The 72,089-nt window shown below is 45.2% G+C and overlaps 1 protein-coding gene and 1 long non-coding RNA gene across 2 annotated transcripts; one reads left to right on the forward strand and one right to left on the reverse strand.

Annotated features, from left to right (window-relative positions):
* Positions 1–3,880: 3,880 nt before the first annotated feature.
* Positions 3,881–5,108, reverse strand: LOC117188185. Its single transcript, XR_004472504.1, has 3 exons — positions 4,823–5,108; positions 4,424–4,576; positions 3,881–4,322 (listed from the first exon to the last, which is right to left on the reverse strand). It is a non-coding gene; the product is annotated as an uncharacterized LOC117188185 (long non-coding RNA).
* Positions 5,109–23,467: 18,359 nt separating this feature from the next.
* LOC108160913 lies at positions 23,468–25,675 on the forward strand. The gene has a single exon (XM_017295190.2). It carries the CDS (start codon positions 23,551–23,553, stop codon positions 25,528–25,530), a length of 1,980 nt encoding a protein of 659 aa, XP_017150679.1. The 5' UTR covers positions 23,468–23,550; the 3' UTR covers positions 25,531–25,675.
* The last annotated feature ends 46,414 nt before the right edge of the window (positions 25,676–72,089 follow it).

A 72,089-nucleotide genomic window follows, 5' to 3' on the forward strand; every position in this document is an offset into this window, starting at 1 on the left:
GTCTGCGCGAGCAGGAGGTTGAGCTGCCGCATAGACGGAGGAGGCATGAGGTCTTAGCTTTTTGCCAACCAGCCATTCTGACAATTTTGCAAAACAAGAGCGACCTTTATTAGCAAAAACTTCCATTGGACAAAAAAGTAAAATGTTTTTCGCCTTGGCCAAGAATAGGCGCCTCTGGCTGGGATTGTATTTGTCCAATAGTCGAAAGGGTTTCTCTATTTATTGGCCAGTTCCATTATCCAGTCTGTCTGCGGAAAGAATATTCAACGAGAGTGGTTTAAAGACTAGATTAGGAGGCGAGTTATCTCTGAGCATTAAAACGGCAAACGGAGACTGCGCCATCCCTCGATAGCGGCCATAAGAGTTACACTGAATCCCAGAATTTGCTTTTGGTGGCCAAACTATTTGGGGAGGATACCTTTAAATCCATTTCGCTCAGTTTATGAAGAACCTGAAGATCCTTCCTGCCTTCAGGAAACTAAACTGCACTTTATATTACAATGCTGAGATGATCTGGAAAGCATGTTCAGACCTTCAGTAGATTTACATACGCAGTTGTAGTTATTGGCTTTGGCTAATTTTTTATTGTCCTGTAGGCCATTTTAGTGGTTAATCAGGTAGGTGGAGATTCTGGCATTTGATTTTCAAGTTGTATAACCTTTGGCCTTGGCCGCCTTTAGAATCGCTTGCGAATTCAGAGCATGCAAATCCGATTTGTTCCATCTACAGGTCCAATATATATATATAGGGCGCTCTAAATGAGAACTTGACACTCGTATTCATCGATCACTCCAATAATAATGAAGCTCTACCTTGGATTTCTTCTGGCCGTTGCCCTGCCCCTCCTTGTGGCTGCAGGAACCATGTCCCCGAAGAGTGATTCGCCAACAGGAGCACCCTAAGCGGATGTGCCAATCTCATCATAACGATGCCTTTATCGACTTCCGCTATTCTGGCAGAAGTCTAGATCAATAAAATAGATCTTTCAATTTATTTCTCAGTGTTGATTTTTATCTTGGATTATAGGATTAGTTGGGCAAAACTATTTTTATATATTACCAAGGGGCAAGGCCCTCCCAACCACCGTCTTACTTGTTTAAGCAATACCACAAATACCTTCGCTGCACCGCGATCTATTTATAATTTACATACAGAAACTATTTGGTGGTTAGTTAAGAGCGGAAATTACATTTTTGAATAAAATATAATAGAAAGATACCGCTCAAAAGAGTATTAGTTTTGATCGAATCTGATAGATAGATCGACATGGCCTTTCAAACATCTTAAAAATAATATTTTCCTTTTCAAGGATACAAAATCCAGATATAAATACTACAAAGTCGAGAGAATATGAAACGATAGAGCAGAGGCCATAACGACAAATCGAAAAAGACCGCATAAGACCGTATAAAATTATATCAATTCACATTAGCAAGCTGTGAAATATTTTGCCACGGCAGCCTGTATTGTTGTAACTAATTAATGAACAAATACATAATACGATTCGTTTCATCTGAGGGTATATAACCGGAGCTCTGAGCGGAATATTGACATTTGTATTCAGTGACCACACAAACCAAAATGAAGCTCTACTTAGGACTGCTTCTGGCCGTAGCCTTGCCGCTTCTTGTCTCTGCGAGCGCCAAACCTCCATATCCACCACCATAAACGAATGTACAGGCTCTTGCTGTTAAAGAAATGTAAAGCAATAAATCAAGTTGTTTAAAGGAGGATATAGACTATATATCACCTGTTTTCAGAATAACAACCCACGAAAATGTATGACTCGTGTTTTTTACATCAGATCAGCCCCAGGTGTCACAGGTTACTCTTGGCCACGGCATTCCCTTGATTCCAAAGTCTTTGTGGACTTGTCTGATTCCTTCACTAGAGGAAATCGATAAATCAAATTTATCAGATTATTTTTCAGTATTATTATTACTATTTCAAAATGAAGTATATTTATTTAAAATATGAAATTTACTTAGATGATATATGTATTTTCATCAAATTTAAGTGTAAAAACTTTCTTCCTACAATTTCTATTCTCGCAGAAAATCGTAGAAAGCCCTTCTCAACGAATCCTTAGTGGACTTGTCTTAAAATGATCCCTACGTTATTTATTTTTCTATTACTGAAGAAAAACATATGATATAAAGTAGCCACATCTAGTCATGGGAATCTAAACAGATGACACGATACAGTGCTTGCTTTTCCGGGGAATCAAACGTGTAGGAAAAATCAAAAGGCGAATTGAATGATAAATCAAAACCAATGTACTACAATGAAAAGAAAATCATTTAGCTACTAGTAAAGCAGATTAAAGAGAGAAACGATCACTTAACAGATGCGAATGCAGCGCAAGTGGAGTCGCTTTAAATGTAAGATGCACGTTTCAGATGACTCAACGTGTCTGCCCCCTGGCAAAAGCAATCTTCGCATACATAATTAAAACGTTTTTATGGGGAAAGTATTAAACAATTTAAAAACAACTATCGAAACAATTCAAGCTGACCAGTATATTCAAGGAAGCCCATTTCAATTGGTAGAGCAGTTGTGGAACAGCTAAACGATGACAATGTTTAGAAATTCTCATAAAGAAATTGGATAGACAATGAAAATCCTATATGTTTCTGGTAAAAAAGACACTGTATAAATAGGGTGCTCGATCAGCGACCACTCAAACCATAATGAAGCTTTATCTAGGACTCCTGTCCGTTGTCTTTCCGCTTTTTGTGTCTGCAAAGACAGGGCCTCACAATGTCATCCCGATAGGCGGATGTGCAGGATTTTTTTGTAGCAGATATGTAAAACAATTCATTATTTTTTTTAACGGAGGATATAGACAATATATCACCTATTTCCTCACCCATTAAAAAAATAATATTCCGAAATTGTATAATTGTTGACATTCAAAAAAAGTCTCAAGCGAGCTGTTGCGAGATGTTAAAATTGGATTATTAAGTTGTATAACATCTGACCATGACATTTTGTAACCTTAGGAAACTAATATCAGAGTATATAATATAATTAATTCCCCGATAATACCAATACTTTCTCCTGGCTGTTGCCTCCTGCCACTGCTTATGTCTGCAGGAAGCGATAGGCACCCACCACACACCTAAGTAAATTTTCTAGCGATAATAATAAATAAGGACTTAAATATATTACCTATGTGTTACTGTATCGGTTTAGTATTCAATATATCTCTAGTAGATTTATTCAATACGGACTCATTGAACGTGGAGGTTGTGGCATTTACATACAAGTTATGTAACCAATTCCCAATGACACTCTTTAGAAATGCTAAATAAGACTTAATGCAGAGCAGAATGCATTCGAATCGGGGGAATGGGCTCTTATTGATTTCCTTACACGAGTCTTAATTTCATCAGTTTTATAACCAGGAAGTTGTATAACATTAGCCTTGTACTTGTACTTGGAAGCAATTCAGACCCTGTAATCAAATTAGTTCCAACCGCAAATCTGCTGGGCGAAACGGGACTCTAACGGAATGCAATATAATAACGACTGTATATACCGATTAATCAAAAAATATGTAAAAAAGTATGAAATTCGATTGTATTCCTGCTGTTCAAACTTTTATTGATGCAAAATTTATTTTAGTATACAAAATATTTCTGAATTACACAGTTTTCTTAAAACTTAAGTCACATCAGCCATTGAGCTTAAGTGCAAACATATTTCACTTCCTGCTTCTTGGATATAACTAATTAATTGAGTTAAGTCACTTAGGTACGCCTACTGTTCACGGAACAAACTTAGTTCCAGTTGCAATCGTTATAAAAGAGCGGCATCAAGCAGTATCATCACATTAGAACTCACCGATCACTACAGAAAACATGAAGTTCTTCCTGGGTGTCCTGCTATCTTTAGCTTTATCCCTTGTAGCTACCGATGCTCGTTTGGTTCCCGAAAATGAAGGAAGGGATTCGTAGGATTCTATTCCTATGGTTTTATGATTCTAAGATGAATCTGTAAAATAAAAATCTAATATTCAACCCAATATTTAAATCAAAATGATTTTAATATAGAAATTAATTCCGAATCAGAAAGATTTCTTAAAACTAAAGTCACATAAGCCATAACGCTTAAGTAAAAATATATTTCACTTCCTGCTTATTGGATATAACTGGACAAACATAGTTCCAGTTGCAATCTTAATACCGATCACTAACGAAAATATGAAGGTCCTCCTGGGAATCCTGCTATCCTTAGCTTTATCTCTTGTAGCTACCGATGCACGTTTGGTTCCCGGTAAGTAAAACCTATTCATATGGTTTTATGATTCTTAGATGCATCTGCAAGAGACAAATAAAATGTTTAAATGTTGTTTTAATTTTTGACCTTGAAGCTCAATTAGATTCAGCTGCCATATTAAAAGCGGGGTCCTAACATTTACCTTTTGTGCAAAGAAAAACATGAAACTCTTCCTTAGAATCCTGCTATCCTCAGCATTGGCAATAGTAGGAACAGAAGCTCGAATTAATCCCCCAGGCTTTGGAAATTAAGAAATTCGACTGCATTCCTGCCGGTTACTGATTCACTGATGGATCTGCAAAAAAAAATTCAATTGTCAATAGTTTTTTATATCCTAATTGTAAAGTTGTCTCATATCGAGGTGATAATTCAGGGGAACGGGTCTTTTTTGGACAAGAAAGTTTTAAATCTGGTGAGACCTGCGATGCTACATTGTATGTATGTACATATTTTATATAACAAGAAAAAGAGGGTGAATGAATACTCAGTGGATCTTCCTGAAACAGGTATCGGAGATTACTCCTGTATCCAGCGAACCTACCGCTACGAGTCTTGTGTATTTCCGCGAGCAACCTTTACAAAACTCAAGGAGTGTGAATATAGCGACCTGCTACTCCCCTTCCACTTTACTGTTAAGCGTGTCCGTTAACCAGCAATCTCTAAGTCATAATTAAAAGCACCATACAACAATTTTATTGATGTAAAATGTATTTTAGTATAGAAAATAAAACTTAATTACACAGATTTCGTAAAACTAAAGTCACATAAGCCATTGAGCTTAAGTAAAAATGTATTTCACTTCCTGCTTCTTGGGTATAACTAATTAATTGAGTTAAGCCATTTAGGTACGCTTATCGTTCACGGAACAAACTTAGTTCCAGTTGCAATCGTTATAAAAAAGCGGCTTCAAGTTGTATCATAACATTCGAACTCACCGATCACTAACGAAAACATGAAGTTCTTCCTGGGAGTCCTGCTATCTTTAGCTTTATCGCTTGTAGCCACCGATGCACGCTTGGTTCCCGGAAAGTAAAACTCAGCATTCTATTCATTTGGTTCTATGATTCTAAGATGAATTTGCAAAATAAAAATAAAATGTTCAAATGAACCTACCGCTACGAGTCTCGTGTATTTCCACGAGCACCCGTTACAAAACTCAAGGAGTGGGAATATAGCGACCTGCTACTCCCCTTCCACTTTACTGTTAAGCGTGTCCGTTAACCAGCAATCTCTAAGTCATAATTGAAAGCACCATACAAAAATGTTGTTGATGTAAAATTTATTTTAGTATAGAAAATATAGTATAGTTCCAGTTGCAATCGTTATAAAAAAGCGGCTTCAAGTGGTATCATAACATTCGAACTCACCGATCACTAACGAAAAAATGAAGCTCTTCCTGGGAGTCCTGCTATCTTTAGCTTTATCGCTTGTAGCCACCGATGCACGCTTAAATATAACGAAGCCCCTTAAAAACGAGTAGATCTAGCTATAAATACACTGTATATAAACGGAGCTCTAAACGGAGTTCTAACATTCCCGTGCAGCGACGCGAAAAGCACGATGGAGGTACAAAAAAATAATAAGACAGCTTCCTTATTTAAAGGATAAGGTAAATTAATAAAAATTGTTTCGTTTAATTGAAAACAGTCAACAAATTCTAGTTCTCTTTGTTTTCTTTGAAAATGGTTTTAAAGCTTGCACGTTTTTAGTGCGAACTAACAATGGCACTTATTGTCTCGACTATAGCTCATTCTGAATGAGGATACCCGACCCCAAGCGGTGCAGTGGAGGCCACGACCACCACCAAAAGAGATACGATACCCATTTCCAGGCCGCAACTATCTCCAGTCATGTTGCATACATTACGCAGAATTTGGCGTTTCAAAGCGGCCGCAGCTGTGCTCTGATTATTGCTGATAATGATAGTGCCAGACGACAGTCGGTAGAGCCAGAAACTAACCCAAAAACTTGCGACTCGGTTGGCTGGTGTGTTTGTATGCGGCTGACTTTTTGCCAAAGCCAAACACGAAAATGGCCAACCAGAATGCGAGCTGCAGCTCGAATGGCTGCAACAGTGGCACATCCTGGTGACTGGGGCCTGGGACTGCCACAGATATGAGCGATAATTAAGTGTTTGCCGCATAATGATGTTGCCGTTTTTGCAGCACTCGGCAATCAGCAGTCGCATTTGCAGTTTTGAACGACATTATCCAAAAATGGTCCAAATAAAAACCAATTGGCTACATTTTGTGGTTGGTTCAGTAGTTTATAAAACCACAAAACATCTAAGTCCGATGGAGTAAGAACAAAGCCAAGTACGACAATTAAACCGAAGAAATCAGATAATTTTCATTTGAATAACATTAAGGCCACGCTCTTTGAAAGGTTTTACCCCATATATTCTGGAATCTTTCGTAGGCAAAGTTTTTACTTGTTTCAAGTGGAAGGACATGCTTTACTCTATCCGGACATTGCTTAACGTCTGAGCGAAATATGAGGCCATCTCGAGATGCGCCAACAGGGGAGCCATTAAAAGTTGGAATATATTTTGTTAGCTAAAATTGAAACATGCCATAAGAGCGTCTGTATGGCAGCGTAGAAGTAGAGGGCTCGAGTTGATGGGGACCTAGCCGCTGTTCTGACCGTTTCAATTGAAAATCCAATCTGGGCTAGCTCTGATTTTGAAGTGGCTCACATGGGCCGTTCCCACAGCAATTAAATTGGGCCCCAAACCGCGCCGCGCCAGGATATAACGCATTCGCACAGAGTGCGAGTGGCCGCCCGTCCCCCAAAGAGACGTTGACATGCTTGGCAAACAAACAAACAAGGGCCGAGAAAAAAGGCGGCCAAAAGACAACCGCAGACATGCAACAACAGCAGCAGCATCAGCGCATACATACAAGGGGCTGCCCGACTCAAAAAAAAAAAAAATAAGGGACACACGGGGCACTCAGCTGCTTGTCGGGGTTTGAAGAAGACATCGAAATAACCGCAAAAAGCAACTAGGTCCGCAGTCCCAGCCCACTCCATTCTCTGAACTTTTTCCTGATGGTCGCTGGAGTCCTTGGAACAACAACTGCAAACTAAAAAGGACAACGGGCATACAAATAACATTAAGCCGGCAAAATCGGCAAACGGACTCTCCACCCTGTCCTCGTCCTCGTGCAGTCCTTCAGTTATCCAGTCGATGATGCGGGCGTTTGGGCCCCATTGCTCTCTGTCCGCAGACGGCCAAAGGATATCATCAGCCGCATTGAAGGTGAAAGCGCCCCATAGAGCCATGAGAATGACAATGTACCGATAGTCCTAGCCCTGGCCCCGTCCCTGCTCTGTGTGTGACACAAAACTGGCATTAGGCAAGGATTTGCGTTGATTATGGACAGGCAATGGGTTTCGGCTTAAGCCATTTTCGAATGAAAAGACAATGAAATGTCTGCTCCGCCTCACCCCTTTTATATTGTCGCCCCGAAAAGGCCATAAGACAATAATGCCATAAAGAGGCTCGATTTCAGGTGGAGCGGACATTTGGATGTTGGCATTCGGAAGATAAAACTAATTACATTTCGTGGCTTAAGCGAAGTGCTCAAGAGATTTATGCCTGGAGGTCAGCAGAGAGCGGAAATTGATAAGCCGCACTAATGGGAGTGTTCTTAAGAGGTTCCTTCCTCCTGGGACCTTGGGGCTGAAGATCAGGAAATTGAAGTAATCGAATGATAACTATCTGTGAAATAAAAGAAAAATTACATTGCTTAAGGATTAATGGCTGCGATTTCTACGAGTACAAGTATCTTTCTTTCAGTATATATTTCAACTTTCTCTATTCCCACAACTCGAATTGTTTTTCCGAATGCAAGTGGTTTCAATCGTACAATATAAAGATATGAATTACTTTCCCAGTGTGAGTACCAAGTCTTCTAATTTGGCTTTTGACATTAGGCGTTTCCTAGAGTGTTTCCGTTGTCAGTTTAGACAGAAATTGGCATCATTTAAGCGAACATTGAGATAAACATATTTTATTATTAATTCATTAGGCTGTTTTTTAATGGGCAGCATATTTTCCGTCTGGCACTTTAATTGTTAATTAGTTTAATGTTCGGGACAGGGCCACATGGCCTCCCCATCCACATCCACATCCCCACCCTTCCCTCTCTACTCTTCGCTGGCACCCAACGCAGTCGCCAAGTGTCGCACCCCCAAATGGAAGACTCTTTATTGGATGTTCTAATTGGAGAGTGCGTTGAATTGGAAACCACAGAAATTGGTTTGGTGTGGTGCGGTGTCTGTTCGTCTCCCCATCCACTCCCACCCACTTCGGCAGGCCATAAAAAAGCCCGGCTAATAATTAAGAACCACCACCCACCATGCAAATGAACACAAATGGGGGCAAGTGTCGCATCCTCCGAGCTGTGGTGCTGTGGTAATCTGGGGTTCGTTTCTTTAAGGGCGTGCTAATCATAAAAGAAAAATACAACAAAAATTATGAATTTGTTTGGCGTAATTTTACGCGCTCAGAAGACAAGAGCCAGAAGCCCGACATGGGACAGAGCCCCAAGAAAAATATCAAATCCAACCGAACCGAACCGAACCGAACCGTACCGTACCATACCGAATTTGATCGAAGGGTACGAACGGTGCTGCCAATAATGACCCAATTTAGTGCATCAAAATTTATGTTTATTCGGTGGGTTCTCATCGTCGTTGGCTCGCCTCCAGCTTCATTTTCCAATATTAATATGAATAAAAATGAACGGAAAAGGGGAATGGAAAATCGTTGCGTATAACAAGAAAATTACTTTTTAATCTTATGAGTCATTAGAAGACATTTCCAACAATAATGCCCAACCGAAAGCGGTGAGGGAGGGAGGTGTGAAGACCCGATTCCGATAAAGACCCGTCAAAGAGCCCTCTCACTCTACTCTTGGGAATTGGAATCCAGATACTGATACAGAACATACTTAAGCTGCGTTGCTAAATGGGGAAACTCTTTTGTCTAGTTCCCAAGGTGAAATGGAGTCTAATTTTGTTATGTGTGAAGTTTTCTTCAGAGCTAAAACTGATACGAACTGATGGAATTAATACGGTTATATGGAAATGAAGCTGTCCCTGGTTGGATCGATAGTTCCCCAAAATTGTGAAAGGTAATGGGAAATGGAATAAGTATATTTCAATTTCATCATCATCATCATCGTCAATATCAATATCTTTTCAATGGTCTTCCATATCCATAAAGCCAACGCCTTGCCCACAAATGTATATTTCATTCCCGTTTTCGTTTGGGTGCACTTTCTTGGACAGTCGTGGATCGCCAGTGGACCTTCGACATGCAGCTGGGTATATTTATATATGTGGCATATGTTACATGTCATTTGCTTGTGCCCCGCACAAAACGTGTCACTGCCCATTTCATCCCGGCTTCCTGCCACCTTTCCCTGCTCCTAGATCTAGGAGTATCCTTCTATTTTGGCCACACAATGACACAAAGCCCGAGCACACATAAAAGAAATTAATCAGATTTTTATTTAAACGCCCTTGCAAGGGGCGTTACCCAGCACACATACACACAGACACACACACACATACACAGAGCGAGGTGAATGTATGACCATTGTCCTTTCGAACCCGACTCGACTCGAGCCTGTGAGCATTTTATGTGCAATTTTTGTCAACATGTTTTGCGCACAACGCTGGGCCTTTGTCTTCCTCCTCGCTACCCATGACACCCTTTGACCGCCTGTCAGTTTTGTCAGCTTTCTGCGGAATTACGAACGCCCTGAATGATGCCAGCAGATTTTTATATATTTCTATCCCCCACCACGACCATTGTATGAAAACTCGTTGCGTTCTGCCATCCCATCCATCTCTGTGCATCCATCTATCTATATATCTATCTATACGTCTGTCTATTCTCCATGTCACTGCCCTATCTTCATCCCATGTGGTTAGTTTGGTTTTGTCATTACAATTGTTTGCGTTTTCCACCATTCAATGCCAGTCAGAGCCGAGGTCCTTTGTTGGACTGTGCACTCTGTTTTGCTCTGCTCCTCCGGCCAGGGACATGGGCACAGACAAAGAGATGCCTGCCAGTTGCCAGTTGCCAGTCGAGCAGCGTGAGGCAAACGGAAATCCCGAGCAAAAGTTCCGTTTAAAATTTCGCATTTTTCTTGCAGTTGTTGCGAGTAGTTTGCGGAACAAACATTCTTGTATTCAATAGAGCGGGTCTGAGCATAGTGCCCTTAGTTCAGACACTCCACTAAGGCCAAGTTTTTGAAGGATTTTGCATAGTTCAAGAGGGGAAGGATGATGATGAAGATGAGCTGATTATGATGATTGGTCTTGTTGTCTTGTAAGATAATTGCCACAAGAAACTTACTTGTACTACACATTCTCAACATTCTCAGAAGTAGATGTCAGTCAAATCCTTTCCTCTTCTGGCCAACTTTTCACATTGTAATTGTCTTTCTTGTGTGGTTTTCTATGGCCTTCGGTCTAAAATTCCTCCATAGCAATCCCGTCTTTACATTTCTCATTCCTTCATCGCTGCACCGCAGACAAAATGATTGCAAATGTGTTTTTAAACCAAAAAGTTGCCAAAAAAAGAAAATAAAATGAAAAAGGAAGCAAAATCCCTGTGTAGATTCTCACTTAGTTTACAGCATATTAGTTATGTGCCATAAACAAGATGCGACGGACGGAGTGGCGCCATGGCCCAATGCAGCCTGGAGAGCGCCAGCCAAGCACAAAATTAGGGAGCCACCTCCCACTCCAGGCACGTTCTGGAGTCTTCCGACCACCTCCGTTCGGTCCACCCCAATGACGCCGCCATCATCATCAACCTGCGACAACTTGCAAAACACAAACGAAATTGTTCAATGGCGCCGCAAAAATGACCAAAATGCGATGCCAGCAGACGCGCCGCCGTTTTATTTGCAGCAACGCCACTTCCACATCCGGCGGCCAGTTGTCCCGGCTCCTCTCCCCCGCTCTGCAGTGCCAACGGCAGTGGCAAGCCAAAAGCTGCAAATTGATGGCGACTGGCGCACATTCAAAACGCTTTCATTATTGTCATAAGCTCTGGCCCCTCCTTGGGCTCGGGCGATTGCGACTGCGGCTGCGGCTGCTCCTTGCGATAGCGCTGAAAAATTCTTCAGCGTACTTTTCGATTTCCGTTCCGTAATATTCAAGTGATTACGATGCCGGACTGAGGCTGCGGCTGCGACTGCTCCTGGCCAACACAGGAAGCTACAAAGTGCGCCGGGCTGGACAACTTTAGCGCTGACGTGCGCTGATTTCAGGACTCGGTCTCGTCCGGTGCCTAACCAAGTCTCCGCCGCATTATTTGTGTTGTTGAGTGTGCTTTTGGATGATAGAGTCCTGGAGTAGGAGGGCGAGGGAGGGTGAGGTTCGGCTTCGGTTTTCGGGTTCAATGACAAAGTTTACTACCACTAAGTATTTATAACTATTATTTATGAAGCCGTCGGACCCCGACTCTCCGCTTTAAATGCTCAGTGATGCGCAACGAATTTCTTAATGGTGCAATTTGGCGTTTTATGTTTGAAGTTTAGGCGAAAGGCGATTTTCCAGCTGGATATAGTGAAGGGTGAGGGCGAGGGCGAGGAGCAGTGCCAATGGGGAAATAGAGTGGGGCATCGCAACATTTTTTCTGTCCGCTATCGCTATGTGCATAAAGTTTTCGCAAACAATTATGGCCCCCTGGCAGAGGACCAGCCATCTAGAGGAGCAGCCGAAGCAGGAGCTGGCACAGTATCCTGTGGCTGGCGAAGCTCCGACCGTTGCCGTTTTTCATTAATTTCATGGTGCTATTTTCGCGCCGCACTCTGGCTTCCGGCAGCTGTAATCATACTAGATAGCTGTCCTTTGCTCTGGCCCCCGCCTCTCTAGGGCCATATCCCATTGATTTGAAAATATGTTTTATGATTCAATACTGTGATAGCGGCATGCCATTAGAGATGGCAGCTTGTGGTCGGTCCCCAAATGGAAACGAATGGCACTGTAAGGCTATTGTTTACAGATTCCACTTCTTGGCTGCCCCAATTGCGGAAGTTTAGACGGTAATTAAAAGGCAGTCGAAGCTTGATGCTCTTGAAGGATATTACCAGATGGTTAGTGATTATGAGTGACGAAACAGATGAAACAAATTGCGTGACATATGTAGTTGCTGTGATATAATAGATCTTTCTATTCCTCCTCTGTTATATTTGAACCATCACAAACATTAACATCTCTGATTTGGCATTAAAAAAAAAGTTTGTTAAATAAAAAGTTGTAATTCAATTCACTCAACACCTCTGCACGCATACAATGTGCGTGGGGGGAGTTCCATTCAAATATCAAATACCAACAGTCATAAAAAATCCGTGCCAGTAGCGGAATGCAAAAGAAAAAAGTAGGGAAATTATGTCAGGCACTTAATGGATAAAAACGATCCGCACTTGTGACAATGGCCCCCCATTGTGACACCTCAAATCATAACGGCATAATGAATATCTGAATGTGTGCAGAGAATGAAAATTAATTGAAAATGCATGCTGCATTCCATTGTCTTCAATTAATTTTCATTTCAATCACTCTGAATTGGCTGTAATTCGATTGTGTGCAAAAGGACCACACAGCAAAAGTGCAATAAATAAAGGCGTATGAATTTTTGTGGTCAATGAAGAAATGTAATCCAAGTGGAAGGGCTAAGCATCCACTTTGCAACATCATCAAGGATTATACGAGTAGATACGAACTTTAATCCAGATCTGCAGTGAATACAAATTACTACCTTTAAGGTATAATGGGTCGAAACTTAGTTTCTGTTTAACAGCTCTCCATGCTCCTGCTAATAGGCTCATAACTAGTCGAACTAACAGAGTACTATTATATCTGGACCGCATCCGTATCCGTTCGTCGTCCTGGCGACATAATTCCTGTCTGTGGTCCTTTTCCAATTACCAAGTTTCAAACCGATTCACCCATTATGCATTCAAAATCTTTAATGTAATTAATGCTGTTTGTTTAATGAAAGTTGTCTGAGCCGATCCGGCAATCCCTTTACCCTCCCCAGTACCCTACCGAACGCATTGCATCATGCATATGTGCATGTCGGGCGAGGGATATTTTCGAAATTCAGGCAGGATACTGCAATATGCAATCTTGTTGCTGTGGATGTGGATGTCCATGTTGCCAGTCGTGTAGCGGACATGCTGGAGCAGGGGCTCCCCAACCCAGCCCATTGACCCAAATGCAGGGCTTATGCGTTCCAAGGTATTGCGATGTCGGGTTATCGTGGGTTGCAACCTGCCTGCTTCTGCTTGATGGTGGGTTTTCGGCTGTGACATTGCCGCACAAACGTACCGCCTGTGTCACGCACTGCATTCGAATTCGTATTCCTATTGGTCGTCTAATCATCATCGACAACTGTGGCATAGATTTGGTGTCTGGCCATTCCCCTCCTTCTCATAGCAACCCTCGCATTCCTGCTCCGCTCTGAGTGTCTACATGTGGGAGTGTGTGTGCCTTCCTGCCGTGAGTTCTAATGCGCTAAAGTGCTTTTTCCTAAAAACAAGTTACACTTTGCAATTTGCACTAAATCCCACTTGGCTGTGGCCGCCACCGAGCCCGAGCTGGGGTCGGACTGGGCCCTGACTGACTCCGGTGGAGTCCTTCCTCTTCCTGTTTATGGCCATGACTGTGGATGCCGGTCGGTCTGTATCTCTGTCTGCTTGTGTGTGTAAATCCTTTTGCCGTTGCGTGGCAATTAAAAGGGATTTTCATGACTAAAACGTATTTATTTAACACACACACATACACACACACTGCTCAGCCTTCTTCTACATCGCTTAATATTTGATTTTTGATTTGTGGTCTGTTGTGGCTGTTCAGTCATTGGCAAGGGGAAGCGGAAGGGCTGTCCTCGTCCTCGTCAAGTACTCTTATTAATTACTATTGATTTTGGTCTCCTGTTCGGTGTTAATGAAATTGAATCGAACTGCCGCCGAAAGTGCAGGCCTATTCCCAAACACAGAACCAGGGGCCAGAAGCGTGCGGAAAGCGTAAGAAAAATCAATACAATCGCCGCAGTGGCATAGTTTTCGACAAGGTGCATTGAACTGCGTCCCCTGTCTGTCCTGGAGAGAGCGTTTCAGTCGCTGAATGATGAAGGTTTCACAGTGTATGGTTCGTCACGCTATCCCAAGGATAGACAGCATTTAGCACTATGTGATGGTGGAACAGGAGCGAAACTGGGTGTAGAAAGGACGGGAATTCCATTCCATTTTGTATTCTCCCTAAAAAATAGTTCACCCAAATTTAATGCATATCTGCATCTCTACACAGTGGTGTGTATGTGCTTTCATTAAGCTAAAATTGTGACTGTGAGGTGTTGTCGCCCATCAGCATCCCTGGCAGCCAGCGCCTACTCAATCACCTGGCCATTAATTATGTAAAGTTTGTCCCCAAATAAAACGAAAATCGACCAAACATGTGACAACAATTTGTCTCTTTTCGTCACCCTCTCTCTCTATCTCTCCCTCCCTCTGAATTTGTATGTCTCTTTCTCTCATTTCGAATATTTGTTCAAATTGTAGCCGCCGTCAATATTGAATTTGAAATTAAAACGCCCCAAAATGTTACAAATGGACAACGTGGCTCTGGCTGTCCCTGGCAACAGTTGTGCCAAATTGGCAAGCTCACGAGCCCGCTTGCACCCCACCTTCAGCACCCATTTCCTCCCATTCCCACATTCTCCCTGAAATCTGCATGTGTTAATTACCGATGCTGGGAGTCGCCGGTCAAGGGTCAGTGGAAGGATGGCAAAAAATTGTCAACATGGCGGACTCTGGTGGAGAAGCCGCCAGCACAAGCTGGCACCCGAGCGAGGCGCATTTGATTTATAGATCCCTGGATGGGGGAGTCTGTCGAAGGAGGAGATCGAGTATTTGGAAGGGGACGTTCCACCCACTTGAATTTGCATTTACCTACAGCAAAAACAAATAAACGTCTAATCGAGTCAGGGCTGCAGGGTGGGACGCGGACGCTCACGGGGAAGGGGAGCAGCAGGGCTGGTGGCATCAACTGTTGCCGTTCCCAGACAGACAGCCACGAATAATGTGACGTAACAGCTGCCAAGGGCATTGGTGGGAAGGGTGGAAATGCGGAGCTGGGTCTGCTAGAAAAACTGATGTCCTCCATAAACAAATAAAACTCAGTTTGGTCGAGAAATTGATTTTTTGCGCCTAATCAAAAACGAATTAATTTCAGCAGAATGTGACAAACGGCCTGCCGCTTTCGGGCGAGAACGGAAGGGGTGGCTCAGATTTTGGGGCATTTATTGTGGTCCTGGTCCAGCCTCCACCCAGGCACTGCTCCGTCTCCGTCTCCTTCTTCTGCTTCTGGTTCCGGTTCTGCCTTCACTATAGCCCCAATTGATTAAATTGGCATGAAATGAAATTTATGTTAGTATCTGTTCACTTCGGTGGTTGCAAGGTGTTTTCCTTGCGGAATGGATTGCAGATCCAGACACACGAGGGTGGCAAGTGGCCCGATGGCCAGCCCATCTGAAGTCCAACTTCATTTCGACCAAGGGTGGTTCGTGATGGAGTCGTAGTCCGATTAAAGCGAGGGTAGGCGCTTTAAGAAAACGACTCCAAGAGAGGGAGAGTGAAGTACGGGATTCTTAAAGAACTCGAGGAAAGCTAAGGAAAGTTGTGTTTCTGGATGGCATAAGGAATCTAGCTTTGAAGGAAGTTTAATTGGATTGGTCGATATCAAAGAATCGGAAAATAAGACATTTCTCGACGAGAAATAAATATTGTTCTTTCCTTTATAATATTTCGTCTAAGTCTGTTTGTTTGAAGCATATTAGAGTGACTCTGTTCAAGAGGAATCTCTTGTTACCTTTAGTAGTCGATTCTTGTCTCGCTTGATCAGCGTACTCATCGATTTTTTTGGCTTTCGTGCTCCACTTTCGGGTAATACATTTTTAATGTGGGACGCACGCACATTACGCATACGCCTCGTGCGGTCCAAAAATATGACCGGGCTGTCATAATGCTCAGCAAACTTTAAATAAATGATATTCAAAACGTAGCTAAGAGCGCCGCTCTCCCACACACACACACATATTTCTGTGTTACGAATGCCATAAAAAGCAGTCGTAAAACCCTTTCCGCAAAGCGGAAATCCCGCTTCAAAACAAACGCCATTAAAAACGAGGTCATGCTCAGTAGCACCACCATCGGGACTGGGCCTGGGACTGGGACCGAAAGCGGTGCGATGGGTTAGAAACAGGCTAAACAAGGCAGCAGTATGCGCATGAGGATGAGCTTGTGTTTGGGCCATATTCGTATTCGAGGACTGCCAAAAAGTCAAACAAAATTTACAGTCTCAAACTGCACAAAAATTTGAAAAAGTTGAAGGAAAAAATGTACAACAAACAACAAAAAAATACTCGTATATAATATTTTAAAAGTGCTCATAGGGAGCGGCATAAAATATGGGCACAAAAAGTTCAAGTTTACGGAAAAGAGAGATGTTGAGCCTCCCCCTCTCTGTGGGTGGGGATGGGTTGGTTTCTGGTGGGACCAGAGTGGTTTTCTAAGGTATTTATTTTCATAACGCTGCACAACATAAGGAAGCAATAAATTTAAGCAGACTGACGACAGTTTGCATGAGGATGGTGGATGGAGGATGGTGGATGGATGTGTGTGTGTGTATGTGCAAGTATACGTGATAGGGAGGGATATGCCAGGATATGCTCTGTTATGTCTGGCTTTAGCTTAGGCGCCCCTTCCCACCAGTGACACTGCCAGTGCCAGTGGCAGTGGCATGTGTCGTAGGTAAAATGCCAACAGTCGTGTCTGCACATACATTGCATAGTTATTGTTTTAAAGCTTCGGCAACGACCCGCTCATCCCGCCACTTGGTCTTCGTCATTTAAATAAATTTTATGCAATTTAGTTAAGCTGTTCTCTCGCTCTCCATGTATTTATATCCCTCTCTTTCTCATCTCTCTTTCTGGCTACTGCACTTTGGTTGAGTGAGTAAATGTCATTTAAATTTCTTCGTGCCGTCTCTCGTCAGCAACGTATGTGTGGCATTCCAATTTCTTTTGGCCCTGTATCGCATATATCCCTTTTACAAGCCCCTTCCACCCCTCCACGCCTTCCTCTGGCCCTGCACCACTCGCAATAAAATATTTAGCAGGGCGACAGGAGAGCAGGGCATGCGTAGGAGGAGGTCGTTACCTCCCATTTGTGTTTGCGAGCTTTCCTTTGGTCTGGGATCGTGTCGTAAGTCGTATGTCACCGGCAACTTGACTGAGTTGTTAGTTTTACTTTATTTCTTGAGGTATACCCTTTCGGAAGATACTCCTACTATGATTCGAAGCAGATGTTTGAAGCGGAAAGAAGGAATGCATGGTGGGAGACAGAAATCGATTGTTTAGTAAAGAGTATAAAAAATCGAAGCCAAGGATCTCCAAGGGTATTTAATGCTTTGGTCTGGCCGGTCTCTTACGTTGCTTGATGTTGCTCCATCACATCATAAAAACGTGTGTGTGCTGCAGTTGTTGTCGTTGTTGTGCCTCGTTTTTCAGGTTATTTATGTTTGCCATGTTGCGTTTGTCAAGTTTTTGCATTTGAAACAGACGCGCTCGGAAGCATTATGACTTAATTCTTATATGGCGCTCAGACATGATATGTATACATAATCCCATCCACAGGAGCGTAGATTCCCTTGTGCTTGGTCCGGGTCTTTGCAAACACTTCCAATTACATTTATTTATTCGACCAATTGTTGTTCAATTGTTGTCAATCGATGCGGCTGACTGCAAGACAAGTGCAGTGCAGTCTAGATTCCCAATTGAATCAAGCTTAATTAAAAATGTCTTGACATGGCATAAATCTCAGGGGAGTCGCCCACCTGTGCGCTTGACTGGATGGTAGGTAGATGGTGGATGGGGAACGAAAGCATATGCCAGCAGCTGTTTCGCTTTTGGGGCTGCTGCCTCCAACTACGAGCACAGTATTTGCACAAAAAATATAGCAAATGTCAGGATGTGTGTTTGCACAGACCCCACATATACACACACATACGGACACACTCACTGTCACACACGCAGGAACACTCACACAAAGCAACAACAAAGAAAATTGCTTTAGTAAATCCTAAGGAAAATAAACACAGAATACAACTTGAGTACCAGAGCAAACAAACCCCCACACCACCCGAAGTAACACACATCAAATGGGAGTCGAAGGTGCGCCCAGGTGGGCTTTGGGTTGGGGGTTGGGTCCGCCTATGGCACCCCTATATGCTGTTTCTTGGGTGGGCGCCACATTTGCAAAAGTCAAAAAGGGTTAAGGCAAAGCCGAGCGCCAAACCGGATCCCCAAGTGTTTATTATGTATGGGTGTGAATGAGCTGCTCCTCTCCTCCTGCACCACTGTGCTTCTCTTCGGTGAGCTCTTACGGGCGGGAGTCGTCCTCTCATATTGCGCTGCCTTATGTATGACACTTGAACATGCAAAGCTGCTTGCCAAGATGATTTATATTAGCCATGATTTCTAGCAATTTTTAGCACTCCACTCGTCGTGCCCCTTTACCCTCTTGTCTTTCTCTGACGGTGTCGGAGGTGTTGATTGTTGTTGAAATTTCTGCCGCGTCAGCTGACGAGAACACTGCGAGAGAAGGTGGAATGCGGGTCCCCAGCTACCGGAGTCAGAGAGTGCCACATGACATATTTCGGGCGATGATAATAAAAACTTATTTCGCTTGGGCGAAAGAAGGAGTGATTACATGGAAGACATTGTGTGCGAGTAAGCTCCATTAGAGCAGCGAACGGGTTGAGTGGAATGCAAATGTGCGGGCGTGCGCATAATAATGCCAAGAAGGTCCTGCTCAGCCCCCTGCTTATCGGATGAATTTGGTTTACTTCACTGCCAGCAGTCTCTAATCAGAAGATCCCGAAGGTAACAGGACGGACGGTAGAGGTCACACTCATAACCATGGCAAAGGCGGACGAGAGCCAGGCCGTGCAAATAATGCGCGTGCGAATGGCAGTAAAAACAATTACAGGCCACAAAGCAAAGATGGTTGAGGGAAGTTCTGGCCCACGCTACGTATACGTAGTGCGGGAAGTCAGTAGAGACACGAAGGGAAGAAGGCTGTGGCTGGGGTGCGGTTGATGGTCTCTGAACAGCCACTCACACACACACACACACACACACACACACACACACACACAGAAGCACTTGGGCTATCAAATTAAGTAATTGCATAATTGTTTCACTAGCATTTTACTATGCCCCCGGGTGGCCGGTGGCTCCTAGAGATCCACAACCACACGGACGGCCAGCTAGCGAGAGAGCCGAGCACCACCCACTCTCCAGCCCTCCCTTTGACTTGGCTTTTTATGTGTGTGCCAAGTTTTCTTTTATTTGCCTTTTGGTCGATGGCTAATCCCCTCCTGCCTGCTGCTACGTGCCTGTCTTTGAGTTTTCGTGGATCCCCGACTCCGACTCCGCCCCGTACACGGTCGCTCATAAATCAGCGTCAAATCGTCGAGGGCTTAGTCCGGGAGCCTCGTAGTTTCTAATTGTTTTGTTATAGACACATATCCGTGAGGTTTGGCGGCCAAGTCGAATGCCGAATGCAAAATGCAAATGCCGCCAGACCGCAAATGTTGTAAACCCCCGCCCGAGATGGAAGCTCCTTAGACACTTGAATGCATACCAGAAGTGGGGCACACGGACAGTTGCGCTTGGTGGCCAGCATTGCGGTTGGGCAACATTGTGGCCCGCCGGCAACTGAAACTGCCCTGACATGGCCCTCCGTGATAAGGCCAACTGAGCGGTCAAATGCGGTGCTAGCATTATTACCCGCAATCCCGGCACTGGACACGGAGAGGTCGCGGCCCATGGGGCAGCCGTAGAATGTCTGCATTTGTGGCTTTAACTCGAAATTGAGTGTTTGAATGCGGCGTGGCATGCATACAGTAGTAAAGTGCTGTTACGTTGTATTATAGATATAGATATACATAGATATCTTTATATAGATATAGATATCTAAAAAATCTTGGAATCTCTTACATCTACTTCTTAGTGTAAGGAATGATTTCGACTAAGATTTGATGTGAGATGAACAGAACTTATCGAGCTGACTCATCTTTTCACTCTTTAAAGAATTAGTAAAAGGAAATAAATCCCCAAAAAACGCAGGCCCTTCATTACAAGATCTAGTTTCCAATGTGCTCCAGTTTTCCCTCATATTTTTTACCACTTCGTTTTCCTCTCTTTTTCAGTCTGTTTATTTATAACCCATCCATATTGCACTTCAGATTCGACTGTAAATCGAACATTTATCATTCCTAATTACTGGCACTAAGCTCTTGTCTGGAGTCGTTGGCCCAATGCACTGATTGATCTACTCCTCCTGTGGATGTGGACGAGCGCTGGGTCTGGATTTATAGACGGTAGTCGTGCAGCCGATGCATCCAAGAGAGGGAAAATCTCATTTGTTGCGCTTCGTTGCTAATTTTAATATTATTTTTGGAAATCTCATAAGTTGCCGAGAGTTTCCCCCTTTTCTGGTTTTTGCCCGGCTCGTTCTTTGATGCCCCGAACTGTTGATGTCTTTATTGCAGCTCGTATGCGCTGCTGGTGCTGCTGCTCACATTATAATTTTCATTCGGCTCTGGCCGTCGATGTACGTCTTTGGGTCTCCATCTGCTCGCTGGCATCTTCACGCGGCTTTGGCTGTCTATAATTGGCTTGTCTGACTGCCCGACCAGCTCCCTCCCTCCCCTGGCTTCCGCCAGTTCTTCCTCGAGAACGGGTGTGTGCGGGTGCGGGTGCGGGTGCTGGTTCGGACTTTTAATCAAGATCAAGCGTGATAAATTGAAGTCGCTATGGGAATTGAAAGGCGTTGAGTGTGGGCAGGGTTGTGGCATTGATTGAGCAACTGGAAGTAGTACTATTGCTTGCACACCAAGTACTCTACACCTCTTTCTATAAATAGATTAAAATTCGAAAAGAATAAATCATTATTCCTAAATTGAACTGTTTACTGTTTTCCTTCTTATTGGTATTTTGGTATTGATTTGATGGAAAATCGCGGGATAATCTTGCAGCTTTTGAAGTTTCGCGGGGAAAAAAATGCAATTGCAAATTAATAGGAAAGAAAATACAGGAATATACTTTTGCCAAAAGTTTAGTTTAATTTTTTTGCGGGATTCTTGAAGTATCATCTCTCCGTTTTTTCTGTTTCAGTCTGTATATTATCGGTTAAAAAAACAGTCCCCAGAGACCCATAAAACATCTCTGCAGACAGTGCGGGATACATGTGGAGATGGATCGTCAATATTCCCGTAAAGGTGTTGGTTTCTGCGGTGTCCAGTAGCTTCGGTAGCCGTCCACCCGCTGAGAGACACAGAAGCAGGTCGGATCAGCGAGAGATCTCTTGTGCCTGAAATATCATCACTTTATAAGGTGAAAAGACTTTTCGATTGAAGACACCATTTGATATACACTATTCTTATAATGTACATTCGATTACTGTCAGAGACGCCTGTCTGCCTTGAAGCACTCCCGCATTTCACGATCCTACAACACAGAGGCCATAATAATGAGCTGCTGCATATTGCCCCATGGAATGCGAGGAACAGACAAGGCATCGAGTAAACGAGAAATCGCGAAACAATAATGCTGCTGCAACATAAACAAATGCGAGTATAAATCGTGGCTGGCTGGAACACAAAGCAGCCGACAAACCCTGGCACTTTGGTTGTCAGTCAGCGCCGTCGGTGCATTCCGAAGCGTTTCAGCCCGGCCGTATGAAGTGGATTCTAAGAAATGTTTGCGAAATGTGCGTTGTGTTTTTTGCATATAAATTACGAGTATTTGAAGCGACACACGCACCGGATCGGCAGTGAGTCAATTCATAAGACAATGGAGCCTCAGCGGAGGGACAAAGGGAGCATCTAGTTTCTGTCGGCTTTCAGGTCGAATCCACACTCCCAGCAGGGGCCTTTGACAGGGGCTAATAGCTTAGGTCAACAATTAAACTCATTCTGTCCGTCTCGGGCTTCCCCCACGAGAACTCGTCCTCCTTCTCCTACTCGTAGCTCTCCCTGCATGTCTGACTGACAACTGCAACGCCGTGCCGTCTATTTGCAATGCATTAATTTTAGATCGGGCCCCGACCCCTGCCCAGCGTTACTTGAGAGCCTCTCCTCGCCCGCGCTGGCAACAGAAATTCAAACACAGGAAAAATCAATCGCCCGCACTGTCAATGTGCCCGCATTTTCCGGAGTTTCTTTCTCTCTCTCTCTCTCTCTCCTTCCCTCTCTTTGTTTTTGTCGTATTTCCATTTCATTTGATTTGATTTTATTTTGGTAGTGGAAACATTTTACCTTCCCCAAGAGTGGGAGTGTAAGAGGGAGCAGTAGGAGTCCGTGGCGCGCCAACTATGTAAATATTTGGCATGACCGCATGACAATATTTGTTCAGACTGCGATTCTCTTTTTAGGGATCCCAGCATTTGGCGTACACTGAAGAGTAATAACTGACGAGACAAGTATCTCTGTTCATTTCATTGTCATTTCGACTCCGGCTTCATTTGCAGAGTATTCGGGATTCTAGAGTACGAACATTGTCCCGCTCTCCCTTCTAAAAACCTACATTTTGACAGATCCACAGCCCCTGGCATTTGTTTGCTGTTTTTGCGCAGTCCCTTGCTCAAATATGTATCTTTCTGTTGTCTCTTGTTTTTCGTGTGTGTATCTATGTCGCGCACTGCATTTCCGTTTGGAATGCATCATTAAAGTATTTTGAATTAACAGTAGTAAATCAGGGCCCATTTCCATTCTCATCCCTAACTCCCGCTGCAAACATCCTAATGTGTGGAATGGGAGGGACAGAAATTGTTGGATAAACAAATACCAACATCGGCATGCGTGCCCCAACCACCGCTGCTCGGTTCCGTCCGTGTTTGGCTCTCCGATTAATATGAGAGATCTCGTCTGCCTCCTCTATACTACCATGTTCGACAGACAGTCACTTGTGCACTTGTCGCAACCTGCGGCGACACCATGCCTCCATTCACAGAGGATTCGTACGCCCTCATTCATTTTATTTCAAAATCGAAGCAGTTCATTTCCAATCTGTATGTGTAATAATTGTTTTACTATGTGTTCACATATTTCTGTCATTTTTCGTTAGTAAAAATAAATTAAATCCAAATTTTGTAACATCAAAATCTACACTTTCAAATGAAAACATCTCGTTCGACTGTCTCGATGGCCCAGTGTCCGTGTCACCTGCCCGGAGCACATCACTGCGGCAAGGAGCTGCGAGAGAAGCGCCAGGAATTCTTCCGGCGGGACATCGATGACATTACGGACAGCGTAATGCAGGTGATGCGGATTTGCGGCCTAATGGCCTGGGAGGTGAGGCGCACCAGGGAAGTGATAAGGCGTTCATTCGAGCACTACGACGAGTTGCGCTACAGGATTGACTTGGTGCCCCGCAAGCGATTTTGCAAGGAGACATTCATCCATGGGCTGGCCGTCGAGGCGCAGATGTCGCGTATGGACTCCCAAATCGCCTACTCAATCGTGAAGAGGGCCTTTAAGGCCTACTACCACGGGACCGCGATGGAGGGCAAGCGGCTGAAGTCCTTGATGGAGGGCATGAAGCATAGCCAGCAGTGCCTCTGGCTGCACGCGGCCAAGCGCACGGCCGAGATCTACGCGGCCTATGCGGGCCTGATGCACTCCGAGATGCTGCAGTTCGCGGAGCGCTTCGAGTGTGTCTACAAGAGTCTGTACGATGTGCTGTGTACCCGTGTGATCTGGGACGATGAGAACCATTGCCGCTGCGCCTGGACATCCGCGGTCCCCTCCCAGATCTCTACCATCTCCACAATGACCGCCGAGATTGAGGTGCTTTTCCTGAAGCAGAACATGGCTCCCAGCAGTGCACCCTCCGCAACGGCCGTGGTCCCCAGTCAGCTTTCCGTCCAAGTGAAAGAGATCATCATGAATGAAGGGTCTCCGACAGGGCCGGCCAGCGAGATCAGCTCAAAGTCGTCCCGATACAACTATGGACTGAAGAAAGTAATCCAGAAGAAGTCCTCGAGTAAGCCACCAACTGTGCAGAGCTCCAAGGCAAGCCTCGGAAGGCGTAGGAAGAAGTGCACGTGTCCGAAGCTGCAGTGCGATCGGAAGTTTGAGCGAGAGGCGCCAGAGATCACGGCCGAGTGCAGCCAGGGGCCGTATGTGTGCCGCTGGCTCCGCTACGACGAGGAGGAGGAGCAGTTCAAGGAGCACCGAGTTCCGTTCCCTCCTATGGAGGTCATCTGTCCTCCCTGCCACAAGGACGACCTGCCCTGCGATCCCGAATGCACCTGCACCTGCGACATCTGCACCTGCCAGCCTGCTTACGATGAGGGGGCTGGGGAGGAGGAGCACCACGGGGAGAGGCTGTCGGCCACCGGCATTGAGGACCACGACACTGACTACTGTTGGCTGGCTCCGTTCCGCGACTGGCCCCGGGTGGACGAGGAGCCGGTGGAGGAGCCGGAGGAGGAGGCAAGCATGACCCCCAACTCCGAAGAGGAGGAGGCGCTCTTCCAGTGCCGCTGCACCTGCGAGATCAAGCAGCGTGCCTTCCCTCATCTCTTCACCTACTTGGCTCCCTTCAAGCCGATCAAGCCCGTGGTTGAGGAGGTGCCTTCCGTCAAGGATCCAGAGAAGTGCGAAGAGGAAGAAGGCACTGAGGACTTGTTGGCGAAGCCTCCGCCCTGCGGTGTCTCCCTGGCCACCTACCGCTGCTGGTTGAAGCCCCCACCCCCTCCCAGTGATCCCGAGTCCGTTACAGAGGAGCAGCCACATATCGCAGTGCTGGCCCAGGGTGCGAAGCCCAAAGTAGCTGGCATTTCTATGGATGTCACCGTCAAGGGGCAGCACCACCGAAAAGGAAGCGAAGTGGCCAAACCATCAGGGCCAGCGCCCGCATCAAAGTCTCAGAGGTCTACCACGAAAACACCCAATTTAAGGATTAGTATGCCAGCCCAAGCTGCAGCTCCTACGGCTCCGCCAAAGCCAGCTCCTACGGCTGTTCCCGCTCCAGCTCCAGCTCCGGTCGCCACTCCTCCAGCGGCCAAGCCCCTGCCAACTCAGGCTCCGGCTCAGGTAAACCAAGAGGAGAAGCTCACAAAGGAGGACATTTTGAATATCATTGGACTGTAGTAGAGTTTACCGAGCAAACGTTTCATTATTGGATGGTTCCGTTCCGCATTCTGAGCAAATTTATATACTATTTTGTATTAAAGTACACCTTTTTCATAGGACCACATTGGAGATAGGAGTGGCCCTAGCCCCAAAGCAGAGCATTCTTTTCATTTTCCTCTTTGATATTTCCCAAATGGATGTCAACCTTAAATATCAATTTCTTGGAACTTTTCCGAACACTGGCGTCCCACAGCTGGGATCGCACTCCACGCAGCACTCAACTAATGTCATAGGGAAATCCGAGTTCCAAACGCAATTTGCTCTCAAATAGTTTTGTAAAGTTATTTGATATTTTATTTCATATTTTTATTGTCAATGGTTTTGTCGCATATCTCTTTGTTAGTGAATGAGTGTGGGTTTTCGTTTGCCAAACGAACTGTCAATTGATTGTCAAATTATAAAGCAGAAATGGTCAGTGAGGAGTCCGTTGGGTGGAGGGTCCTTTGAAAATGTAAACTGTTTGCTTTGTTGCCACTTTGAAATGCGTTGACATGGCTCTCAGCGACACTCTTCCGCCCCGCAAGTATGTGAAATATTATACAACACGCACTGCCCACAAATTCAATCGCAGGGAGTGGCGTGTAGGACGTGAATCAATTCTAGATTTCTGACACACGATATTCCACATTGTATGCCAAATAATGGGGAAGCACCACGCCCCTACAATGAACAACACATTTGGTCGAGTAAATTACAAAATATATGTACGATATTTATTTGCATTGTCGATAGTTGTTATTCGGTATAGGACAAATCTCGTTAAAACCAAATCACGTAGGAATTTGATTCCGTCTCCGGCTCCCTCCACCCGTACCCGTAGAAGGGTACATATATGGGAACTTTTCTGGCTGCTGGCTGCCGTCTGCCGTAATTGCAGACAAATTGTAAAAGTATTGCCTGACATGGGCGGCTGAATGGGATTTGTTTGGCTTGACAAGGGGCCCACGAAAGTTTTGTGACAGACGCTTTTAAGCAGAAAATTGTTTGCTCATAACTTTTGACATCACATTGGGGCAGAGTGGGACCCTGGAGCCGCCGAAGCCTATCAAAGAATAACAATAAACGGTATCCCAACGGCATAAATATAAAGTTTTGGGGAGGGTGGCATCGAACAATGTCTGGCCTCAATATTTTTCCTCACAGAAAAACGTATTCTCTCTATTGCTCCCAATAGTTGTTACATCTCAAACTGCGATTAATCTATCTAAATCCTGGCAAATCATTAAAACTAAAGACAGTAGAAAAAACCACATACGTTGTAGATACTTTTACTTTTGCTGATATGTTCCAACATTTCAGAACTTGTACTTTGCTAATTACTAATTACTTTCTGTAGTCGATCTCTAGAGTTTTTGGTCTCCATACTTTTCGATGTGCTTTTGTCGGGCAGAGTTTTCTTTACAACTTTTTGTCCTCGGACGCATTTGTAATGGAGGGTGCCTTGGCTTTCATAAACTTTAAGTGAGTCTTCAATGCGAACAAGGTCTGAACGAGTCATAAATTTCTAGTTTACTTTGCGCCTGAGCTTGGAACGGAAGGTCGTTAAAAAATTCCTTTTCGTTGCAATGAGTATCGAGCCGGGCTAGAACGGTGCGGGCTGTCTGGGACGATGGTCTGAGCCGGGTCTAGGGCCGGCCGGGTGTCTGGCGAGCCTTGTTACGACCACGGGATGATGCGCATTGCTCATTAACACGAAACTAATTAATTGCGCAATTCAGCTAAACTATCGTGTAACGAGAGGGGCCCATTACAAGCTCTTGATTGATCACCAACTGCTGGCTGCGCGGGATCTTCCTGGGCTGGAACTGGAACTGGGAACGGAGGAGTCTTCGCGTCGCTGGTGTCGGCTGGTTGGCTGCTCCGTCGGCCATTGCATTTTAAACGCTAATTTATTGTTGACTGCAACATGTTGCCGGTATGCAAAAATGTGGCCTGGCATATGCAATTAATTGTAACAAGGCCCGCTAGTCAAGCAGTCAACCTTTAACGAGGCTGAGGCCAAGACTGCCACTGCCACTGGCACTGGTGCTGGCACTGCAGCCTCAGCACTCTGCTCCAAGCTCCAGCTAGAAACTTCCAACCTGGCAATTGCCACTGCGGCTACGACAGTGACTGCGACTGCGACTGCACTCCAACGCGTGTTAAGTTGCTGCAATTTACGTGTTAATTTGGAATCGTGTTCCGCAAATGTTTGGCTGCCCCCGAAACTGACTTCTGCTCGGCCTCGCTTTTCCTCAAGATCGGCGAAAGTTTCGGTCATAGACAAAGGTGGGACCGTAATTCATGTGTTGCGGGTAATTGCTGTAAGGCAGCCGTTGGGGCAGCTGCAACAATGCCATTAGGCAATGCCGATTTGATACGAGCGAAAGCAGCCACTTTATGTACCTAGTAGCCAACAGAGAAACCATCTATGATCTTAGATTGATATTTCGTTTGAATCGGGCCATCAGTGGGAGCAAATAATTGGAAGCTCCTATGGGGGAGTGGCTAAACGAGCTGTGCTCTATTTTATAATTCCCATTGGAAGAGTTGGCAACAAATTTAAATGATAATAACCCTTTGATTACTTCGCTGCATCCCTATCTAAAGTAGAAATATCCCTTGAATCCTCTCATCAAAATACCCGACCAACTATGCTACCATCAATCAAACCAACTCGCTCTCAAATATTTTCGAAATCAATAAATGCCCAAAAAGTTGTTGGGTTACAAGGAAACTTCTGCCATAGCTGGGATCTATCTCCCTCAAATATATATAAATGCAACTATTTATATATAGACTCCTACTTCAGTGTATTTAGCTGGCCGGCAGTTAAATGCCCAACAGCCAACTACTTTTTGGATACAAAAATGTTTGCCATAGTTTTGGGAATGTTTTAAAAACTTTTGCGCAAAATCCGTTCGCCGAAAACCGAAACCGCAGAACGCAGAACGCACATTGAATTGTTGCCGTGCCCGTGGCCGAGACCGTCCCCGTCGCCAGCCTCTTGGCCTGTCGTCGTTCTCCATAACTCGAAGCATGACATGCAGCTGGCTCAACAGAGCTGCAACTTGTTTGCGGTTGCGAGTATCTATCGGATGCAGTTGCGAGTGCGAGGACAAGATACTTGCGCTCGCAGTTGTGGCTGCAGTTTTTCGGTGGAGAATAGTTGAGAGTTGAGCATGCTGGAAAATGTACTCGAACTCGTACTGGGAGCCCCGAAAGGCTGCTGCCGCACTCACACCAAACCACACACTGACACGCACACACACACACACACATGCTGCATGATGACAAATCATTGGGCTTTATGGCAGGCAACATATGTTGGCGTTCAAAATATTTAACCGCAGAAAAGCTTTTCGAAAATCAGCAGCCACGAGTAGAGAGCCTCTTGATTAATGGCAGCGTTCAATACAAATGCTTGAAAGTTTTGAACTGCATGTATCCATCAGATACGTAGTTTGTCAACGACGCTTTCCACTGACATAATCATCAATTAAAGATCTATTAATAGAGGCTTCTGCCTCTCCCCACTCTCACCATTTGGAGCAGCATGAGGAGGCAACACTTAGGGTCCAACATGTGTTAGTGTCAACTTGATTGAGGAGACGTCCACAGAAACTGAACAATGAAAAGTGGAGACACAATAGTTGAACAAGTAGAGCCATAAATGCCCTAACTGTTTCTATAGATTCCAGTAAAAGAGTCTTTAGACTCTCCTATAAAACAGATATGCCCTCACCTTCCATATACGACTAACTATGTGTGTGTCTAGCCCAATTTAATTGCTGCCAAATTATGGAACCATTAAAAATTCAATTCGTGGCCCATTTCGATTCAAATTAATCAATCAAAAACTAAATAAAAAACCATGGCATGGCTTGACTTATTATCAAAAAAACTCAGCCATGTACAGACATACTTGTACGAGCATGCTCATGTTCGGGTGTATCTCGACTCTTTGATTGAAGGTCGCGCCAGCTAATTTACGGCCCATAATTAGCAGTGGCCTACGAAATGTTTGGGAACATTTTACAGTTTTCCAAGCTGCTGCAGCATTTAGTAATGTAATGGGACGGGCCATAGATAATTTTCAATGGCGGGCCAAGCCATTTGCCGTCCATTTGCTGGGCCGTGCCTGTGCCGCACATGGGATTGTGTAACTGTGTGGCATGCATTAACCCTTTGATTCCGTTGCGTGCCAGTCACGGAACGGCCTTGTTCCAATGGCCAGCGGGGCTCTTATAGCCACATGTCGGCCGAGGGGCATTAGAAGATATCTTTCTGCGCAGTGGAGCAGCGAGCGGCTACGGTTGCAGTCTGGTTAAGTGCGGTCATGACCCACCGACTCGAAAGATTCTTTCATAATTAACTGAGCTGAAGCGAGGCACTCTCTGCTGAAAGTAAAGAGCTTGTTTTGATGAATCTATGGTGGTGCTTCTGTCCACCTTCCGAAATTTACCTCGATGATTCCGTATGCAGCTCATCCTCGGATCCCAGCTCGGATCCAGCCAGCCAACCCAACGAAGTTCGTAAAAACATTTTAAAGATGCAAAAACTTTTATATTTAACCGCATTTATGGGGCCGCTGCCAGCTGCTGCCTCACGAATCCCAATACTGGGATGGAAGGGGGAATGGAAACCTTTCGAAGCTTTGGAAAAGATTTTCACCTCTTATATTAGATGCCAGACGAAAGTTTATTGTTTTCCTCAAGCTCGCGTTAGGCAGCCCATCCAATCTATGGAAAGGCACTCCATTGCCACTGCCACTGCCACTGCCACTGCCACTGCCACTACCGTTTCTGCTGCTGTTGCTGTTGCCGGGGCCATTTCCATTCGAAAGGATAAGCCAAGTGCCAGGCCAAAGGATTCTCCGGCACTGCCACACACGCAAACGCACACTCCTACATGTGCAAAATTGATTTGCCTCCGCTCCTTCAGAGGCTGCTGTTTGCTTTGTTTAGGGATAATCCCATACATTAGCCCTGTGTAAAGGGCATGCTTGAGTTTTCCTTTGCGCTGTGGAAAATGTTTGCTTTTTTCGGTTACTTTTTTCGCCTTTGTGTGTGTTTTGTAGCTAAAAAACTGATTCTCAAGGTATTTGTGCATTCCGAGAAAATTGTATAACCATAAATGCGCCAGATTTGCGTTCACTCGTGAGGATTATGCCCTCCAGCCCCACCATTCCACCCCAGCAACAAAACTTTCCGAATTCACATAAAATTAGCAAATATTACATTTGCGCTCTGCAACAGCTCCCAAAAGGTTGCACCCAGAGAGCATCCCACATCTCAAGCTTAGCCTTGGCCTCATCTCATCTCTCCTCAGCTCCCTCTCTCTCAGCTGGACTGGTCCCCTTGTCCTTCGCACGGACCCGAGTTTATTTTGTATATTTTAAGCAAACTTTTTTATTGCCGTAAACAAAGTTTGCCGCGCAACGGGAGTTATTTAACGTACAATATATAACTTGGAAAAACTTCATAGCTCTCGACCGAAACAAACAGAAAAAGAGCGACGCATCGCTGGAATAAGTCAGTCATGTGGAAGGGCTTCTCGGTAGGATTCACTGTTTCTGGCTCCTGGTCCATGGTCCCTGCTCCCTGGTGATACCTATGTCGTGGCTCACATGCCGCCCGCTGTCGCTGATTGACTCCGGCCGGGATGTGGGGTGGTGGAGTGGTGGAGTGCTGCGGCCTGCATAAATCTGTCCCAGACAATGCCACAGATACGCACCCAGATAGGTTAATGTTAATGCGAATGGGTGGCAGAAAGTTTCCATTTTTGTGGGCAATTTACAGTTTATCGGTTATGTCATCTAAATGGGCGCCGAGCGATTTGCTTGCCATTATCATTTACCGCTACTGCTGATGGGTCCCCAGGTGGAAACTGTCGTCGTTATGGGACGTTGGTAATGGAGGTCCATATTGATTGATCCATGCGATCACTTATTTTACTTCTGATTTATAATGATTTTAAGCAGAACATAATGCTCTCGAACAGCGACACTATCTCGACTCTATTTGATGCCTCAGAAGCAGAAGAACTTAAATTAATTGCAACATTTTGTAAGGCACATGCACAACAAGTTGGCCCCGTCGAGACGGTGCCCCTCGTGCCACATCGATCCTCGTTGCGTCTTGGCTGTCGGTTTGCTTCCTTTGTTGCCCTCTTGTGGTGCGTCTTGGTCTTGCACTTGCCATGCATCCGTCAACACAAAGTTGCATTTGCTGCCGTGCGACTGCCCTCGACACAGACCGGCAAAGTCCTTGACTTGCATTTCTGATAAACAACGTGTCAACTCTGTCGACATAAACCATAATCTTCGGTGTCACTTTGACTTACAACTCGTGTACTTTTCAGTGGTAATCACGTCTGGGTTGGGTCTGCTCCTGCTTCTGCTTGTGCTACTGGAACTGGAACTGGAGTTGGAGTTGGAGTGGCAGAAGCTAAACAACTCGAAAGTGAAACGAATTCTTCATAGTCTGGCAGCTAGATAAAAGACATGGCTCCTGGGGGGGACATTAGTGCGGATGTAGTGGGAGTCTATAATCTGAGGGTCCCTCCGATTAATAAGTGGCAACAACTGCTGCCGCGCAGGTCGCTCAATGTTCCGTCAGTCTGCCTGGCTGGGACTTGGGACTTGCTCTTAGATCATTAGCGTAATTAAATGTGGATGAAAAATTTCACTTAATTTAGCGTGTGTCTCTGGTCTTTCTCATAACTCGAAAAAACCGAAATATAATTAATCAGCCCGAAAGGGACTTGGGGGTAGAGGGACTCTCAGACGATGGCGGAGACGGAGACGGAGACGGAGGCATGTGGCACAGTCGGCGCATGTTTTTTTTCCCGGCCCCGGCTTCCGTGGACGCCTCTCGTGTCCACCCTCGCCGGCACCTAGAAATTAAACTAAGTGTCGGGCGGTCGAAGCGACCCTGCCACATGACGCACGCATGTCTTTCCGCCGCCGCCGCCGCCGCGCTCCCTCTCTCTGCCTGCCTGCTCGGTTGGCTGGAATTTGACTTCGATAGTCAGCTGCTCCCGAGACTCTGGCCTGTTTCTGGTTCTGCTTCTGCTTCTGTCTGTGCTGTTGCCTGTTCTTGCCTCGGTCGAGATGACACCAGCATGTTGTCAGCTTAATTTTTTAATAATGCTAAATTTAGCCAGCGGCAACGGGGCAATCAACAAGTCCTGGCAGCCATGTAATTTCGCTAAGTGCAAGAAGCTAGCGATGCGTCTCCCATTACCAGCTCCCGTCCTATCGCATCGCATCCCATCCCACTCCGATCCCATCCCTTCGCCCCGAGTGGTGCAAATTTATCGTCACTTGCATGGAGCGTGACATTGAAATTGTAAATTAGCAACGCATCGTGAAGAACGGTCCCACTGCAGGAGAGCTTGGAGGGAGATGGCAGTCTAGGAGGCGCCGAAGAACGGCGCCAGCAAGGGAATCACTGCAAGATTATCGTAATTACTAATATAAAATGGAGCATTACCGATCAGAGGCTGAACTTCGATCTGTCCCAACAGTCGAGATAGCATCTAGGGTCAACAGATGCAAATCGGACCATGTAATCCCCGCTGCAATGCTTAGGAAAATAGATGGATGGATGAACGGATAGAAGGCAGGAACAAGGGTCGCCAGGGTGGAACCTCGCTCAACAGCCGAGGCTCATCTCTGCCACTGCCACTGTCGCACCGAGTGCATTGTGCTCTGAAGTGCACTTAAAGGATTTTTACGAGGAAACACAGCCAAGGAGCAAAGCAGAGCAGCGTGGAGCAGAGCAGAAACGGAGCGAAATGAAAATCAACAAATGACGACAACTACGGGTAGTCCTGCTTCCCCAGCAGATTTGGACGTCGCGACGTTGTCCTCATTCTCGTTCTCATTCTCGTCCTGGGCCCGTGTCCCATCTTCGCTTCGAGTGTGTTTGTCCTTTCAAAATGTTTTTCTTTCCAGCGGCTTGAGTGCTCGGCGTATTCTACTAATTTTATTTTTACACGCCCAAGAATCCTGTTGACAAAAATCTCAAATGTGTGCTCGACCGTGCGCCGTCTGTCTGGAATAATATCCATCCATCCATCCATCCATCCATCCAGGTCTCTGAAATGATCCCATCTAAGAGCGCCCGAGCAGGTAGTCCCTCATTGATTTTTATTCGCGCGTGTTTAATTCCCAAATCGGCGGAGGGAGATCTTGAGATCCTCGTCCTCTTCCTCATCCTCATCCTCGTCGGTTTTGTCATCCATTTGTTTGTTTTGCGTTTTTTATTATTTTCGGGTTTCTGGATTTGCAGCTCTTTGTTCCGCTCCTGGTCGTCCGTTGGCTTTGTTCTGTCTGTGCGGCAGCCGCTGATCTTATCAACGTTTTGTTTTCTGAGGCATTAAAAATTTGTCATTTGTTCCCCATTGCGCTCGGCTTTTGTACTCTTTTAAGCTCTCGATTGTCGTTCTCCTTGTCATTGAGCCAACTGTTTTTATTCTCCCTTCGCCTGCCTCCGCTCTGAAGAGGAAGCAGCTGGTGGCACTGTCCGCAATCGGATCGGATCGCATTCGATCTCTCCCTTTGAACTCTTTCTGGCCAAACCAATTTGGTAATTGCTGCCTCCAGATGGATGGCTTAGCCAGTTGCACTGTCTATTGTATATTTATAATTCGCGAACAGATTTCGACGGGGAGTTTCTAGTGTTTAACTTTCATTTGTCGGGTATTTTGCCAAGTAGTACTTCATATTTTCAGATTATAATCAAACAATGGCATTCACCTGCTTACAGTATCTCAGTGATACCGTCCAACAGAGTCGAACGAAATTATCTTCCAGCCAATATTCCATTACCCACGTACACATTCCTGCCCAGCCACAGTCCCCTCCCCCTTGTTGTGGGCCCCGATGTGCAGCTCTCTATTTGCAAATACTGATTATGTTTACACGCATACATCCAGTGCAGTGCATATGTGGATGCACAAACAATGCTCTCCACCATCGATGCGCTGGCAACTCAATTGTCCGACTGGAACAATGTGTCGTATGCGTAATGTCACATGAGCAATCCTCCAGATGCGTAATGAAAATTGGCGACGGACGAGCTGCAGTCCAGGCAGGGAATGCAAAGGGCAGCAAATGCCCGGACACGACACGACTGGACAGCACAGGAGGCTTGTCCATGGCCATGTCCTCGGCTTGAGTAGACAAAATCAATTGGGTTTTGCGGTTTTCGCAGGACAGATGGTGGCAGTCAGTCGGATCGATAGGCCGAAACGAACCTTCCGGACATGCAGGACTGAAAGAACCCGAATCATGCTATGGCCCAGCTGTATTTTGGGTAAAATGCATCAAAGTCAAAGCTGTTTTCGGCTGTCCATAAAGGGAGAAAAGCATTCTTGCTTTGTCTTTCCTCACGCACTCTTGAAGGCCTACTGTAGAGCAAGGGACACTACATTCGGCCACCGAGAGGCCCCTCGAAAGTTGTCAACGTCGGCAAACAAATAAAACGGTAGGTAATAAAAAAGGGTGAGCACAGAAGGTGAAGTACTCTCTTCCTCTGAAGAAAATGGCCAAGCTATCTTTTAGGCTAAAAAAAAGACTATATTTCCTGTAGAGTTCATCTTGTGAAGAGCATTCGAACAGCTTTGTTCCGATTATTCGGGCGGGAAAACTATTATTTGCAGTTTCCGCCTCCTCCTGTTTCGACGAATTTTCCTGTGTTATTGAAAAACTTTTGCCCAGAGACAGCCAGGGCTGCTGGCCAGATAAACTCTCACCAAGAAATGCTTCAGATTTAAATGAAGTGAAGTGAATTTAATGGTCAGCAGACATTCGTGCCCCAGTGGGACGATGGCGGGACTGCTTGCACCGCTGTAGGGTCCTGCCCCTGCCCCTGCACCGCCCAGCCTCCTCCTGTCAAGTGGAGTTTTCCGGATCTGTGAGTAGTTACCATGATATTTGCATAGTATATGTTTCAAGGGGCAACAGACGAGAGATGGGAGCTCTGCTCAGCTGTCTGGTAGTCGGTTCGGTGTAACTATCATCGCAAATGTACTTGAAAATTGTAATGAGCTCTAAGCTGGAGCGTCAACAGCAAACAAGCGTTTGCCCTCAACGCAAATCGAAGCTCAGTCCAGGACAGGGTCCTCTGCACGAGAGCATAACCACTCAGCCATACGCTCGGATTAGAGCCGGCAGACGGGGGTCCCAATGGGGAGCCCAGGGCTTACAGTTACATTTTGCTATTGCAGTTTTACTATACATGTGAAGTCTCCCAAACGACAGAAGAGTGCCTGTCAGGGCATCTTTTCCGAAAATGAGAAGCAGTCGACCAATGGATTCGATCTTATGTGAATACGGTGCGAGCGAGGGAGCCGGATTAGGCTGAATGCAAAATAAATCCAGGCCTTCAATTAAATGCGCTCGGCAATTGCTGATTAGGCCGTAATCATCGAACCGTCTGTGATCGGATATTAGAGAGAAGTAGTTTGAAATCGCAGGGGGAAAAATCATTCATTAAAACATTCTTCTTTACTAATCGCCGGGTGATTCCTTTGGACTCGCATTCTGTTTTTAATCCATTTATGATCCATTAAGCTTCTGATTTTGGCTCTGACTCTTTTTTTGCTGCTTCTGCTGAAATCGAGCTGTCCGAACGGCACTAACCTGCACTAAAACGCAATCACCGGGATGGAGGAGGCTCGCTTGAAAAAGTGCATCACATCGGGCACGGGAAAAATGAAATCACGTCGCGCCACTGCAACAAATTCGAGTTAATTGAATTCCATAGTAAGCATAATTCCAGGCCGGCTCTAAAAGCGAGCACATGGGGCATGCAACATCACACAAGTCGACGGCGACAGTCAGTCAGCAGGGGCAGCAGAGGCAGCAGAAGCAGCAGAGGCAGACATTTAAACTAAATTTAGCCTGAAATTGCTTCCTTTTTGCTGTCGGTTGTTGGCCATTCCTGCTGCTGCTGCTGTTGCCTGACGTTTGCCACTTTGCCGACAACACAAAATTCAATTACAATTGGAAGCAGCAACAGCAACAAAAACAGCAGCAGGAGCAGCAGAAAAAACGAAAACGAAAGTCGCGCTCGGCCTGCAACTGGAAGCCAGCGAATGGCCAATCGACCAGGCCAACCAGAGTCCCAGGTGAAACCGAAACTGGAGCCCAGACCAGGGCTGAGACTTAGGCTGAAGCTGAAGCCGGGGCTTCAATCCGGTTTCTTAATGTTTTCAGCACTTGCAATTATTTTATGCTGCCATCGTTTAAAGTGTCGGAAATTTGGTTCGGTAATTAAATGAAAATCAACGGCGACCAACGCCTGGCCACCGAAATATCCGCGCCGGCATAGATACATAGGTAGATACTCTATCGAGTATGTGTGTTCAGTGGAAAATAGATTGGTTCAATTTCAGTCAATATTCCATTCATTCACTGATTCACCCCCGCAAGTAAATCATTTAATACAGTTCTATCCAATCCCTTTACTACGCTTTTGAATCTTAAATTGAAAAATCGGGGTAATCCTATTAAAAGAGGGTATACCATTCAGAAAAAATGGTTTGTAACATGAAAAATATAAAAGCTCTCGTCTAGCAGCTGCAGCCAAACTAGTTCAACGTGTCGGGTTTTTCACTGATGTGTTTTTTGCGGGATTTCTCTTGTGCTCCCGTAATAACAGAGGCCCCCGATCCAATCCGAATCAGCGTACCTTTCTGCACAGTAATCAAAATACTTGTGGCAATAAAAACAACACAAAAACTGATATCAAAGAGAGGCAGAGGTAGATGAAAGGGGATGTGGATTGGGGATTGGGGTTTCTGGTGATAGAGATGGAGATGGAGATGGAGAGGTGAGGAGACGGCATAAGCCAAAGGGAAACCGTAACAAATCAGAGATCTAATGAATATTGAGAGGCCACTAAAAGGAACACGCGGCAGTAGCAACAAATTAATATCGAAGAAATACCAAAACTCACATAATAATAAATGCAATGCCAATAAAAGGGTCGAAGGAGAAACTTTACCTCAAGGATAATGAAGTGGATCTGGGGATGGGGATGGGTATGGGAGGCAGAGAGAACACCTGCCTAACAACCACACAAACCGACAGACAGACAGAGAAACAGCCAGACACAGACGGAATGAAGGTAATAAAAAGCGTATAAATAACCAAAGCTAAAGACAACAACATGCAGCAATGAGACTTACAGGGTGCTTGAAACATTATAGGACGGGCAGGAGCTATGGGTAATGGTAAGGGCAGGAAGGTATGGCGGCTGAGGGTGAGGGTGGGCGGCTCGTTAATTTGCAATAAAATCCGATTATAACCACAAAAATGCGGCCATACAAGATATATATTCGTTGGTACTTACGAGCGTTCCAAACCAATACCGAAACCCGAACCCACCACCCGCTCACAGGTGGAAATAAAAAGCCCGGAAGTCAGAGCCAACTTGTATCAATAAGTACACACAGACGAAGAGAGGGTTGGAGCAAGGGGGATAGCTTACATTGATATTTAAGCCCCGCTATAAATAAGACGCCCTCGAGGCAGCCAAAGCCCACAAATTATAGCCCGGGCTCCCGCAACGGGGTGAGTTTTTTCTGGAAGCCAAGGGTTTTTTCTCTCCAAGAAAGGCCCAATTGAGATGGCATTCGAATTTGCATTGCTGGGTACCACTCTCTCGTTCGCTCTTGTAAGAATGCCCTATCCAAGGGGCATCCATTCTCAGTGTTGGGTGGCGACCTCTGTACCCTTTTGACCTTCCCCCACAGGCATCTTGCATCTATGTGTACAGGGGATGGAATAGATTGCGATAAGACTGGTACACTAACTTCTATCAAATGTTTTTATTTTTTCACAATTTAAGTATTTCTTCTATTAGAACTCTTTCTCGAAGCCCCCACAATGATGCGGCTTTAATTGAGACATTATTCAAAATTATCTGCCCTGCCTCGCACTGCATCGGGCAGGAAAGTTATGTCTTCTGTTAGCATTCCGGCAACCCTCTGCGCTGCTCCCCCATGGCACTCCATCTATCCCCAAAAACCTTTTCCACCCGCAGAACAAATAAAAGTGTAAACACTGATTTGGCACGCGCCTTCCTTAGCCGAAAATTTATGCACAAAAGAAGCAGCCCCTGGTCCTGGTCCTGGTCCCGGCTCTGGCCCCCAACAACCTCGATCCGAGCAACCCCAACACGGTAATTACCTGAGTCCTTTGCCGGAGACTCACGCGTACCAAAGCCCGTATCCTGTGGGCGAGTCCAAGCCGAAAAACGAGACCGAGACCGAAGCTGAAGCTAAAGCTAAAGTTGAAGGTGAGGCAAACCCCGTTATGGGAATGTCTGGCAAAAGTTTTCTTTTATCATTATTATCGGGGCAACATGCATATGAGTATGGCTCTGCCCCGGAGTCATGTCTGACTTGCTCTGCCTCTGCCCATCCCTGTTTGCTCGGAGGTGTTATGGCCGGCTTCCGCAAGGACTTAACCGCTTTTGTAATGCATAATTTTGTGGGCCCGCATCCCGAAACACCCCCACAAAGCCTCGAGGTAGAGATACTTCTACATATGTATGCATAAATAATTCGAGTAAAGTCAACGTTATTTTTCCTCCTTTTTAAGTATGCGGAAAAATTTGTCCGTTGGCTTATTTTAAGCAAATTAAGTGTAATTATTCGCAAATTAACGAGCGAACGAGCGAGCGGGAGGAAACATATTAATGTTTATTAAATGAACTGACTCTTTTCCGTCTCTGTCCAACTCCTTGCCTCCGTTTCCGTCTCGTATCTGCCTGCTGGGGCCAGTGTCAGTTTATTGACTTGGCTTAGATCACTTTTGGGCAGAGCCGAGGAGGCATTTATAATAATTTCATAATTTCCACAAACAATTTCGCAACAATTTAGTTAATTTATAGCCAGGTCTGCGTTTGCCTCTGCCTCCAAATAGCCGTTAAATGTACAAAGGACACGCAAAGTATCCAGACACAAAACCGAAACGAGCCCTGCTGAAGCCCTTCTTCAAAAGCCACTCCAATCCAATCCGGTCCGGACCCAACCCGTCCAGGTCGTCGGACGACGGCAATCAGACTATAAACTTATAAATGTTGCAGACGCTGTTGCAAAGGCAGCCATACATATAGTAATTATAGCTATGGGCTATATTTGTGAACAAACTGGAGAGCTGGAGTCGGCTTTCTGGGGCGGGGGCACGGGCACAAGCATCAGAAAAACCAGAAAGTTTAAGCGGAGTTTGTCGCTGGTTTGCTGTTTCAAACAAAGGTCGGATAGAGCAGTTGATGAAGAAGCAACTCGAAGTCGGAACCAGGAGTGCGTAGAAACCGTTTATTAAGTCAGGCACTTTAAATTAAAGCATCTCTTTTCGGGGTAAATCATATGCCCGTTTCAACGGGAGCCAAGCAAAAGAAGAATGCCATTTCCATTCCAATTTAAGTTAAGTCTTTTTTGAAATTGCCATTGGAAGTGTTGAAGGGCAAACGCTAAGCCAGGAAATCATCCTCTGATTGATATTATGAGAAAGAATCTTAATTGCCACAATTATATGTTTGGCTTGGGAGATATTAGATGTTCCTATTAAGGTTTATACTTGATGATTGCCATGGCCTTTTAATCCGATATAATTTGCCTATTAATCTTTAGGCCACGCATTTAATTGCCCGCAACGCAGACTTACCAATTTCGTAGACATTCCATTCCAGCCGCATTTCATCAATAAGGCCCCATACAGTCATATATCATCATCGAACGGTGTGGCCGCCGCAAGTGACGAATGCCAGCTCCTAAATAAATGACTCTGCGGTCGGAATGGAAATGAATTATGAAATATTTGCAGAGTCGGACTAATGAGGCAACGCCAAGTCGATTGCCAGAGCCAGAATCGGAGTAGGAGTAGCTGTCACATTAGCACCTTACGCGATGTAGACCCCAGATAAGCTAACGACAGCCCTGTCTGACCCCGGCTAACCCCTGTGGAGGAGAGTGGACTGGAACAGGCACCAGGCAGGAGATGGAGATGGAGGTTGCCTGCCTGGAGCGCCCTGAGCACACTTTTATTTTTCACAAATGGCACAAAAAGCACTGACTGACAAGTATGGGGAGCGAAAATGATGTGATAAGGAGGAATATACACATTCGTATGTACAAATAAATCCACAAGTAAATGTGATTCTTGAGGCCGGCGCCGGAGAAGGCAAAAAGGTCAAAAGCGCCCGGGGACATCATAAGCGAAGGCTCCAGCGACGGCAAAACAATAACTGCAGGCAATTTCGGATCTCGCAACTGTTTATTTGTCAAACATTTTTCTCTTTTTGACATCTCGACTTCCAGCGGCGCGACCCGAACCGGAGAAGGAATCGAAACACGCGCCGCATTTTCTTTGGGTCTCCGTCCGATCCCCTACCGTCGAGTCCAGTCCCGTCCGGTCCGGTCCGGACCGTCTCGAAATGGGCAACCAACTGCGACAAGATGGGATTCCTTTTTATTTGGGGCTGCTGCTGTCTCCGGGAGAGATGTCCGAAAATGGTTATCGATGTTTTTGTCATGTTGGCTCAAATTAAAATCCCCAATAAACGGGGAAAACTGTCAGCTCGGCTCACCGATGTATTATGGTGTCCTGCTCCTGCTCCTGCATGCTAAGCAGGAATCGAGCCCAGTACCCAGTGTCCTGGACATCGCTTTTAATTGGCTCTTATGTTGTTGGACTGTAAAAGCCAAAGGCCCATAAAATTGAAGATCAAACGTAAGCCACCCGAAATCAAAGCCACTTCCTCCCAATCCCTATCCCTCGAAATTCCAGGAAATGTGAAAAGTATGTGCTGCTGATCAAACGTCAAATGACAAATGATTTCCTCTGAAAATAGATACCAAAATAAACTCTTATGAGAGCAATAAAATATAGCATCGCAAACTTTTGAGCTGCTTTCTACTATGCTTAATTAATTTATCTTATTGTGTGTTAATTTGTTTTGCACAAAAACATACCATAATCCTCGCAGCAACTCAATGAATGATTCATCGAGCTCCTCCCCTTTTCACGGCGGGGATATGACCACCAATTTTATTATAGCCATAAGTAGACAAGACAAAAACTTTGGCAGTTTCCCTCCGCACAGCAGTCGCGGAAATCTTGACAAAGACAAAAAAAATATATAAATTGCCTTCGAGATTGCAGCTTCATTTACTAATTTCCCTGGCTATCTGCTAATCGAGCGCAAAATAAGCAAAAACAAACGACGAACGACAGACCACAGACGAGGGCGGGGATGGGGCCTGTCTGGAGAACGGCAAAGGCCAGATCGGGTGGCCATAGTTATCTCAGAGCCAGACCCGGAGTCAGACCGAAACTTGGAACGTTAATTATGCGAGGCAAGTTCTGTGTCTACGCACTTGTAACCGAATCGGGCGGCGATGCACATTAATTAGTTTTTATGATTATTGGCGGGCATTGAAATACAATACGCGATGGCAGGAGGCGGATGTGGCAGGAAATTTACATAAGTCAAGCCCCGGCAGCGGCAGCGGCAGCATCAGCGTCAGCGGCAACGGCAATATGTGGATGATGGTAGTGAAATTTGTCAGTTTCTAATACCAGTTTATCGTACTGGGCTTATTTACGGGCTCCGCTCCGGGCGGAAGTCTGGGTCGGGGTCGGGGTCGGGGTCTGGTCTGGAGAAGCTCTTGGCTTTAGATGACAGCTGGCTGGTTCTCACACACAAGATAGCGGCGCGGCTCCGTTCTAGGCCCATAAATATGCAGAAGCTTGTTGTGTTGCCGGCAAATCCATTTGGCTAAATAAATGCCATGACTGACATAAATAAAGGACAATTAAATTAAGATAATCGTTCTGACTTTGCTGGCTCTGCTCCGCCTCGTACGAAAATGAATTGTGCTCCTCCCAAGCCAAGCCATCCCAGTCGATCCACAATCCCCAATCCCCAATAGTTGGGGATGCCTAATGTGCGCTCCCACACACTCGTAAACATAAAATCCACCCAGCAGCTTTAAATGCGCTACAAATGAATGGCAATCTTCCAGTCTGGCTCCCGATTCGTCCAAATCCAGCTTCATCCCCGCCTAAGCCCCAATCTGCGACAATTGCCATGCACTTTGATTTGGCTTTGATTTTTGCTTAATTACTCCCGCCAGCCACTGTAGAATGTAGAACTGTTGGTGCCCACTGTTGTGGCAGCCACTTCTGTTGTGACTGTTTGGCTGTTTATTGCCCCTTCGCTGTGGGATGTGATAGGAAATTAAGAGTAGCATCACCATAAAATTCAGCTATGCATGGCTATGGTTCTGGCTTCGACTCGGGATCTGTCTCTGTCCCTGGCTCGATTGCCAGCAACCGCAGAAAAAATGCTCAAACAAGAACCCGAATAAAATCTAATTACGTCAGACAGAGCGGAGCTAGAGATTAATGTTTAACTTCCGCCAAGATAAAATTTGATTCATGCTTTTTGTGTTTTCGTTGTAGAAATTTAGCAAGAAGTGAAAGATAAATTATGTCTTTTCTTGCCCGTATACAATTTGAAGAAGTGTTTCCCAATTAAAAGGGAATTTCTCCACATGTAATAGGTACTTAAAGGGCAGACTTCAAACAGTTGACAATGTTGATTCCTTTGAAGATTATTCTCGATTCTACTAATGAGCTTCTTTCGGCTACATATACTCTGTAAGAGTTCAATTTAGAAATCAAAGTTTGTGAGAGGAAAGGCAGAGATCAATTCGAATCATGAAATCATCAATCCATCAACTTCATCATTTCCAGTTTAAAAGTGTTATGTTATCGCCCAGAAACAACACTTTCCGAGACTCGAAAGTGAAAAATATTCAAATAATTTTCACTTTATAAGAAGACAAAACATCGGAGTGACCTGCACATAAATTTCCCTCTTCTGTCCATCGAAGCCAAGGAAAAGTCTCAATCGACATTAGGCTCACACAAAATGAAAACATAATTCAACTAATAGATTTGCATAAAACATGGCGTTGCAGTCAAATAAATTTTCCCCTAGCCGAGAGCCGAAAGCCGGGCGGAGATAACTCAATAATTTATATGCTTAACAAATGTAGATACAACGTCTGTGTTCATGTCCGAGGTAATTAATAAAAGCCGTGTTTCCAGTGCGGACACAATGCATTTGCCACTCTCTCGATTCGGTTCTGTTCGGCTGCTGGATATGTGCTTAGATACTTGCAACTGCACTTCACGCTGGCTGACATTTGGTATATCATGATTCGGCAAACGGGGCGCACCACCTTGTCGTTTTGTCGCCTTGTCTTTTTGTCGCCTTGCAGCATCTGGTTCTTGCTGCTGTCTGAACTTTCGAATCTGACGTGCCGCAGTGCCACAAATTCGAATACTGCTAACGCGAAGCAGCCGGCCTAAGCCGACACCTAAACGATCTAACACACCATACATACTACACTCTTACACGTTGCAGGGAGTCTTGTGTGGGTCACCAGCTCTGCATATGAGTTTGGTGGGGCAACTGGTTTGGTTAGGCTCGGATTTTCTACATTTGTAGTTCTCTCTTTCAGGGGACCCATGCGGTCGCCAGTTATCTACATAATTAATGCATGTCTCGGGCCACACGAAACATGCAAACGACTGACATATTGACCCAATATCTAGGCAAAGGGCTTGACATTTGTGGAAACCCAGCGCGAAGAAAAGCCCCAATACAAAACGCTGAACCACCAACCAACTGGCAACCGTACGGGCCAGCAACATCGCGTGCCAAAAAGCCACAGAGAGCGCTGCCTTACTCGAATATTTATGCCTCTGCAAGCCAGGCAAATAATTAAAACGAACGAAAAACGGTGCTGTCTGCCAGAGGAGAAGAAACCCCAATAATTATGAACAGATATAATTCGTGGTGGCCCATCGGAGTCACTGTGAAATGACAGAGATAGACAGAGGCAGTCGCAGTCGCAGTCGGAATGGAAATACTTTCAAGCTGTGATTAATGATGGGTCGTGCAGATTCGAACAGAAATATATATTTGTTTTAAATTTGTTATTCATTTATGTGAGCGAGCGGGATGGAGCAGAGTGTTTCGTGGATTGCGGCTATAGAGTTTCACACAGGAGAAGTCACCATCTTCCTTCGATCATCTTCGGAGCCGCCTCCCACTTGCATCTATCAGAGGAGTCATCGTCATACTGAAAGAATTATATAAAACCCACACTAAAAGCAAATCAGAAATCAGCATGGAATCATAAATAATCCCAAACAAAATCTCCTACTTTTATTATATTCAAGAATTTATGGCATCCGAGAGGAACACAATTGATAATTGCTGTCGTCTGCTTTATCTTCTGTTCTTTTCTATTCTATGCTTTTCCTTTTCTTTCGAGTTTCCTCAACGAGCAGGTAGAGCAATTAAAACGGTTCCATCAACATTTTCCCTAACGCTGTTTCCATCTCATCGCTTTTTATGATTTTGATTACGATTTCGGCGCCTCCTCAAACGACTTACGGGGTTTAATCTTACCTCCATAAAAATAAGGCATATTCCAAAGGGCCCGAACTAAAAAACTCAATTTCAATAAGAAATCAATTTTTCAACAGAGTTGTTGGCCCAGCCATTGTGACACCTCAATAAAAATCAGAAATGTAGCCCGTTGCCCGTTGCCCTCTGCCCACCGGGGAGGAAGCGGAGCTTCATTCCACTCCACTTTTCTCCAATGGAGTGGTGAATCTCCATACCGAACGATCCGAACTGCTCTGTCGAGCGAAGCTGGCGCCATGGGATGTGGATCCGCCAAGATTGGGCCAGGCATGCATAAGTGAGGAGACGGGATAACAAAAACCACCAAATTGAAACAGAATTGACCCCCCGTGGTAGAAAAATTAAAATTTTATTTGTTTAGCAAGCGGCGTGACAGCAACAAAAAACAACAACAAAAACCTGAATAACAAACGACAGGCGACAGGTACTCCGCGACCCCGACAAATATTAATCAAATTCGTAATACAAACAGCACGACAAACAATATAACACTTTCGAAAGGTCCCTGAGCGCAAATCCAATTAATAAAATCAACATTGTTGTATCTGTATCTGTTTCTGTACCTATTTCGGTTATTCGGTTTCGTTCGCAGCTCGGCTTTGAATATCACAAGTGGAAATCAGTTGCCCACGCTGAGAACGCACAGTTGAATACAGATTCTGTCCATTAATTCATTAAATTATGCTTTATATAGTCCGCACATTTGAGTCGAGTCGATCTTTTTCTGTAGAGTATTGCCGATTATGTCAGGGACAGTTGGAATTGTGGACTGATTGAGTTCAAGTTTCAAGATACAAAAGATATCTTTATAGCAATACATATATATATAATCTTTTATTTATAAAGAGTATAAAATATTTGGCATTTGTTTGTTCCTCTGATGAGATTGGCCCATGGAGCTTGCTACCAAATTTGGTTTAAATTGTTATCGCTAATTTTTATATATCGTCTAATTATTTAAATCATTAACTTAAACCAATTTTTTAGTGTCACTAGCGAAATTAACAAAATTGAGCTGGAATTTTTGATTAATTAAAGGAAGAGACAAGACACACACACACACGCACAAATACCTGTGCTTAAATATGTAGATACAGGGCACACCCACACCTGTGCTCCGAACTGGGAGCTGAATTCGTTGGGCAAAGTCGAGCGTTGCGGGTTAATTACCATGTCAAATTCAAACAAAAACAACAAAAGCCAGGCCAAGTACCAACACCATCCAACATTCAACATTCAACTTCGTGGAGAGGTAGTATATCATTATAGCAACAACAAGAACAAGAACAAAAGAACGGGGGGAACGGTAGTCAACAAAAATAATAGGCTGGCAAAAGGTTCAAGGCGGCAGTGCGTACACGAATGGAGGGGGGCAGATGTTTGGTGAAGAGTAGTGGATAAGGGGAAGGGATCGAGGGTAGAGAGTAGAGTAGAGAGGTAGGCCTAAGTAAAACCTTTTCTTATCATAATTACGCACAAAACGCAGGGCTAGGGGTAGACACAGGCACAGGCACAGGTAGGGCGGGCTCCCCCCAGCCCCGGTCTCATTTAATTGAGCAATGCGTGGGCCCTGGAACATAGTTCTATGGATGAAAGTAGGAATATGTAATGGGGACTCCGACTTATAAATACCTCAATCCCGGGATAATACTTAGTTAGGAACTTATTTTTTGTTGAAATGTAAATCCGATCAATATGAATTCTGCCACGTCGGTAGATATTCGTATTGTATAATGCTAATAATACTATACGATTGAGGATGCTACAGGGCTTTCTGGCATGACAGCATGCCTATAAGTAGTCCACGAATCCATGTGCCTGTACCATACATTTGCACGAAAATAATATACCCTTGCACTTTACGAATACCGATTATAAAAAGGAAAAAACGAGAGAGCCAGATGGAAAGAAAGAAACAAATGTGGAAAGAAAGAGAGGATATAGACAGATAGAGAGAGAGAGCTAGTGTCAAATGCAAATGCTCAATGGTATCGTCTTTGGGCCAGCATTCTGCTAAGCGGAAGTCCAAACAGAAGGAGAGAGTCAAAGAGAGTGCCAGAGAGAGGCGCCCGCATTGCAGCTGTCCCTCTGTTTGCCTCCGTAGGCGTGGCACACGCCCAACTAGACCTCGACCTCAGCCCACGCTTCGCTGGCGATTTGCGCACTTAACAGACATCCATTTATAACCGCCGTCCAGCCGTGCGGACAGGCAGTCCTCATGCCTCATGTGTGGACCTAGACCTGGCCCCGTACCCACAGCACATCACATCACTCCGGAGCACTCCGCACCGCACCCAAGACAGAGTGCGTAGTACATTATAATGAAATTATGCATACAAAACATCGCTCATATATCAAGCGGGAGCCCGACGACGCTGCGTATTAAAATAATGACTTAATTTCGTTGTATGCATGAGGCCCACATCAACATCAGGGCTCTACACACACATTCCTAGCTATAGCTGTAATGTGTACTGATCTGATCCCTAACCCAAGGCCCCTCCCTCAACCCCGGGACTAACAGTTGCATTTGACTTGGCGCGTTAATTGCCATTTGGCTGTTCAACTAAGCGGAGTGGGACATGGACATTTTGACATGGAGCCACGGCCTTATCAGGCAAACATATTCCGATATTATGCACGACAATTGGGCTCTGCGAATGGCGCATAATCTAGCTGCATACGTCATGAGTGGTCAGGCAGACAGTTGGGCGGAATGAATGGAATAGCACAGTGATGGTCAGCGCGCAGACCATATCCCCATAGCTGCGTCCAATTTAATTCACAGATGGAGAGATGGCTTCATTCAACATTTTTACAGAATTTGGCGAAAAACTGGTTCAAAGAAACACCTTATTTCTTTGCGGTCAACGTCAACGTCAACCTGCTCTGAGCTGCCCACGCCTCTGTCATGCTTTTTCCCGACCAGTTGTCATATTTACTCGTAGTATGCTTGACCCATTTCATCACGATCATTCGGAGTGCTCATTGTCATTGTCTCCGCTCATTTCTCAAAATTTATCCAGCTAGACAGTCGTTTCTTCTTCATATTCAGACTTTGGCTCTTTTTTCGAGCTGAACTTCGGCGTCGGCTTCGGCTTCGCCACACTCAACTGACAGCTGTCATAATTAATTTTGACGGTTTGTGGTAATTAAATATTCTTGAGCAGGTTCTTTAAGTACCAGACAATAGTCGTCGGGTGGTCGTTGTTGCTGGATGCCCTCCTCCATCTCCATTTATTCCATCCCTCCATCTGCTCGGGCTCGTTTTGAATTTCGGGCCAATGCCAGCTTTGATTAGCCGTTTGAAGTGCTGCCTGATGAAGGAGCCGGAGAAGAAAAACCTGGCCCCTCATTACGGTGTCCCCGCTCCAATTCAACCAAAGAGAAAAAGCTTATCGGCAACAACTCCATAATCACCCAGAAACCCAACAGAAAGAACCAACGCAACCCAATTTGGCCACCCATCCGTCAAAGGTGCTTAGACCGAAATTGAAATTACGGACGAGCGTCCGTTTGCGGATCCTTTTTCCTTTTCCCTCTGACCAGCCCAGCCCAGCCCAGCCCATAAAGTGAGTTTTACTTAAAGACCACACCGGAGTGTGGGAGTACGGTGTGTGGTGTGTGGGTCGAGGGGCAACATGAACTAACCGCATTGCATTGTTTCGAAGGGCCAGGCCAGGCCAGCGTCTATATGCACGCGGCCGGAAACGACCTTGGCACGTTATCGTTGGGTTTTCATCACTTTCATATTCATACTCGCCCGTACGGTCCGCCCCCGTCTCCGTCTCTGACTCTGTGCTCAGGCATGCATACCCAGTTGCCGAAGGATGGAAGAGAGTGAGGACTGAGGGAGTGTGTCGGCATGTCAGCTGTGGGCATTGAGGGCCAGCAGTGGCCCACAGACTTCCCTTGCTGACCAGCCCAGTGCTGACCAAACGCAACCACGGGTATCTGTGTCAGAAAATCTCAACTGCCCAAACATACGTATGAGTTTTCTTTGTTGCGAGGAACAGTTTTAATGGCACCGCTCTGACCTGATGGTGGCACGATACGATAGGGATGGGGATAGGGATATGGTTCAGGTGGAGGTGTTGGGGTTGGGGTTGAGGGCACACAATTCACCTGAAATGTTCTCAAATTTCATATTTTCCTTGACGAGTACCAACATTGACGGGGTAATGGGAGGTAGGTGCCGAGCAATTGAATCACACTTTATTGTAATACGATAGTACTTTTAAAGATCAAAATACGGACATATCATGTTGCATCACAGAACTTTTGTTCATTGACACCGTCTGGAAAGTCCCTATCTTGAAATTGAAAGGGAACTAACAGGTGCAAAGCGCTTTCCCAATCAAACGCCGTTCCAATCGGCGCAGACTACAACGATACCACAATTAAAATGTCATTAATTTCGCTGGAACCAGTGTTTTCGATGTGGTTGTTCAGTCGAACAGGACCACCACTGAACCAACGGTGTGGTCCTCCTGTTGGTAACCAAAAACCACGCGTATGTTCCCATAGCTCCCTTAGAGCTCTTTCATGGATACCTGTAGCTTATGGCTGTTACTTTTAACTGCCGCCCGTTAGGCCAACAGTTATGGGGCTCTCTGCGCACTGAGCAGTCAGTAGTTGGCCATTAGAATGACACCGACCGGCGGCAACCCAGTGGGAGAGGGAGCCACAACTTGTCATTAGACAAATTCAATTTTATGCTGGGATGGCAACGGCAACGGCAACAGTAACAGCAACAGCCCACTGACGACCACAACATTTTTCGGTGGGTGCTGCCATACAAATTCTATTTAATTTGCCCTCGTCCTGGCCCTGCCTCAGACCATGGCGTCGGCCCTGTCTATGTAACCCCATCCCCTAATGGGGGAACTCCACCTAATGTGCACATTGGCACGTTCACTTTGTTGACACAACTGTACAATTCAACCTATGGAGCAGGCGGGGGCCGGCCACAGTATGGTGAAGTTTATTTCGAGTGGAATCGCCGCTTTCCCATATCTCAGAGGACATTGCAATGCAGATACACCCGGGCGAGTGAGTGACTGGAAGGATGCTCGGCACTGGCACTGGCAATGGCAATGGGCATGGGGGTGCGAAGATGGAAACGCCAGACACGGAGGCATACGAGTGTATGTAAAGTCAACGAACAGTGACCCGAAAACAGTTTAATGTTGGTCAAATGGATGAACTAGTGCGGCCCCCGTTGGAAATCTGACATCATTATAAACTGAGCTTACTGAATCTGATGAATTTAATTAATTCCAGCGTTAAATCAAAAGAACGAAGATAAAAAGTTATGAAATTCAAAGATTGGCTTCCAAAAAGATTCTACTATTTCCACTGTGCCGCCTGTCAAGTCCCGAGTGTTGCTCCAGCTGATGGCTGTCTGAATGGCTGACTGCGGCAACGGGTGGCGCGCGTCTCCTTTTTGGTTCAGTTAGTGGCATTGTCACGACTTCTTAATGTCATTTTATCAAAGGCGAGTCGCGGCCCCAGACCCAGGACCCAGAACCCAGAACCCAGGACCCAAGACCGAGCACCCACCACTGTACAAGTCAGCCAGAGGACCCCAAAGACAGCCGAGGCACACGTGTATGGCAGCCGCACAACGCTGCGTATACGTGATGGGGTTATTATTGTTGCCTTTGTCATTGTAGTTGTTGTTCCTGCTGCTGTGGGTGTCTTTCCTTGTGTGTGTGCCTCGTTGTGTTCGATATGTTTATATTTGTTGCGCGGTTACGCATGTGTCTGGGCCTGTGTGTCCTTTGTACACGAGAGCTACGCTTACATTACCCACACAATCGCATACACAAATACAAGCACATTATTACGACTTCATAATGTGTGTGTTGTGACTGGGAGTGAGAGTGAGCGGAGGATTCGGAGAGGAACCGGGGCGTATAAGTGTGTGCCGTGTGTGTGTGATAAGCGTGTTCGTATCAAACGACATTTGGCGAAAATTTTATGGCGCATACCCAAAAATTGTTGAAGCCCCTCGAAAGTTGGAAACCCATCCACATCCACCCACTCTGCCGTGCCGTGGCGTGCCGTGCCCCGCCCTGCCCTGCCCACCTCCTTGTCCATGTCATCTCGTCCCGTTTCGTGTATCTTCTTTTTATTATGCGATTTGTTCAACTTCATTTTATTGCAAACACACACACACACATACCGACTGGGACTGATGTGGGTATTGGTGTATTTAAAATTTTATAGCAAACATTTTTATGCACAATCGATCGAAAGGTTTCATTACATTTTAATGAAATGACAGTAGCATCCATCCTCGCTGACTGCCATCGAAGTGGAGAGTTTCGCCAAATTGCCAGGTACACCGACGACCGAGGGTAGCACAAGAACGACTGACAGATAACACCAAGAAGTACACATATATGTACTATTAACCTTTAACATCGACTTGAATGGGTTTTCAATGTTATTTCGCCAACTCATTAGATATTTAAATGTAGACAAAATGAAACTTGGGATGGCGCAATTAATACTTTTCCATTTTTTCACACTGTAACAGATCCTTCTGGGTCCTCCAGCACCAACTATCATTTCACAATCAGAGGAAAGCACTTCGCACTTTTCCCTGGAACATACTTGTGTGCTTTACAAAGTGTGTGGCGGCGGGCGGATGGCTGGAGCTGAAACCTTGAAATCCCATTCATTTTGAGATATACTTTGCCATTCCCCAACCTGCACTTAAGCATTGAGTAAATGCGCCATAGAAAAATCATTTTGCATCGCATAAATTGTATATAATCCTGTAACCAGCATATAAATATGCTTGTAATACATAAAGCTGACACACATTTCTAGTGAAAGAAGCTCAAATTCTATGTACATACATCTATAGGTACATGAATTTATGCTGCTGGGTCTCCTGACCCAGCTATACCGAGCTCCATCCAACCACTGCCAATTCGCATAAATGTCACGTACGTCAGTTTGTCATTTGCGTAAAGGATGTTCTGTCCCACTCAAATCTTCTCAGTGCTCTGCTCTGCTCAGTTCCGTTATGTTCTATACTGACTGACGCTGATGCAATTTCACTGACTGCACTTGAGTCCGGAAAAAAGGACAGCCGAAAGAAAGACAGCCGCAATTCCACATTTCATGCATTTTGCATATGAATAACTCATACGCACTATGTGCCGGCAAAACTTTTCAAACGGATCAAACTGCTGGCGTGCCTCGCACAGTCGACTAATTAAAATTTCATAACACCTCTCCTTCTGTGTGGTAGTGGTAAAATTCATAACAATTTTGTCGGAGCCATCTTAAGCTGCTGAAATATTAAATAGGTCCACATTTTTGGGCAGCCTCAGACATTTATCTGAATATCTAAATAACGATATCTTTTCCAGTAGTCTCCAGTGATTTTCTTGCAAGGTATTTGCCGCCAGAATGGCATCCTGTCGGTCGTTTATCAAATTTCAAAGTTCATTACACCTTTAGGCCTCGGCTTATGCGCTTGTCGATGCGAGGCATTAAACTGCCTATAAACGGCGATGTCGCCGCTTCAATTGTCAATTATGTTAAACAAAGTTATTAAATTACGAAAAAATAAGGCAGCCATTCAGGCGGCAGATTCAAGGCAATGGGATTACACACACGCTGCGTGAGCCAGGTCGTTTCGTTCGCCAGCAGCTAACAGGCAGGAGGCAGGAGCCAGAGCGACAAATCAATAAGCTGTGTGCGGGAAGGTTCAGGTGTCAGCGGAATAGGACCGAGAACCATTCCACCCACTAGGCAGCGGGAGTGGTTTCACCGAAATTGCATGCTGAAAATTCCCATTTAGCATAAAACTCGCGCTATTAACGGGGACGAGGCTGCGGGGCCTAAAGACACAACACCAGAAATTGCGCCACTCGGCACTACACACTAAAATATGCAGGAAGAGGAAGCGGAGGCGGAGACGGGGCCAGGACCCAGTAGACGCTTTTTAATGTACCGCCGCGGCGATGGTACAAAGAACGTCTGCCCTTGCCATAGACATCATAAAAATTCGTTAAAAAATAAAACACAAAGCAGCAACAACATCAGCCAGGCGGCCATGGAGCCCCGCCGACGACTTCCGTAAGCTTAAGCTTCTCCACCTACATCTTCTTCTACATCTCCATCTTTGTCTTCCTTTTGCCTCAGAAGCGGGCACGTTTACCGGCGTTTCGCATTACGCATACGCCACCGTTTCGGTTCGGCTTCAACAGGAAGCTCGCATTGTTTTCGCCATATTTACTAGGGGCGGGGGCTGGGGCTGGAGCTGGGACCCTTGGCGTGCCCGGTGGCTGTTTATGTGCCAGGCGCCATAAGTAACAAATTTTATAAATTATTTAAATTTTTATTCATGCAACGCTGTAAAGTTAAGCTCGCTGACAGTCGGCTAGTTTGGCCAGTGGAGGCGGGTCGGGAGATGCCACAAAGCACAATTTTCTTTCCGCTTTATTTTCATAATTTTCCTGGCTGTTTCTGCATCGCTCTCTCTTTTTCCCTTCTTTTTCTTTTGGCCCTTTGTGACCTTGACTTTTTGGCTTTTAAATATTGATAACGGCCTTTGATCTAAGCCATGAAGCTTTGACAACCTGCTCCTCATCCAGAGCCTGGCCTTTGTCTTGTTCCTGCGTATTTATGCAAATGCAGGGAAAAGTTATGCCTAATAAAATCCCGAGGCCGGGCAATGTATTTTGTATAACAATGCAATATTTTTGCTCTCATATTTTCGCATGATTTATAAGGAGTCCTACAGGGGAGGACAGAGCGGAAGCAGAGCAGAGGAAGATCCAAAGGAAGGGGCAGAGTCGGAGTCAGAGGCAGAGTCGAAGGCAATAAAAAAGAATGTCGCAACTTTATGAGCCCGGCAAATGGCCATAAAATGTCAGGGCACATATGAGAAAATATAAATAAATCGAACGATTATTGACAATTATAATGATATATGGCTGCGTACTCAAAAGTCATAAAGTGGCAGGCCAAAAGATGAAATAATAAAAGGAGCATCTCTGGCCAAGTGTATTAGCCAAGTGGGTAAGTGGAACTTTCAGCCGGGTCAGTGGAATTGAGTGGGAGCAGGAAGCAATCCATAAAATGGAAAGGAAACGTTAAAGGCGATATCTGAGGCAGGCAAAAGAAACCCGAATATTGATGTTTTCCTTGTCAAGAATCTGACTTTATCTCTTCGTTTAAAGATTCATTTAGCTCTGAGCAAATGCAGTGTTCTACTTACGAGTACTATTCCTCGTTTGAGAACCATTTCCCATCTAATTATCAATTTAGTGCAATTTGTTTCGTTGTCGGAGCAGAGACGGCATCTGCATATTCCGTGATGCCTTCCATCTTGGCACTTTCTGCCTGCCATGACTTAACAGCCTTAATTGGTTCTCATAATTCCAGACTGCACTGCTCTTTTCCCTCAGTCTTTTTGTCTGTCTGTTTGAGTGTGTGTTTTTGCTTTTAAACTATTTAAAAGTTGTGTTGCCAGCCGCAGATAGAGACAGAGAGCGAGCTGCTTAATGCTTAATGCAAAGCAAACGCCCAACACAGCCCAGAGATGATCCTCAGGAACAGCGTTCTTTCAGTTGCTGCTGCACATAGTCTGTCAATGAATTAAATGTTTAATTTACTGGTCATTACGGCGCAAAGCCAACAACTTGTTTCTCTGTATGTGTCTTTAATAGCCCATCTCTGAGTTTCCCAAGAAACTTGAACAGAAGACAAATGGCAGCTGAAATGAAAGTGTTGGGTTTATAGGCAGTTGCTCTTTAATTAAGTTCAGCTTAAAAGCCAATCACTATAACGAGCTATTAGCATTTTAGATTTAAACTGAAACTTTAATATTATTTCGTGCACTGACAGGCAATCGGTGCTCTCGTTTAGGTGCGAGATCCAGGCCAAAGTTGCATTAAATCTCATTTATCAAACTTTTATGCAGACAGTTACAGTTACAGCAATAAAAGTTCGCCAATATGCCACACGCAGACTTTTTAATAAACTTAATTTTTTATGGCTAACTTTTTGTGTGTTTTTTTTTTGTTTTGTTTGGTTTTTGTTCTGAATGAATTTGTTGCTGGTTTTGGTTTATAGGCAGCTTAATTGGAATGTTTTTCAACACTGGTTAACCCGATGGCGGCCGTAAATATATGAAATATTTATAGGGAAATAAATAAAAGAGAACGGCTGGTTATGTACACGATGCACATTTGGTAGATACAATAATTTAAATCAATTGCTGAGAAGTGCAATTAGCAGCCAAAGATAAAAATAAATTAAAGGCCTCCGCCAAACAAATGGCCCATAAGCGAGCAGCAAAATCGAGCCATAATATATGTATACATTGATATATCTACTATATACTCTTATATATGTATGTACAAACGTATATGTATATTTTTTTAATGGTTCTGTCCCCATAAATTATGGCGCATTTACTTTAGAGATAGAAAAAGCTGCGCCGAGTCCTCCACTTCTCCAGTCGATAAATGGATTGCGGTCGAGCCCTGAATCCTTTAATTTGAGTCGGGCACAACCCGTGCCCAGAACCGAGTTCCCGTCCGAGCCCTGGCAGGGTCCGTACAGCAGCCGCAAAGTCAAAGGCACATTTCAAATGTCGAAGGCAAATACTCCATCCCATCGGTTATACTCGTAGAAAAAAGTGCAAAAAAATGGGCCAGAGAAGGCATTAAAATGCATGTGTGTAGTCTGGAGAACTGGGAAAATATGGCCAAAGCAAATTGCTGACTGCGCCAGAGTTGAAAACTTAACAAGTATGGGTGGAATTATAGAGAGTTTCGAACACGGCATACCCAGCAATAGGTAGTACTCCGAAAGGCAGTATTTAATCGGGAAATTAACAGAATATCTGCACTATTCTTGACTGGAAGCTGACTCTACCTAACTTTCGGTATTGAAACTTTCCTCTCGTCGAACCTCCACTTAAATTAATCTGACATCCTTTCTCTAGACTGCTTATCGTTCCCTTGGCCTAGCATACCCCTTCTACCCTGTGGAGCTTCTCTCAGCCTGGGCCCTTGGCCAACTTGGCTGCTTCTTTTTAAATAAAGAGCAGCAGAACGCAAATATCATCGAATGGAATATAATTTATGTGCTCCATTTGCAGTCGGCAGTCGGTCGACAGTCCGCCAGTCGCACACATATGCTGCCTAGCACTCCACTCCACCGTCCCAGTACCCTGCAGCCCAGTGTCCCCTCCGCAGACACATTTAGGGAACTTTTGCATATGGGATCCTATGGATGGCTGGCCTGCAAATGGAATGGAATGGTTTGGTGGGTTCTGTTGCCGCAGTTAGCGATTCCCAAGTCGCATTTTGGGAATTTCTCCCGTTCCGTTCATCTTTTTGGCAAGGTTGCGCCTCCGATCCATAAATATCCGTTGGTTAGTTCGGTTCCCGAGCTGCGGAACCCTTTGCTAGAGGTTACCCTGCTACTCCCTTGCCGCTTTTGTGTGGCTGTGCTTTCTGTATTTGCCAAATTAAATCGTTAAATGCTTGTTAAAAAGTTCGACTTGCTTCTGCCGAGTGTGGCTGTATCCACATCCACATCCATATCCATGTCCGCAGCCATATCGGTATCTGCATCTGTATCTCCATCAGTATCTTTGAACCGTTTCTGGGTAACTCGCCGACGCTTATGATTTATGCCCAGCGCATGTTTTGTAGTTTTTGGGCACAGGTTGGCTGTTTTTGCCTTGCTGCCTCCTCAGCACGTAAATAAGGCAATGGCTAAATGGCCAGAACGGCCAAATGGCCAACTGGGCAAAGGGTTGCGGCTCTTTGTTTCCTCTCTTTTTTATTCATTCTCATACGATTCCCCACTTGCCTGGGGGCCATTAAACAATAAATTAAACGAAAGAGAAATTAAACTAAAGTCTCGGATTAGTCATCGATGATTGCGGGTTCGCATGAGATGCAAAAAGAGAACCCAAAAGTTCCACAGAACTTTTCAACATCCTTTGGCCATAGCCAGCTTTTGTTTGTTAGTCATGGGAAGGGTTTTTTGCTTTTGCCCTCAAAGAGTAAAAGTTGAAAATTTTTAGGTACAACTAGCAGATGAATTGGTGGATGATTTGAACAGACTTTAAAGTTAGAATATATCTACTTTTGCTTTCCCATCATTTTTTCCATCTCATTATCGGAACAGGCGATCCGTTTATAATGGGCATCCACTAAAACTCTAGAACGAATGATCAACTGCCCATAGATCAACTGGGAACGGAACACGCCTCCGCTGATGCCATCCGACTAACGATGAATTATCGGCTATAACTAATAATTTCTCCCCTGCACATGCTACCAAAATTGAACAGCTAATTGCTCCACCTGCATATTTAATTGCTAGTTGAACCTAACATGACATCTATCATCTGTTCCCTGTCCCCTGTCCGGAGTTACTCCTCGATTAATACATCAAGATGTGAGCGGAACCTGCAGATGAATACAACATCTCCGTTTCGGGAGGAGTGCAGCAACGCAAACAAAATAAAACAAAACAAAACAAGAAGAAACAGAAAACGCTGTCACAATAAATTTAAATAAATTGTTGACAAACGCCAATAAACATAAATTTTTGGTGTGCAGCAAAGCAAAGCAAGCTACGTCACCGAGGAGGGGAATGCAGACCCAGCGCCAGACCCAGACTCAGAGTGGGAGACGACTGGCGACTGGAGGACCGGAAACCGCAATGTCAATCAAAATCGTGAAAACACAGATACCGAAAGCGGGTCTTGGCTGGGAGGCAGAGGCAGAGTATGAGAAGGAGAGAGAGAGAGAGTAGGGTGGCTGATGGAGCCCAGATGAATCGCACGTGTGGCGCTAATTAGAAGAGTCGAGGCAGCTTTTGTTTATGCAAATGTGATACGTAATAACTCAATTAGATGTTGCAACCCCGCCCGGGGCTCCTGTCGTTGCATGAGTCGAGCAGTTTGATTGCCTCAATGCGGGCAACTGGCACATTGACCGAACTGAACCGAGTGGAGCTGCTGCAGCACGCTGCTCACATAGCTGGCCACTGTGGAGTGGTGCTCTCGCACCCTCGACAGGGTTTTCAGTTTTATTGATGTCCCGTGGCTTTGTGGCGGACAATTGTCGTCATCGCCATCGACATCGTCGTCACTTAATTGTAAGTGAAACTACGCTTTGTTGGCGCACTCCACAGCGACGGGCCACTCTCCATGTGTTCCATGTGTGCCCTGTGTTCCCTGTGTGCCCTGTGTGGTGCTCCATGTCTCTGGGCGTTCATTGTGCGAGGTCAACAACCAGAGCGACGACCACCACTCGACAGCCCGAGTGCTGTCTCTACACATGGCTCTCTATCTCTGCCTCTCGCTCTCTCTGTTTTGTATCTGTATCTGTACATCACATTCAAGTCCCTTTCAGTTCCATTCTGCTGCTGACAAAATAGAGCACAATTTAATTGATACATTTGCATTTCATTATAATGGTGAACGGTGAATGCGTTTGCATGAATACTCGTACTCTTACTCGTACTGGTCGTATCCCCACTCACCAATTGATGATTGAATCATTTATGGGTGCTTCAGAATTGGCCAGAGTCTGGGGGATGCTTAATGCCTACTAATGAATGTGATGCGAAAAGCAATTATCAATCATACCCAAGGTGTGTGTGTTTCCAATTTGTTCTTTATACGAGTATCTCTTAACTTGTACTTTCAGCATATGGGAGCGGATCCATTAAACTCAGCTGGGGCTGGAGCTGGAGCTGGACCTGGTGCTGAAAGCTGTGTTGTACGAGTGGTTCTGATCAGTCAACTGCAGCCGACACTCACATGACTAAGCGATCGCGATATTGGCCAGAGAAGGAGAGGGAGAGAGACTTGCCTATCGAGGTGGGGTTCCATTCCAGATCACCTTGCTGTTGCTCCGCTTACATACTCCATTTTGCGTGTGAAATCGAATAAGTTAGAGGCGACTGCAAGCTGTTTAGCATAGATAGGCCCCAGTCGCAGAGCCAGACAGAGCACGGTCCACGGTCCACGCTCCATGAACCCCTCGCTGATGCATATCTCTACTCGCATGTGTGTATCTATGTGTGTTTACTAAATTGTTTGTTGGGTGTGCCGCAAATGCACGACAAAAGTGTTCGTGTTGTTCCCAATGTTGTTCTCGTTGGTGCCGGTATTGTTTGGCATGTTGTAGTTCAATTTATGACGCTTGTACCGCTTGTCCCGCTTGACTTTTGCGCAGGCGTTGAAAGCCCAACAACGGGCAAACATTTCTGACATCAGCCCGAAATCGAATGGAGCTGTGCTCTCAGTCTCGCTCCCATTTGATTCTCTATTCTGTTGTGGGTTTTTATTCCGATGCCGTGTTAATTTCTTTCAAACACAATACGTCACAGTCCAGGTCACAGTCACAGTTATGTTTGGTGTGTTTACAATTCCATTTAGTGTCTGACAAGTCGCGTCTATGCGATCTATTTGGGCAAGACAAGTTGTACGATCGATTTGATATGTTTACACGACTTGGGAAATTGATATATCAAACATACTCGTACTCTCGTACATATGTATGTATGTATGCCGTGAGGAAGTTGTTGCTCTCGAAATGTATTCGGCCCAATTCACACTGCAGACAATTCAATTACCAGTATCTCTCGGCGGTGGGATACGTTTTCTCTGAATTGAAGCTCTTCTCTCGATAACTGCCTACGTTTCCAGATTCGTTGACCTGGTTCCCTGCTCTCTATGTATTTGTATTACCAGTCTAAATGGATTTCTTGATTTCCCACACCAATTTTTGTATGTTTTCTGTGCAATCTTGAAGAGAACAAAGATTTCTAACAACAATTCCTGTGGCATTGGACTCTTATTTTAGTTAAAATGTAAAATCGCAGTACACACATATATTATACACATATTTCGTTCATTCAATACCCTCAGAACCATCTCCAATGGCAAATCTATTACACGTTGATTGTTTTCCAATCCCATTTCACACATTCGAGAGCTGCAATTGAGCCAATTCCCAGCAGCCGTCAGTCGATATCAATTTTCATAATTACACCCACACGGAGCGCACTCGGAGCGGCTATCTGTTGGATCGCAGCCGCTTGTGGATTGCTGGGCTAATCACAGAGCCGGAGCCATTGTTCTGACAAGGCGCTAAGCAGCCGCGACAGCTCAACGATTATCTCCGACAATTATTTGTTGTTTTCCGCCGCGGCGCAACCTTGAAATTAAATATAATTATGAGGCGACTCCGAATCGCAGCAGTCACATTCCCATTCACATCGAATGATATTTCATATGCTCGTAGTTAGGCCAGCTGCCCCTTTCCCTCCCCCGGAGACTCCCTCTTATGGCCCAGAGACGACGACGTGCCTCAAATGAAAAATTATTTAAGACGCCGGCACACGCACACTTCAAAAAAATCCGAGCGCCGAATCAATAAAACCAGCGACGACCCGACAGCCTGCCCCCCACTACAGGGCATGGCCCTGCCCACGGACTCGCATTCGAGTCAAGCAGGCAACCTTTATATATTATTTTTTATTTCCCTCTTTTTGTATTTTTGCCCTGGCAATTATAATTAACTTCGCGGCCAGTTTTGATTTTCTTTTTTCTTTTCTGTTCTCCGCTCTTTTCTTTCGCCCTGTTTGTTTCTCTTTTTTGTAGTCGTAGCATCGCCTCTCTCTCTTTCTCTCTGCTCAGGGGCTGATAACTTTGTTCGCACCTGATCGCGTTACTCCCAGATCGGGTTTTGCTATACTCGTATGTATCTTCCACCAGAGCTGAGTCGATTCGGGGCCCGTGCGTGTGGATCATTAACAGAGCCCCACAGATTCCATCTTAGACTCAGAATCGGCCGCAGCCGGGACTCAGATTCAGATTCGACTGCGGTTGCGCACACGCGGCTAATTCATTAGGGCCTGGGATCCAGTCGGCAGTCGGCAGTCAGAGGTTCTGGAAACCATTTTTCATGTGTCTGCCAGACAATGGGAACTTTCATTTGTTTGCGGGTTTTTACTTTTCATCCTCCAACGAAAGTACTTGCGTGCCCGCCCGAACAAGTTCAACTTAAGTTAATAGGCCGGCTCTAATGGCTAAATGAATGCCGCGGAGAGCGGGGCAGGGAAAGGGCAGAGTAATTGGATTTCCAGTTTGCAGATCAATAACAAGTTTTCAGTTGAGGGATTAGCTTAGATTTTGTCGCCCAATTCCATCAGACTTAACTCCTAAACCTGGCCCAATAGGCAACGTCAATAAAAATGGGCCCGAAAGGGTTTTACCTTTAGAATTCCCAATGTCCAATGGTCGCCGTTTTTATGACAGTCCTGCGAAAAGGGAAAAGCTACAAAACGACACAAAAGAAACAGAAAACAGTGCCACAAAACGAAACAAAATCCAAAGGGGCTGCCCCAAAACAGAAGCGGAAAGCGACGATGGAGTGGAAGTGGAAATTGAAGGAAAATTCAAATCACAAACTCGGTATTTATTTGCGAAGCGTAAATGATTACCACTTAAAATGTGCTCGACTGCCACCTAAAACCCAATTGTTGGAAAAAGCACAACGAACCGGGTGGCCAGATACAGATACAGAGATGGCGGAGAAGCTTGCTCGGGCTGGGGGGCATGTGGGGAGTGACGCCACACAGGAGGTGAAGGAGTGAAAGGACCAAAAGCAACATATGTTTTTTATGCCTGAGCTGTCTAAGTGGATACGGGCAGGAGCAGCACGAGAGCTCCTGGGGAGAGCGGAAGCATGGGAACACGTCGAAAGAGAAAACTGCGGGACAGCTGCCAGAGCTTGTTAGAGTCGCCCGCCCAAAAAGGGGGAGGACACTAAGGTATATGGGACTATATAAGCGATTGGTTACAAACACAGACCCGTAGAGGTTGGATAAGACACGGAAATTAGAGGAAATAAAGAAGCACCGCACCGACCGTAGAGGGCAAAGAAAAAGCGGAATACAATCCAAGCTAAGCTCATCCTCAAAAGAGAACCATACAACATATGTACGTATCTTGTGAAAGAAGCATTGCTAAGTATAGATACTCATTCTCCTGTAGGAGATCTCAAGCATATACTAGGAATGGAAACCTGTCTTTATAGAGTACACCCGCAGTCGCCCAAGGTCATTGTATTCCATCTTCTCGGAAATTTCATATTTCTCCATTGTCGCCATAACTTCATGTGCACTTTAAGCCCCGCACAAATGAAAGAGAGAGTAAGTGAGAGAAGGAGAGCTATGGAGACACGCAGACAATATAAATATGTTAATGTATCTGCAACACAACGACACGTATTGGTTTCAGTCTGCCATCGCTAGATCGTATATACATATATGTAAGTATGAGTGAGTTATTCCATGGGGGCGCTGGATGGATGGGGTCGACAACAAATGGGCGGCCTGTGCCGGCGTCGCCTTCTTCCTGCCTTTTTATGGTCGTCACGGACCGCCCGCTGCGGGGCAGGACGCAAAGGATTGGGGGACGATCCACCCACATTGGTGCACGCCCCGCTCGCACATTATTTTGCCACTTCTTCAGCTGAATTTGAATTAGATTTGTGCAGCGTCTGGCGCGCGTCTTGGCAGCGTGTAAAATAATATATTTATTTTTATTTGCCCCTTACAAACACACCAACAAACAGTGGCAGGGCGGGGAAACCCCCCAAAAATAAGTGGTGGGGGGAAAGCGAGTCCGAGACCCCGGGACACAAAAAGTGTTTTGTTTTCCTTTCAATTTGTATTTTTATTCTTTTCATTTGTATTATTTTTGTGTGCTCATGAATAAAAAAGGAGTAGGAAGCGGCGTTGAGCGACAGCGATAGATGGCCCCAAAATTGTATAGCTTAGCCCTTTTGTGTGTTTGGCCCCCAAGAAAAGTTAACAAATTTTCGCATGAATATTTCGCCCGATGCTTCCTTGAGGGGTGACCGGAGACCGGAGACCGGGGACCAGAGACCGGCGAGAAGTCCGCAGCGACGACACTCAGGCCCAGATCCTTCCCAACCCATGTTTCGGGCATGTTGACATTGTTTGCTGCTGACAGCAAAGTTTTTTGAGGAATTTGCTTTTAATGGACAGCCCAGACATCGACTGGGACTCCGACTCTTAATGCCACCTCCACTGCCACTGCCACTGCCTCGACGACGACGATGGCTATGACGATGACGACGGGCGTGAACTTGCCATTTAAATAAAGCGGCGGTAACGGAAGTCTATTGATTTTCTTTCGGTTCAGTCTCACCGCGCACTGACTTGGCTTAAAGACGGCGATGGCCAGCTTTAATCAAAATATTTAGTTAAATGGCGGGCAGAAAAATTACTTCATCAGCGCTAACAATGCTCTGGCCGGCACTCTTCAAAGGCGGATTGAACGGATCCGGAGCAGGCCAGAGCAGAGCGGTGGCGGTGGCGGCGGCGGCGTCGGCGTCGGCGGCAGTTCAAAGTTCTCAGAGGCGGCAACTTTCCAATTTTCACCGTGTTACCTAATTTTAATTGTCATGCCACCTGATGGCCGGCCAATGATGAGGCATCAAACTCATTCTCAGCCTCAATCTCCGTCTCCGTCTTAGTCTAGGCCGCTACCTGTCCTGTCCGTTCACAAATCTGGGCCTAGATGCAGAGCAGCATCTTCTCCGTCTTGGCCATTGTTTGTTTTTGTCTTTTTGTGACCTTTGTGAGTCGGCAGCATACCACTGCAATGCCATGAGGCCCCAGCAGAGGTTGGACAATCACCGAACTACTTACGACCGACGATTTCCTCCAGCCCTCTTCATTTCTTTCTCCCTGTTGTCGCTGCGCTTTTGTGGTTTGTCGCTTGTTCGGCGGGGGCTTACGGTTCCGATAATTCCCGGAATTTAATTGCCTTTTTTTCTTTTGGTTTGCCGGGTGCTGGCCGGGCTACCAGAAAATTGCATTGCCTGCAAACGACGGAGCTGTTTGGCAAATGGCCCGCAGGGTTTTTGTTTGGTTTGATTTGAATGGAGGTTTTACGGCCGATCAGCCAAACAATGGCTCGGAAATTGCAAGAAATTATGGGAAATGTTACATCTTCTCAAGGATTTCAGTTGCAGTGTTTGTGGTTGGGAGTGATTTATGGACCGCCGCCAGCTCGGAGAAAGAAATGAATGCCCCTTGCTGTTGTGGTAAATCATTAGACTACACAAAATTCTTGGCCTGATGTATGTACCATCTGGGGGAGCAATGGAATATAGAATTATGTAGAGTATAGTAGGTGTAGTTTTGCAGTTTTACTCAAGACTTAAACTTGTTAAAGCTTGAAACACCTTTAATTTTGGTTGAAGGAACTATTCTCCCAGGACACTTGCCCCCGATGTTCGAGCTCTAACAATGAGTCGGCGGTGCATGCAGTCAAAGCGGGTCGTAAAACTAGGGTTCACCTTTTTTAGTTGCTTGCACCTTGCGGGTACCCTGGGCCTACACATATCTACGCCCCCGAGAGGGGCCCCGAGCGGGACAGGGGAGAGGTTGCTATTAGCAGTACATTTCATACATTTTGTAGTGCACATAAAATGCTCCGTTTGCCGGTCGCAGGGGCTGTGTTGCTGTTGCTGTTTGTGTAAACTGTTGACAGGCAGGCAGCGCCACAGAGCAGCGGTGGCAAGGGCGGGAGCAGGAGCAAGGGGCAGGGGCTGCTAAGCAAATGAGCTGGAGTCGTAAAAAAGACAATTGAGCTCATATATTCTACACGTTGGGCTGCGTTGACAGATCGTAAAAAGCCGTCAGCTGAATAGCTCCGCACCGTCGATGTCGATGCCGATGCCAAAGACTCCCACATAAATATCAAGACCCGAGCGAAAGGCGTCGTAAAAAACGCCACCAGATACCAGACACTAGACACCAGAGACTACGAACCAGGGACCATGCCAATGCCGATGGCAATGCCGTCCTCAAAGGGGGAAAAGGGGCAGAACAAACTAGAATAGAAAAGAACGAAGTAGTCCTCATAATGAAGAAAACAAAAATTGATTAATCTCATTAATAAAATGCCAACCTGCATGGTCCGTGCAATCAACGGGCCCTGCCCTGCCCTTTCCCTTTCCATTTGCATTCCCCAGTTGAGACAATAAAAAAACGCAATCGTAAAATATTACAATAGTTCTGGAAGAGCATATTACTACGAGTATTAGGTGGGGGGTTGGGGGGAGTGCGGCCGGACTGCAGCCACACACTTAATGCATTTTATGGCCAAGCTTTCGGGTTAATTTCCTCCACGAAGGGGGTTCAACTGTCACCGGGCATAAATTTCAATAAAACCCGAACAAAAAGACAGACAGACACTCGAACGGAAAGCCGAAATTCAGGCATAATTTTCATAATTTTTTGTTTTCCTTTCCAGTCCGTTTTTATTTTTTTTTTATTTTTACTGCGCAATAGTTAATTAAAATTTCAATACTAAAATGTTTACTCATTACGAGAGGTCTTATCAGAGCGTCCAAATCATCATCATCATAATCATCAGAGGGCCTATTAAATGCCAACATTTCCAACTTTGACTCACAAATGAGGCAGCCCCAAAAGAAACAACGACCACTGTTGTGTGACAGAGGGGCATGGCAGGTGGATCTCATCGATGGGCGAACAAAATGTTTTCTGTTTCTGCATCTGCAACTGAAATAAATAAGCGAATATAATGCACATTATACATAATTAGATATGTGCGGAGATAGTAGACAACAAAACCGCTTCATTTGCGGATCAAGGTGAAGCGATTTAATTAATCGAAGCTGTCCGGCAAAATCAAATCATTTGGAATTGGAATGCCTTATCCGTATGTTATGCGGGCTGGAGATTCCAGGGCTGATATACAAATGCCATCGATGGGAGCGGTGGTTCGTATTAATTGTTCCTCATTGTTACTTAGAGATCTGCAGTCAAGGCCATTAGAAAATGACCCAAAAATTCCACAGAAAGGGAAAGGTTAAGGAGCGCAAGAAGATCATTTTAAAAAAGTGACAGATACTGTAGGACTGCCATACCTTCATTTTATGTACTCGCGCTGTGATTCTCAACAAAAGCGATGTCGAGGGGTCATCGGAAATCAGAGATTGTCTTCTTTCTATTCATCATCCTCCCTAGACCATAAAAACTTTAGCCATTTCCCTTTTCCCCAGACCCCAAAAGGAATAAAACTTTAGTTATAACTGCGTTCATATTTGGTATTTAAACTTTCCAAGCCACAGCTGGCCAACGGCTTTCATTGGCTTAGTTAACCTCTATTATTAGCCCCGACAAACAATGACCCAAGTCGATGGCAAAGCCGCAACTTTGTAAGCTCATCTCTCCCATTAAGAGCCCATAACCCATAGCCCATCTGCGATAGGCCTGCCTGTTGCCTGCTGCCTGTTGACCGTATAGTAGATATTTGTGTATCTGCCATATCAATCAATGGTCAAGTCGGTTCTGTGACTTGGCCCCTAGATGCTTATCGGCAACTTAATAAATTTCTCCGTGGGGGAGTCGTCGCTCAGTCTCACTCTCAGACTTTCGGCTGGAGCTGTGGATGTAGCTGTAGCTGGTTCTGTGACTGGCATTTGATTTTAAACGGTTTGGCTACGCGTGCTGATTTTATAACTTTTTCTCTTTGACATATACAATTTTTTATGAAATCAGAGACCCAGGGACAGGGCAGCGTTTTTTGGTCAAGTTAATTTGTTGTCTGAGTTATGCTTCGATTAGATCTCTCTCTCTCTCTCGGAAACTTGTTTCTTTGGCGGATCTGTCATATCGCTCAATCGATTTGATGCTGGCCATACAATACACTACGATGGATGGAACTGACAGGCTGGCAGGCAGGCAGTCGGTTCTTGAGCAGGCACCCCCGATTATGCCATAGGCAGTCCATGCTCCACTTTTTATGAGGCCTATAAAGTTAGTTCAGACGCACAAACACAGAGGCCATATAAACATTTATGGGCTTTATTTAAATAAAAATAAGCATAGTTAAACACTATTCGGCTGATGGGGGGATACGAATGGGATTTGTGGCAGGTCGCATGCAAAATTAGCCCCGGGCCGGTACGGGCTCTCCGCTTATAAAAACTAATTATGTGGTTATGGGTTTATGCATTTTTAATACAAACAAACACAAACTCTGCCCCACGGGGGGTGTGGGCCATAGGTAGGATGCATACGGTACCCACGAAGGTATCCAAAGTGGCACATAAAATGTTTGATTAGAGGAGACACGTTTTGCTTGCCCCATAAACGGTTTTATCGGTTCATAAAATGTATTAATAAATATCTAAGCGGCACATAACGGGGCACTACTACCCGACCTCGGAGGAGCTGTCGCACGGCTCGGCTCGGCAACGGAAATCGAATCAAAGTTTTACACGAATTAAGAACAGGCAGCTCGTCCGCTTGTCCGCCGAATGGGAGAATGGGGGAAGGGTTGAGCCAGTCTCGGGCTCGGCAAATTAACACTTTATAAAGTGCAGCCCCAGGGCAGGGGCCGGGGCTCGGACAAACAAAATCCGAAAAAATAAGCAGAAGCGCCGGGAAAAGTTCTTCTGCATGCAAATAGGCTGTCCCATACCGTCCCATACCATCCCGTCCCGAAATTTGAGTAAGCAAAGTAAATGAAGTGGAAACGAGCTGAGTGAGGAACTGTTTTCGCTCCTCAACAACGAGAAACTGAAGAACTGAACTGCCCCAAAATGTTAATTACTTCCTTGTTTATTTAAAAAAGGGAGGAGAGATGGCGAGACTGCACGTGTGTACCCTTGTTTGTAATCGTATTTGTGTGTTGAGTACCCCTCCGGCAGTACAGATGGCTCTCATGCTTCGGGTTGCAGATACGGGAAAGTATCTAAGCGATGTTGTAGTTTGGACAGGGATGGATCTTCGGAGATCCCTCTAGAGGCTACCTTTTGATGCCAGCCATATCATCCTTTCTCTTGCCTCTCGCATTGATTGCAGTCGATTACTAAAGTACTTGAGCAGTTACTCTCCAGAGCATTGGCTCATCTCTCTCTCTGGCCTCTACTTTCTGCTTTCTCACTTCTCTTTGCTTCCGTTGTCGTCTCATCTTTACCCTTTGTCAGGCAGCATGTAAGTCCATCATTAAACTTTAGCTAAAGTCAAACAAAATTAAGAAAGCTATGCTGCAGCCAGGCCCTGCTGCTTTCCACTTCCTTTCGCACACAATGCTCGGGGCTCCTTGGAGAGCCGAGTAAAGCGAATTAAAAAGTACACGAAGGAACTGCAGACGCACAGAAGTAGAAAAGGATGGGATTCCCCGATAAACATGTAAATAGAAAAGGAAACAAGTACCGATGGTTTTGTCGAAATTCCGACTTGAAGATACCCCTTCATGGGGAACCATCCCTGATGGACGTGGGCATGCGAAAAGGCTCTGTGCTACAGGATTTCTTACAGAGACTCCTCTTCCTATACTTCTTTAAGGGAATAGGACAATAAATTATACAAGTAGGGTAAACATAGGGTTTCTTCGGGCTGTTACGAAAGTACATTTGCACGAATACACGAGTGCCCGGTATGCCCAGTGAGGATGAAGAAGAATAAAGGAACTGGAGCACTGGCAGCTTAGTGTTAAAGTCTTTAAGGCAGCAGGAGTGTGGCTGATAGCTGGATGGCCTGGCCAACTGACTAGCTGACGGCATGGACAGGACCCCAAGTCCACTTCGACTTTGGCCGGACCGGAGCGTGTGTGTGCGGTCAGTGGTAAAGATTATCGATCGTTGATTTTTTCAATTGAATTGTCTTCCATCTTATTGGTCGTGACCGAGTCGTAGCTTTTTATGCCCTCTTCCTTGCCAGTGTCCTTAATATCCTGCTCCGTCTGTGCTCCTCCGAGTGAAGCGTAGCTGTGTGTGCGTGTGTCGCTATCCTGACTTTGCTTTGTCTGCGTTTTTCCCGCCTCCTGCGTACTGCACTGCATTCTCTTCGCTCTTGCTCTCGCTCTCGGACCTGGTCTTGGGGCAACTTCAACACTTGCTCACGATATTTAATAAGCAAAGGACATGTTGGGTGTCGTCCTCGTCTGGACATTGCGTGCAAGGCCTCCATCAACCGGAGCAGCCGGCTCATTAAACCTGTTATTTTCTGTTCGTTCGTTTGTATGTCCATGGCCATGCCCTTCCTTCCCTGCCAGAGTTCTGCTACGAGGCCCAATGACAGAGCACATCCATGATGTGGAGTTGAGCTGTGGCTGCTCTGCGGCCTGACTTTAAAGCTTTCGAAAGGAGTTTATTGATTTTTTTTCTCCGGGGTCGGGGTTCGTGGTCGGGCTTGGGTTCGGGCACGGGTTAGGGCTGCTTTGAGGAGGAGATTGTCGCAAGACCCGAGATACTAAAGCAAGATAAATAGTAGTTTCGGCTATGTTTCATAATTAGGGATTCCCACATAAAGCAGCGCCACAATGCCCAGCCAAAGTCCGACTGAAAACCCTTTGCTCCACTCACAACGCAACCTGGGGGGCGGCAGGGAAATCCAACACTGGAAAAACAATTAAAAAAGGTAACCCTAAACGGGCACTGCCAACGGGAACTGGGGCGCACAAGGACTGGGCCATAATTTGTAATTGCTTGAACCCACTCCGAAGAGGGGCACTACGGAGCACCGGAGGATAACTCCGGACTGCGGCGGTGACACGAGTGTAACAGTTTTTTATTGTTGCCGTTAAAACAACAAACACAAATTAAAACACATGTGCACAAACAAAGATACAAGCCAGCGAAAGGCAGAAGCAACACACAGATGCAGATACAGACACAAAACCCCGACAAGCCACGACATACATATGCAAACTGTGTATCTGTGTGCCGCTTCTTTAGGGTATTTTCGTTTTGGTGGAGTACTCGTAAATGAACCCCGAAAGCCAAAGCAAATAATTACGCCGAGGAGGGGCAACGGCAACCTCAACAACAGCGAACAGGAGACACGACGCACCAACCAGGACACAGCCTGCCTGTCTTCCTGTCTTCCTGTCCTTAAATGTAGTCCTTATACTCGTGTCATGTTCTCATTCCCGTCTCCCGCCATGCTGAATGCGACGCTGAATAAGCCCTGACAATGGACGTGAAATTATGACAAACATACAGAGTTATTGCGCGGAGAGGTTTGTGAGGACGCGACTCAGAGGACATCCTTCCAGCTGCTGGAGTAATTCGTTTGCTGGCACTTGTGACATTGCCGCTGTTATGCCAGCATTATAAAGCTCATTAGAACTAGAACCAGAGCTATGCAGGAGTATAAGGAAACTACTTGTACACCATGAAGTATATCTTTTTTTGGAATGCGAGCTACAGCTAATAAAGTCAAAAGGCTTGTAAATTGAATAATCCCACTTCTGTTCAACTAAATTTCTCCTGGAATCTTTTGGCTTGAATATTTATATTTATATGTCTTCATATATGTAGATTCCCCAAAAAATGTATGAATTCCTTATAACGTTGTAATTGTTTACCAATAACTAAATCATGATGGACACATCAACCTCCTGGTATAGTTAAAGCTGAAGGATTTTCCACGAAACTGGAAACATTTGATGGGACGCCCACGCAAGAACCTCAATCATTGTCTGGGCTCAAATTGATTTTTCCAGAAATAAAAGTGAAAACAGAAAAATAATAAAAACCAAGAGACAGAGACACAGAGAGACACTTTGATTTGCAAGCTGTCAAAATGAACTTATCACCTTTGGGTCGTTGTTTATCGGCTAGAGAATGAAAATTGTTGTTTATATATACTACATTGGATATACATATATATTTTGCAGTGTATTGTAGTACATGGAAAACCTGACCAAGCATTTCATTTCATTTTTCCCGTTGCTCGCACAGATTTATTTGCCTATTTCTGTGCGCTCTGCCGAGAAGAACGTGACGAAAAACGCTTTTCCCACTCGCCTATGTATGACATAATATATGTACCAATACTCGTGTATATTTTGTATAGAAGAGGCAGCTACCTTATAGATATGTATGTGTATTTGCCACCCATTCGACTGACTGAAGTCTGACATTGAGCAGGTCTTAATGGCTCAGAGCCATGACTGGCCCACATTTGATTCCGGCAACTTTTTGTCGAGTATTTTTCTCCGGCAAAGCAAATATTTTGCTGAACCTTTTTTATTACATTTAAATAATTTGATTGCAAGTGCTGACATCGAGGCCCAAGTCCGGGTCCGGGTCCGGGTCGGGTCGGTTCGGGTCCGACTAAAGCATTTAAACTTGCCCCTGAACAGGGCCTTTTATTGGGGAACAGTTTTCAATTCAATTTAATTCACTTTGAGCTACACTCGTCTGCTGGTTCCTCTCCATCTCTGCCCAGACAAGCGTGTGTGTGGGCGACTGATACTTTTTTATTTAATTTTTTTCCTGCACTCTCTTTTATTTCTTGCAGCATAAAAATTTATTATCATAATAAGCGAGCCGAGGCCGGCCCATGCCTATACATACACACTCGAACAAATACAGAGGAGTATTCTTGAAAACATACATATATTCTATATTTTTTTTGCGCCCCCTCGATGCCACATGTACGAGTACGTACGGGAAGGGCGGCAGCAGCAGCCACCCTCGAATGTTTTTTATGACTGTTTTGTTTTTGTTTCGTTTTTGATGGAAATTCGATATTTGCAACACGTATTGAATTTTGATCAGTTTGCCCCGTAAGTAATATGGAATATCTGGCTCTGGCACTGACTGTTCCCGTAGCTTCCTTCTCTCTTTCAATATTGATTTAAAGTGCTGGCTAATTTTCCCAAATTATTGATTTTTTGGGGAAGTTTGCCCAAAAAACTCTAGGAAAAACCCTCCCCAGAGTCTTTTCTCACCGAAAGTGCTGGAAGTGGCTCAACGCCAGATGCGTATCTGCAAACAATTAAGAAATTGTTAAATGAAATTTCTAAAAAATTCCTCAGCTAGGGCTTTCCCCCAGATTGGTTCCGATTTCTCTCAGTCTTTCTGCCTCCGTACATTGCGGTGCAGTAGCAGCGCTCGTCTGAAAAATTTGTATCTGCGAGTA

Source organism: Drosophila miranda, chromosome 3 (assembly GCF_003369915.1).
Source record: "Drosophila miranda strain MSH22 chromosome 3, D.miranda_PacBio2.1, whole genome shotgun sequence".
NCBI lineage: Eukaryota > Metazoa > Arthropoda > Insecta > Diptera > Drosophilidae > Drosophila > Drosophila miranda.

Bases quoted from the DNA above. Each gene is read 5' to 3' on its own strand.
- LOC108160913 (XM_017295190.2), top strand. From the start codon at position 23,551: ATGAAAACATCTCGTTCGACTGTCTCGATGGCCCAGTGTCCGTGTCAC.